At 36.3% G+C, this 72,089-nt stretch overlaps 2 protein-coding genes, 1 long non-coding RNA gene and 1 pseudogene across 3 annotated transcripts; 2 read left to right on the top strand and 2 right to left on the bottom strand.

Annotated features, from left to right (window-relative positions):
* Positions 1 to 2,172: 2,172 nt before the first annotated feature.
* LOC142633680 (berberine bridge enzyme-like 4) lies at positions 2,173 to 3,773 on the bottom strand (annotated as a pseudogene).
* Positions 3,774 to 41,832: 38,059 nt separating this feature from the next.
* LOC142633595 (uncharacterized) lies at positions 41,833 to 43,766 on the top strand. The gene is made up of 3 exons (XR_012843939.1): positions 41,833 to 41,877; positions 42,916 to 43,167; positions 43,282 to 43,766. It is a non-coding gene; the product is annotated as an uncharacterized LOC142633595 (long non-coding RNA).
* Positions 43,767 to 45,836: 2,070 nt separating this feature from the next.
* On the bottom strand, positions 45,837 to 46,310 carry LOC142635549 (uncharacterized). Its single transcript, XM_075809686.1, has one exon. The coding sequence runs from the start codon at positions 46,308 to 46,310 to the stop codon at positions 45,837 to 45,839; it is 474 nt and encodes a 157-aa protein (XP_075665801.1).
* Positions 46,311 to 54,125: 7,815 nt separating this feature from the next.
* Positions 54,126 to 55,724, top strand: LOC142633463 (berberine bridge enzyme-like 14). Its single transcript, XM_075807705.1, has one exon. It carries the CDS (start codon positions 54,126 to 54,128, stop codon positions 55,722 to 55,724), a length of 1,599 nt encoding a protein of 532 aa, XP_075663820.1.
* Positions 55,725 to 72,089: the final 16,365 nt, after the last annotated feature.

The following is a 72,089-nucleotide window of genomic DNA, read 5'->3' as shown; positions in this document are numbered from 1 at the left end:
TTGTAAAAATTTTGTTCATTTTTTAAAAATGGTTGCTGAGCATGTTTCTCCTTTCAATTCACCTTTATTGGCCTCTTTTTCTTACTTGTTGGGGGCAATTCATCTAATATCACCAAAATTCTCTGAAACTTGTGCATTTTTTGTTAGTTACTGTTAGGAAAAAAAAACATTTTGGGTAGTTAGGTAGTGTACATTAATAGAAGGTGCAAACTCAATTATATGTGTACATATAGATAATGTACATTCATTTAAAAACTCATAAATCTAACCTGGTAAGGTTTGACAAGTGGCCGAGGTTCTCAAGTGGTAAGATGGCTATATTTTGTAAGTTTAGCTGCCCAAGGAGGTTCTCAAGTGGCCAAGGTTCTATTGAAGTATCCCGAGCTGGATTGGGCCTAGACTCCAATTAATTTGTGTGATACTTTGGGTATAATTCACAATGGGAGGTCCCAAGAAGAGTTAGACTAATGATTGCCGATTAAAGATGGTTATATTTTGTAAGTTTAGCTGCCCAAGGAGGTTCTCAAGTGGCCAAGGTTCCATTGAAGTATCCCGAGTTGGATTACTTCTTCCCCAATATAACGTGGTATTCTCTCGTTCACTCATGTTTCTCTCTAAAAAATAAAAATAAAAATGTTCCAACCCCCTCTCTAATGAGCTTCTCCCCTTTTGTACTCTTATGTTAGTAGATTGGTAATGATGCGAATATTAAACTTGTGTGTGGCCCCGCCATTTGTAGGATTTGGGTGGCCTTTTGAGTCTAGACTTATGTTTCATCATGTCTAATCTCACATCAAGGGGTGGGTCTCCTTGAATCCATTAATGTAATGATTTCCTAGTAACTTGAACGTAACATTGAGGCTCATACTCAGATGGTAGATTCTCTTAAGGCATTATTTTTTATCGGTGTTATTTTATGTCCTTGAGAAGTAGGTGGGGTCTGTTCGGATCCAAACATAGTCATTTGGTCACTTACATGATGGTTCAGTTCGGACCTTGTACATAGGAATTGGGTTAAGGGTTAATGGGCCTCAGCCCAAGTTTGGTCTGGGCTGAACTTTGTCCACCCACAATATGCATGAACAGATTTGAACTTTAAACTTTAAAGTGAAACCAAATCATGAGATTCTTGTGTATGATGAGTTAAACATAGAATCATGAAATGAAAATCACAATCATTAGTCATTATGGATGTAACTTGGATTTTTATGCATATTTTCCTATGTGTGAGTTTTATTTTTCTTCAAACCTTAATCATGTGAACTGACACTTTTGTTTCTCTAGAGAGAATTTCAAATTTTCCATTACTTCAATGGGTTATAAACTTTCAACTAAGTTTATTTAGTTCAATTTATTTTTGATGTCGCCAATGATGTTATGGCAAGGACCTATCAGGGACGGAGCCTACAATTTATATATATATATATATATTTGACCTATTAATTTTTTTATAGCCTTTGAAATGAGGAAAATACTAGAGTTACAAACTTGTTTTTTACAAATACTGATGCGGTCAATGGTTATTGGTAAGTAAAAAAAGGATGTAAATGGTGGACCTAAATGTGAACTAATAAAAATTTGCTTCCTCAACAGTTTGTAAAGATGTTATAGAAAAGTTTGTGACTATAGTATTACTTTTAAAATAATCGATGATATTGTTTAGGTTTTCTTTCCTTGATGATAAGATCCCTCATTAGCCATTGACTACAAGAAGATTGATCTTTGGATTGGGCAAGCTGATTGACTAATATCTCCCTAAATCTTATTCCTTAGCCTCCAAACATAGATTAAAGGAATTAATTAGGGTTTACATGATGCACTTTTCTTTTGTCTTTTGTAATTGAAAACCAAAGTAATGTAACGTGTTTATCTCAAAAAAAGAAAAAAGAAAAAGTAATGTAACACGTTAGGAACACTTAATCAAGAGAATACTTTTAATTGATTTTCTTACCACAAACTTAATTTATTAGGTAATAGAGAATATTGTTTTAGATAGAATAGAATAGAGAAAAATAATACATATAGTTGACTTTAATTAATTTATTAAGGATTTATAGCCGATCCCAAATATTTGGGACCACTACTTTGTTTTTGTTGTTGTATTGTTTTGGCAAACTAACAATAATCACCAACAAATGGTGGAGCATTGTTAAGTTTTGATCCCTTCTTTTCCTACTTGTAATTCGGAAGAGGTGGAATACTTTGTTCATTTTTGAAGAAATTATTTGGGTCTACCATGGTTTTCACACGAACCAATCTCTCGAAATTACCCTTGAAATACGTAGCTCCATAAACTTTAGCTTTATCAAAGCTTGTATAATTATCTGAATTGGCACCAACGTCAAGGTCCTTGTAGCAGAAGAATGCCTCCCTTGTAGCAGAATTGGCACCAACGTCAACGTCAAGGCTTTTGATAAATTTAAATTCTTGTTGGTGACGTCAATTCCGTCCTCCAGCCAATGGAAACCGTACTGAATCAAAAATAAATTTCCAGCTCGATGTGGGAATGGAGTCTCTGATTCAGAAATCTCTTGCATTCTTCCCCCATAAGGATTCCATTGCATCCATCCAACCCCTCCTTTGATCATTAGCTTCCATATGGATTCCAACACTTCCTTTGGAATGACTTCTTTTACATAGTCAGACCTATTTTTTAAATAAATCACAGGCTGCTTCGGCCTTTGAAGTAAAACATTTATGGATGTTCCAATAGGATGGTCAACCCAGAATACTGTAGATTCAACCCAACTCATCTCATTGCACTCATTTTGTTGTAGGCCTAGTTGTGGAAAGCTCTCATTCAACAACGAAAGTAGTCCCTGTGTTTGCCCTAGGAAGAGGCCAATAAATGCAATTACTACTGTCTTCTTGCCCTTTTGGGAGTCTTGGCTTGCATTGAACACTTGGGGCATCACTCTTATGAATAAGTCTTCAGGTAGTTTGTGACCAACATGTTGCCACTGATAAGCAATATCCGTTGCACCTTGTTCCAGGGTCCTATTAGCATGGAACACAGTCACAATAGGTGGAACACGAAGCAACTTGATCTTCCATGATAGAATAACCCCAAAGCTTGCTCCGCCACCTCCTCTAATGGCCCAAAACAGATCTTCACCCATAGACTTTCTATCAAGGATTATACCGTTGACATTGACAATTTGTGCATCAATGATATTATCCACTGAAAGACCATATTTTCTCATCATGTTTCCATACCCACCTCCGGAAAAGTGCCCACCTGTGCCAACGCTAAGACATGCCGCAGCAGAGAATCCATGTTCCTTGCTTTTCTCAGCGATTCTGTAATAAAGTTCGCCAACCGTTGCACCAGCCTGAACCCAGGCGGTCTCATCTGCCAAACTTATATTGATGGATCTTAGATTGAACATGTCAAGAATAACAAAGGGCACATATGAGACGTATGAAAGGCCCTCATAGTCATGGCCACCACTTCGTATTCTAATCTGCAAGCCTTGATTCTTTGCACATTGAACCGTTCCTTGGACATGGGATTCATGCATGGCTGTTACAATTGCCAAAGGTTTTGGGGTCGTAGGTGTTGTAAATCTTTTGTTTCTTATATATGACAACAAAACAGATGGAAAAGAGGAATTTTTGGGAGTGTAAATGGCTTCAAAGATTGGGTTGGCAGGCTGTGAATAGTTTGAAAGACACTGGATGAAATTTTCAATAGCTGGACTTGAGGATGCACATGAAACTAAAAGCACATGGGCAGAGAAAATTAAGAGTAGGGTAGAGCTTGAAAGCTTCATCTTTTGAGGACTCTTTTTTCTTCTCTGGATTGCTCACTTGTAAATGATTCAGTGTATTTATAGGGAAATTGAGCAACTTAAAATTAATTTTTGGTCGTACACTATTCTTTTCAATTAACTAATCTCATGGGTATAATCGAATAAAAATCTTTTGTGCTACTTTTTGTGTTCCAATTCATGTTCCATTAGTCACAATTTACAATGTATTTGATTTTGTTTCCTATTTAAAACTTTAGATATTTTATAAGGAAAGTCAATAACATGCTTAATAAATAGCAAGTTCAATAAAATATTATATATATATATATATATATATATATATGAAAATTATGATATTTATGATATTCATTAATAGACATTTACTTAGATTATGTTTGTATATAAAATGTTAAATATGAAATTAATAATTATGATATTTATTAATAGGTATCTATGATTGTATTTTTATATGGAACTACTAAATATATAATTATGATAATTAATAATTGGTTTATATTAACTTATTAAAAAATTAATAGGGATTTATTATGATTTTACTTTACATAAAACTATTTTCTTTAAAAGTACAAGACTTAGGTTCAATACTTAGATATTGTTCTTTAGGCTTTCCTTTTAAAATTCTGTCATGTGGATTTTTTCTCATGGAATAAAAGTGTATTTTTTTAATTAAGTAGCTACATGGCTGAATTTTAAAAAGACAACCTAAGGAACAGCATTTAAAATATTATACTTAAGTTTTGTCATTCTTTAAAATCTATATTGAACTATTTATATATAAGAGAAATGATATGTCCACAACATTTTTACAACATTTTTACAACAAATCATAAGTGGCAGGATGTTACTGGTTGTTATTGTTGGGGCAAAAAAGTAATCTTAGTGTTAGGTTCAAATTTGAACCAATAACAACTAACCACCTATGATTTGTTGTAAAAATGTTGTATAATTATGGTTATTAATGATAGGTATTTATTATGAATATGTATGTATGTATGTAAAAGTAGAACTATCTATTATATCATTTAAAAAAGGGTAAATTATATATTTGGTCCTTAATCTTTAAGGTTTTTTTCAATTTTGTCTATAATCTCACAAATGTGTCAATTTGGGGTCCGTTTGGATAGAACTTATTGCTGAAAACTGAAAACATTATAGCAAAATATTTTTTAAATGTGTGAATAGTACTGTGAGACCCATTTTTAATGAAAAAAATTGCTAAAAAGTGATATTTGTGGGTCCCGTGAACAGTGTACGTGTGCACTGTTCACGCAGAAAAGTCAAAAGTTACGGCTATTGTTCATAAACAGTGCATGAATAGTAGCCGTAACTGACAAATTTGTTGTGCCAAAAAAAAAAAATAAAAGAAGGAAATGTGAAAACGTAAAACGCAGCCAAAAATAATCTGTATCCAAACAGATACTTGGTCTCTAACATTTTGGTATAGTGTCAAAATAGTCCCTACAATTAAAGTGATGGATAGAAAATACTGATGTAGCTAATTGTCTTATTAAAAAAAAAATTATGCCACGTGGACTTCCACATAAGCTGACATGTGACATAAATCTTAAAAAAATCAAAGATAAAATCACTCTAAATCTCTCTTTGCCTCCATGACCGAAGCACACTCTTGAAGTCCTTCAGTGCCGCTTGCCACCAGCGGTGGTCTCCAAACCCAAAGCTCTCTCTTATTTTCTTTATCAACCTCACTCTCTAAACCTGGTGCCACCATGTGAGCTTTCCCAAATCTGGCCGTGTTGGTCTTCCTCTGAAACCTTAAAACATTTTCATTTCCTAGAAAAGAAAATTTTCTAAAAACTGGTTCTTCTACTGATAAAATTAAAAAAAAAAATACATAGATTAATTCTTGAGAAAATCCCCAATAAGCTCAAAACCTGGCTATTCCACTTAGAGAAAAAAAAAAAAATGCTAACCAAAACAGTACCTAGACCTTTAAACCCAAACAAATAATTTTAGATTACACAAAGAACACACTCACATCCATAGCCGTTTACAAGCGAAATGAAACATCCAAACCCATAAACCCATTTTGAAATACAATGTAGGATCTATGATGTGTTGGAACTTGCCAATAGGAATGATAGGTTGGCAGGCAACTAGCTTCAGGCGTGCATCAGTAGAATAAAATAAATGTGGGACATGGCATGAGAAAACAAAAGTGTTGGGCTTTTTTCTTTCTTTTCTATAAAAGGCCAAGAATTGGCTTGGGCTAATATTATGCAGGGAAGAAATAAACATGGAATTATATTAATTGGTCCAATAATAATTAAAAAATTAGACATTTAGACTTGTAAAAAAATATTTTTCAAAGATGTCTGATATGTGCTATTAAAATTATTATTTTTATATGTTGATAAAAATAACTATCATTACATTTAATATATATAGCACGATAAACCCATACGTTATACCGGTATTGACCGGTACCCGAAATATATCGTACTACTGGCCAAACTGATACAGCCTTTTGTACGGTATTAACTTCCTTGCTTGTGATACGAGTCCATGCCATATACAGGATTAGAGAGTGATAACCCAAACAAATAGCACTGCCCATACCACATTGGAAATTGTGATAAAGGAATAGAATATATATTCCTAATTTACTTGCTATTGTGCTCCAACCGGATAGTTTTAAGTTTTTGGGTGGAGATATTAGAATTAATTTCTTGATATTTATGTTTATAATAAAAGCTCTTTTTCGTTTTATGTTTAGACAAAATTTATTCTACATAATCTCAAAGAGATTACAATGTCCTATGACGGAAAAAAGAATTTAAACTTGCCTACACCAAAAATTAATTTATGTTTTAGCCTAACAAGTAAGACAAATCATCATTAAACATCAATTCAAGATGAAATTTATGGGAATATTATACTTACCTTACTAAATTATGAGGATACACATTTTACCGCCCTAAACTAAATATTCTTTGCACTTGCACCTTAAATTATGAGAAAACACACTTACTTCCCTAAACTATTACCAATGGGATGTGGTGCAAAATGTTAGGTGGGTAATAGTTATGGATTTTTTTTTTTTTTTAAGAGAGTTTTAGCCTATAACGTCCACTCCTGATAATAACTCTTTATTATTAGATCAAGATATCAATCGGTTTTTGGTGTTGGATGAGACTGAATCTCAGATCTCTTATTCAACCATCAAAGATTTTACTAGTTGAGTTAACTAAAACTCACATTATTATAGATGATAAGTGTGCATGCATTTTCATTGTTTTGGGGGGATAGATAAATGTAAAAGGGGTATAATTTAGAAGAGTAAAGTATAATTTTCACAAAATTTATAGTAGCCATTGCTCATATTTTTCTCTTGCCACCACATCACAAATCAAAATCAAGACTAAAATATCATAGCTTATTATTTACTTAGAATTAGTCTACACCGTAGAAAGAAAACCGTATTGATTTAATTAAGTTATTTCTATATTTTCCAAGAGTTCTAAATTTCTTGTTTTAAAAAAAAAAAAATTAGTTTTTGAAAAACCATTTTCCAAATTAATTATAGACTTAAATCATGTCATTCAAATCCTTCTCCTTTATCATAAGAGATCCTAACACTTTACGAATTTCTTTCACAATATATACATACCATTTCAAGAGACCCATGAAACAACAACATATATAGCAATATCCACCATTACAAACCCAAATATAAATCCTCCACAAGCTCCAAATAAACAATAAAAATTAAATTTGCCAACTATCTCACATTAGCAAGCAACAACTCCCAAATCTTTACCATGGGTAAACCTCAAATGGCTACCATTGTACAAAATCCACAACCATTCACCAAATATGTCCACCAAAACAAAACCCATATACATAAGCACACGAATATCACTTCCAAAACTTAGATTAGAAGAACCTCTAGCAAAATATGAAAACCCACAAAATATTAAGAGCTCTTACCTTAAATAAGATGAGATGCAGGAGTTTAAGAGGTTCTTATGGAGTTTTTCAACAAAACTCGCCGGAAAAATAATTGTGGTGGTGGTGGAGGCCGGTGGGAGTGTGAGAGAGGGAGATATAAATGTGTTTATGTTTGTGTGAAAAGAAGGAAAAGAGAAGAGAAAGAAGGGTATGGCCGGTCAAGGGAAGGGAGAGATATTATGAGAGAAATGAGTGATGGGGAATTAAGGGGGTAAGAGGGGGTCATGTGTGGCTCCATAAAAAATTTGATCCCTTAGAAATAAGATATATATATATATATATATATATATATATATATATATATATATTTAAGGGCTGGTGCATTACACAACATCCCACCAATGATCACTTAGAATCAAATCTTTCACTTTTTGAGATTTTTCAACATCATCCTCCCTATAAGAAGCCCATTGGTCACCAATAACCATGGCTTGAAGGCATCTATTTATCAACTTCAACCTTTTAAGCATAACAATAACTGAAGAAAATCGAGTATTAGCAACTTGAAATGGATTTAAAGGACAAAATTCATTAAACATTGCCAACCTCATTGAATGGTTCATGATTAAAACACGTATGAAGGATGCATCATTAGCAATATGTGTAATCCAACTACATTCTTCAAATGTAACTTCATTCTTTTCTGTGTTTTTTGCTACACAAATATTCTTCAAAGCTAGATTAAGACTGTGGACAACACATGGTGTCCAAAATATTCTGGGATACTCACCTTCAATAAGAACTCTAGCAGCCTTCGTCACACTAGCATTATTAGTGCTGACTTGGACAACTTTTTCATATCCAATCTCCTTTAAAGCATCCTTCAACAAAGCAGCAACAAAATGTTTGTCTTTGTACTCACTTCACCTATTGATTGCCTTTATAAACACTAGACCCCCATCCATCAGAAGCTATACTTATATCATTTGCATTCCAAGTGTCCTTAATTGGTTTAAAAAGTTTTTCAACATTAGCTCTTTCTTTTTGCAAAAGTGTTGTTATCAAGGCATTGCATCCAAGAGGAACATAACCCAGAATGCGTATGGGTAGTTGCATATGGCATAGCAATTACGATAATTTGGGTTCCTTGCAATGTGAAATAGAAGCCCGCTGGTATAAAACTCCTAGAAGTTCTTCTGTCCAACTTAACTTTACCAGTATTCTGGAATGCTCTCTCTAGAGGAAATCTTGCAACCACCTTCCTCCTCTTACCATCAGGCACTGCATCTGTAAAACCACTCATTTCCCATCCCCAAAATGAGGGAATTTGCCCATGGGGAGGTGGGGGTAAAGGAATTTGACATCCTGTATCTTGCTCTATCTTAGGGGTTTGCCGTGTGTTTTAATCTTTTAGGGTTTTACTTTTGCTTTGTGTTTTAATCCTTTAAAAAAAATTCATATTTCGGCCCATATCAGCCCGAATCGGAAATCAAAAAAATAAAAATAAAAAGAACTCACAACGGACATGCATGTAGCCGTGACAGCAGCCGCACGCCCCGACAATGTGAGTTCAGTGCGGGTGTGCCTCCCCTATAGACACACTCATGCTTTCTAGACCACAACCAATCCATTTCCTTCAAAACTTTCAAACCCTGCAATTTGTTGGTTATGAGTTAACAAATGTTTTAGCAATTGGAGAACTTAGGAAACTAGAAATTCTTCACTTTTTAGGTTCTAATATTAAGGAGTAGACAGAAGAAATAGGAAATCTTAGTTATCTAAAGTTGTTAGATATGACAAGATGCTTTGATCTTCAGCAAATTCCATCTGGACTCCTATCTAGTTTAGTTATCTAGTTTATTGGAGAGTTTAAGACTTTGTTTTTTGTGAGAGCCTGTGGAGATTAGATTGTATCTAGGTGCTTCACCTTGTACTTATTGTTTTTGGCTCTTGATATATTCTTGTTAGGGGGAGATTCTTTTTATGTTACTTGTTTCACTGCTTATAGACTTATGATTTTGAGTTATTCATTGATATTTGTCTATATTTTGTGTTTTGTGAAATCAAGATTTTGATTTTGTGTACTTGTATTTTCCACACATACGTTTATGCGTTTTGTTTAGTGTTTCAGGAAATATACAAGTTGATTCAATTGAGCTGCTGTCTACACTTGCAACTGATGGATAGTGTTAGGATTGGATTTGTTATAATGTGCATATTTTTGTAAAGGGCTTTTCTTGAGCTTTTAGTTGTGTTTTGTCATGGATTGCCAAATGGGGAGTTTGTTAGGTTCTAAGTACTTAGGAACTAATGTATTAGAACTCTAATGTGTATTGTTGGCAAACCATGATCAAAACAGGTGTCCAGTTATGTTTTAGACTTGCTCAAAGTATGTTTTTAATGTAAAGTTGGAATCGAGTTAACTGCAGAAGTTACTGTGCATTTCTGCCTGACTCAATCTATCGAGAATTAGACTCGACCGATTGAAAGTCGTGTAGATTGTTTTTTTTGCAAAATTTCCAACTCAGCCCTAAGCCTATATAACGTGTAGGGTTTTATGTTTTGCCTTAGGTATAAAAAGCAAACCATAGTCACGTTTTTGAGGTTGCTCATATTGCTGTTTGTGTGAATCTCTTGTAGGATCTGAGAGGTGCTTGCCTTCACACAAACTTAGGATTATCAAGAAGGAGATTTCTTCGAGAACTTGATGATCATTCAGTTGCTGCATTAAGAGCTTAAAGATACACAAGCGGGAGTGCTTGTACTTGATGGAGAATCCAAGAAAGAAGGAGTCTATGGTCTCGGAGCTTGCACGTGGTCGTGTCAGTAAGTTTCTACTGGTGAGTAGCAATAGGATGTTAGTGGTCTAAGTCGTTATTGTACAACTTCGATTCTTTCATAGTGGATTCAGGTTTTCCTTGAGGATAGCTAGGTTAAATCCTCCCCAGGTTTTTTACCGGTTTGATTTTCCTGGGTCATCATATCTTTGTGGTTTTATATTCCACACTTTACATTGATATGATTATATGATTGTGTTAACCTACATCTGAAATTTGGACTAAGTAATAACTTGACTTGTTAACTAGGTTAATCCAATTGTGGTTTAAGGGGTCTAAATAACTCAACAGCTTTTTCAACAACGTGTGTTAGGTATTGAAACATTTGTAGAGGTTAACATCACTATTTGGGTATTAATTTTTAGGGGTTAACATTCTCTTTACTCTAATGTTGGGTTTCCATTTCTTGGATTTGTTCAAAATATTTTTAAATCTTTGTAATCTATGTATATTTGAGTTGATTAGATGAATTTTGCACTTGATTTTTTTTTTTTTTTTGTACATGATTTATGAATAATATGATTTATTGATCATAAGAATAATATGATTATTTTTTTTAATAGTTTGTTCTTGAGAAGTTGAGCTAATTTAAGATTTGGAAGTGGAGCTGATTTATGCCAAGCATTGCAAAGTTCTTTTTTTTTTTTTTGGTTTTTTTCCCCCATCTATAGACCCCGAAATTCAATGAAATTCTGATATCGCGGAAGCCTGAAGAAAGCACACACGATACTCTCTTTGATGGATGGAAAATAAACTGTTAGTTTTCGATGGTAAACCTCGAATCCACGAGGCGTTCCTTCAATCCACAATGTGATAAACTAGAATCTACTAGAGCAGCAGATTTGATGTTATTGCTAAAAGAGTTCAGAGACATTTTTGCATGGGATTATAGTGAGATGCCAGATTTATATCCTAAGCTAGTGGTGCACACATTGAATGTGGACCCTGAGGCCAAGCCAGCGACACGGCTTGTCAAGGTCTTCCACACTGAAATAGAGCAGCAGATTGTCAAGGAAGTGTAGAAATTGCTAGCCACAGGTTTCATTAAGCCTATCCAACACCCGCGTTGGCTATCTAACATAGTGCCAATATAGAAGAAAAAAAGGCAGATAAGATGCTGCGTAGACTTTAGAAATCTCAACAGAGTCTGCCCAAAGGATGAATTCCCGTTGCCAAACATGGACCTACTAATAGATTCTGTAACAGGAAATGCCATGTTTTCATTCATGGATGGATTCAATATGTATAATCAGATTAGAATGGTGCCAAGGGATGCGGAGTAAACCGCTTTTAGAACACCCATAGGCAATTTTTACTACATTGTGATGCCTTTTGGGTTAAAAAATGTAGTCACAACTTATCAACGGACCATGATGGCTATATTCCATGATATGATGCACCGGGAGTTGGAGGACTATATAGGTGACATAGTCATGAAGTCAAAAAGGTGAGAGGAGCACGTCTAGATATTGAGAAGAGTATTTGAAAGATGTAGAGCCTTCAAATTGAAGATGAATTCCCTCAAGTGTGCATTTGGGGTATCTTTTGGGAAATTCCTAGACTTAGCCAAGGCTACGACCATAGCAACCATGAAACCACCAACCATGGTGAAAGAATTAAAGAGCTTCTTGAGAAAGGTCTCGTACATCTGGAGATTTATCCCAGGATTGGCATCAATTATTTCCACTTTTGCCAGACTACTCAAGAAGGGGCAGAGCTTTGACTGGGGAGAAACAACCTCACTCACAGGGGGTTCAGAAGAAGATGAAGGAACAAAGATTGTGGAATTAGGTGCAGACACATTGATGCTTTCTACAAAACCTAAACTAGTTTTGTCGGAATGAGACTTTTGAACACTCATGGCATCCTTTGCAGCAACTTTGCAAAGTTTATTGTAGGCTTTTTGAAGATCTGCATCCTCAGAGAGTTCCCCATCAGAAGGGTTCTCTTTAACAGTCACACTCTTATCGACTACAGCAGTAGTAGTGAAAGCAATGAAGTTTCCATCTTCGTCACAGCCAAACTCATCATCAGAAAATTCATCATCACTAAGGGTTACAACCATAGCTTTACCCTTAGACCTCAAGAATGTTGGACATTTAGATATCATATGACCATACCCTTGACATCCAAAATATTGAGGATCCATAGAATTATTTGAAGATTGACCTACTTTTTCTCTAGGTTTATCAATTTTGTTGACCTTAGTGGAATCATTCTTCCTAACATTTCTAGGTTCATCAGTGTTTTTACCTCTTGCCCTTCTATTGCTATTTCTAAGAAAATTCCTAAAATTCTTTGCAAGGTAAGCAATCTCTGTAGCGGAGAGTTCATCATCAAATCCATCAACATCAATATCATCAACAGACTTAAGAGCCATTGATTTGGATTTGCTAGTTTTGGGTAGGTCCAACTCATAGGACTAAAGAGATCTTACAAGTTCATCAACAGGGATGGAATCCACATCCTTGCTTTCAGTGATGACAGTCACTTTGGGTCTAAAATCTTCAGTTAAAGATCTAAGAATCTTCCTAACAATTTTAGGTTGATCATAGATTTCACCCAAGTTGTATGCAGAATTAACAATGTCATTTAATTTAGCATATAATTCATCAAAAGATTCATCATTAGACATCCTAATGCTTTCAAATCTAGTTGTTAATTGTTGCAACTAGCTAAAGTCAACCCAGAGTGCCTCTGATGAGGGTAGAGAAATTGACAAAAGGACACAAATGGGTTTACTAATCGGAGAAGGTTGAGGCAGTGGAGAATGCTAAAGAAGAGAAGATTGCAAGACACTAAAAATGTTAGAGCATTGACTCTGATACTATGTTAGAAATAGTAAATGAATGTATTGTATTTCTCAGGTAATAAAATATATAGGAGTGCTTTTATATAGAAGGCAGAGTGTTCAATACAAATATATGTGCTATACAAGTAAATATGGTGGGCCTAAGGCCCATAACCTATACACGTTAACATTATGTATACGAAAGCATTGCTTAGGGCTGTAAATAAACCAAGTCCATCATGAACAACTCGGGCTCGATTCGATAAAAAGCTTGTTCATGTTTGTTTTTTTATAAATAAACCGAGCTTGAGCCTTAGTTTTAGACTTATTTAATAAACAAGCCTAGCCGAAGTAAAAAAAAAATTGTTCACGAACAAGCTCATGAGCTATTAGGCTCGATACAAAATAATTCAAACATAGACTCATTTATAAGCTTATATGTGTTAGCTAAATATGCTCATTACACAAATATTAATAATGACATGGCCAACATGGGACCAATACTCACTACCTTAATTTTCCCTCTAAACTGACCAAGAACCACTTTAGACTATAATTAAATTTAAAAATTAATTAAATAATTAAGTTGGCCACATATGATCCTTCCCTATCAATAATCTAATGCAAAGTTATGAAACATGTTAGTATTTTCTTATTCATAATAATTACAAACAAGTATTTTTCTAGTTCTTCACCATGAATGAAAAAAAATTGTATTTTGAACAATTGCTAAAACTGTAAACAGGTAATGATGAATACATGAATTTAATTATGTAAAATTTTAATTTAAATAATGGCTATTTTTAGGTTTGTCTCAAGCTCAAACGCTATTCTTAGGCTTGTTAGTTGTCACAAGCTCAAGCCAAGTTTGAGCTTTTGACTTTTCCTGACAAGCCAAACTTGAACATACACTACTCGACAAAGCTTGACTCATTTATTGCCCTCTTTGCTTCTTGGTTTTTTCTTTTCTTCCTCCTTCTTCTTCTTCTTCTTCTTCTTCTTCTTCTTCTTCTTCTTATTATTATTATTATTATTATTATTATTATTATTATTATTATTATTATTATTATTATTATTTTGGTCTTTTTAAATGTTTTTGTTGATTAGCAACGCATTCTAAATAGACAAATGGTTTCGCTCAATTCAATTGAAGAGATAGGAATTGTTTTGGCGACTTGTGATACAGGGCCCACGCCATAGACAGGTTTAGAAAGTGGTAATCACATCGGCCACTACCCATACCATATTGGAAAATTTTATCAAGAAAGGAAAAGAATATATATTCCTAAGTTACTTGCTATTGTGATCCAATTAGGATATGTTTTAGTTTTTGGATGGAGATTGATGAAGCCAAGTTTGTCAGTTGTTGTGATCGTCTAGACAAAACCAAGTGTTCCTGTAAGAAATAAAGAAGTGAATCGGATAGGTCACTGACATGGTGCTAGCCAATGAACCTCTGATGGTAAAGTCAGGTGATTAGAGAGAAAGATATCTGTGTATTTGGAATAGCGTACGTATTTCTTTTACCTTCGTTCTAGGTTTGATATGCTATAATATGCCTTTACCATTCTGGTCGTTGGAGGCCTTTAATGGTAGCTTAATTGCTCGTTTAGGTAACGTCTCTAGTGATTAATGTAGTGATGTGGAGATTTCTAAGCTGTTATGCTTCTTGCTTTGTCTAATTGTAATGGCTCTTGCATTGAATGCCCCATTTATGGCATTTTGTTCGTCCATTACAATGTGTGGACGATGAGGATTTCCCAACTCATTAGTTGCCCCATATTCTGTGGTTGTCATTAACCGTCTTGACGATCTAAGGAATACGGAGGGTCACCCCATGTTAAACGTGACTTCTGGGATTCTGTTTCCATCACATCTAAGGCAACATGATGGCACTACACGCCCTGTGGCCATGTGTCACGTTCGGATTGGTTGGACATGGGCATGTTCTTCGATGAGGCATTTGGTTTTCCTGTGTCTCGGTTTTTAGGAAGCCTTTAAAAGCTTTTCTCTTTCTTCCTTCTTCTCCATTTCCATTTTGTCCTCCAATTCTGTGTTTCCTACTTCCTTTGAGCTCAAGCCAATTTTCTCTCTTCTTCTCAGGTACGACTTTTATCTTTCTTCTACCTGAATTTCCTTTTCCTTTTCTTCATTTTGATTCCACCTGAATCTCCTTTTCCTTTTCTTCATTTTGATGTGTGACTACTCCGAAATTAGGCGTCTTTGTCCCTCTATTACTTTCTTTTTTGCTCATTTAGGAGCTTTTCTCGAGCCTTCTGGTGATTGCACTCAGGTTGGGCTTTTTTCTAGGGATAACAACTTAAGGTTAGGTTTAGCTAACCTTTACCCCTTGTTGCGTCAGTCCTTAGATTGGTTTCAATCCCTTCGAGAGATGTCGGTAGAGGTAAGGTTTAGCGAGTTAGAGATAAGCTTGTCATCTAGTGATAAGGCAGTAGAATTTGATATTGCGGTTTCAACACCTTCGTCCTTAAACCCTTCATCCTCTTCTCATACTATGCATAAGGCTTTTCACGCTCTTAAGTAGGAGTGTTCTCCAGACAAGGATACTCTTTTTAGGTTTAGGGATAGGTTCTAACGCCCTGATGAGACTAGGATCTGTTTCCCTCATTTAGGTGAAAAAGCTTGCTCCTTCTCTGCTGGGGAGGTGTGCTCGTAAGAGGCCGCATTCCTGAATGGCCTTAGGTTCCCCATCCTTCCTTTCATAATGGAGCTTCCCCATCACCTTGGTATAACACCTGAGCAACTTATGCCAAACTCCTAGCGAATCATCATTAGTTGCATAGAGATATAGATGATCGTGGCTAAGGCAGATATGATTCATTTGGGCGTATTTGGGTTCCTATACCATTTAAAAGAATTGAAATAATTTGGGTATTAAGAGCTTGTACCTTGGAATAGGAAAGCCAGGCTCATTGTCAACCTCCCTTTGTCATTCCGCTACTGGAAATCCAGATACTTTTTCATGTCTGATGACAGTTGGGAAACTCTTTCAGACGACTTCTGGGGTGATGTTCCTAGATTGCAGCGTAGGTGGGGCCCCAAAGCTTGGTGCGTCGTCTTTTACGAGCCATTTTTTATGAAAAATTCCTTTTTATATCGTCTAATCCTGACTCTAACTCTCTTCTCTTCTCCTTTTTGTAGCTAAAGTTCGTCCAAAGTTTTAAAGCAGGTGAAAAGGGCATGTAAAGGATGCTTCTGACTATGCGAAGACCATTGAGGACTTTAACGAATTGATCAATCCCTGGACCTTGGCTCATCATTTCTTACGCCCTGAACCTTCCCCTTTCATCCTTCAAACTATAGCCAAAGAAGAGAAGAGTAAGTTTCTTACGTTGACTTATTTATATTTGTGTTGGCTTGTCCTGACTTTTCCTTCATGACATCTGTTTCAGAGACGACAACCAAATTCAACCAGGAGATTTATGCTAGGTTGAGGGCTAGGAAGAACAAGCTGCTATCCAACATAGGCCAAAAAAGGCCCAGAGTGACGAAAGAGGTCGTCGAGACCACTAGGTCCACTCTAATTGCTTCTGAGCCCAAGGCAGCTTCTCCTACTGTTTCCATCAAGGAGATCACTCCTCATCCAAAGAGGACACATGGCGGCAAGAAGGGCAAGAGCAAAGTTGACTCTAGTGTCTGGGACAATGCAGTGGCTGCCTTGTGAAGAGCTCATAACATCATTACCCTAGACGAGTTGAAGAGTTTGTCTGTTGTTCCTTCTTATGAGTTGGTGAATTTTCATATTCACAAACTCATCCAGGTATTCTTAAGTCCAAATTCATTTTTGTTGGAGTCTACTTTATGTTTATTTCTTGTTTTTATGTGCAAGGGGATGTTCTAGAGGTTGAAAGCTCTAAGCTAAGGAAAGAGTTGATAACAACTATGAATAGTGGAAACCAGTTGAAGGAGCAGATCAAAGTCTTGATTGGCGACCTTAGGGCGGAGAAGTTACTGACAAAGCCGACGGATGAGCAACTTCAGGTAGCCAACCGTGAGGTTACTCTTGCTAGGGATAATGTCGCGCATGCCTTTCAGCTTACTAATGAGTACAACAGCATATTGCTTAGTTGGTACTTCAAGGGCTTCGAGTTGTTGAAGAGGTACCTAATGAAGCACAACCCTAAAGTGGACTTGGAAGGCTTGGACTTCAAAGCCGTGGACAAGGAGATGGAAGCCAAGGAGGCCAATGCTGTTGAAGGGGCTGCTTCTGAGGCTGCTGATGACAAAGGAGCTATTACTAGAGGAGATGACCTTGTTGCTTAAATTTTACACATATGCTTCTTTTATTTTCTTTTTGGTGCCCTATCTATTTTGGGGCTTATGTTTTCCTTTGAGCACTATTTTTCGTATATTTGGAAAATTTCTTTAGATAATATCATGGCATGCTTTGCTACCTAGCTTGTGTGTAGAAATTTTATTTTACTTTTTGCTTGGCTTGCCTGCATGGATGATACTTTGGGATTGCTTACTTGGCTCATGTGGGCCATATTTGGTCGTTGCTCAATATGAGCTTTTTCCTTTTCTTAGGATAACCTGTCTTCATCATGAATTGACGCTGTGCTAAATAGTTTTATTCGTCAAATAGCTGGTGCTTACTTCGATCAATGCACATTTATTAAGGATTTTCGTAGACGATCTTGTTATTCAATTCGTATTTGTTTGAGGGTTTTTATCCGTCGTTTGACTTGTGGCATTGGCCAGGTTGTGTGATTTATATCAGTTTAAGGATCTTTACCATTGGCTTCATCATGTGGTTTACATTCATCAAGGGACTTAAATCACTGGCCTCATAATGTAATTTATACCATTGGGGGATTTATATCACTGGTCTCGTCTTGTGATTTATATCCATTTAAGGATTTTTATCACTGGCCTCGTCATGTGATTCATATCTATTGGCAAATTTATATCACTAGCCTAGTCATGTGATTTATATCCGTTGGTAGATTTATATCACTAGCCTCGTCTTGTGATTTATGATGGGACTGACGAAATTAACTACCGACGAGTTCAGTAGGACAGACGAGACCGCTTTCTGAGACAAGCCTAAGCAAGTATCTACATCATCGACGAGGATATCAGGTTCATTCAGTGCCACCAATAATACCCCGAACGGTTACAGAACCAGCTGGACAAACCGTTGAAGGCATATTAAAACCCCATTACTTATCAAGAAGCATTACCAAGAAAGGCATTGATGGGACTGACGAACTGAACCTATCTGGACGAAGTCATCCAAACCAACGAAGTGGCGTTTACAAACGAGGTAATCAAATGCCACTGATGATTCCAGCTTCATCATAGACGAAAGGAAAGAAGCCACTTAATGCACTCTAAATAAATACCTCAAGCAGTTACAATGACAGTTGTATGGACCGTTAAGAGGCCATTAAAGTTCATATCAACAAGCCAGGAGGCGTTACTAAAAGAGGCATTAAAGTCACAATAACTGCCACAATGGCTAGAATCTAGAACAACATATATAAAGCCTACGCATTGCCAACAGAAGGTACGAACACAGTTACAAGATATCGCTAATCATTCTTATAATCTATTATTATAAACTCCCTTGTACTAACTTTGGCATCGAAGACGTTGTGGCAAGCACCACACCGGTGACCATTCCGGAGAATTTCTTCTTTCGTCGCGACACAAGCAGACCTCTAGTCCCATCTGGACGACCTCACTACAACTGACGAACCCGTGTTTCATCAATTTATATCTATTTAAGGTTTTATATCACTAGCCTAGTCTTGTGATTTATATCCGTTTTAAGGATTTACATCACCGGCCTTGTCATGTGATTTATATTCATTGGAGGATTTTTATCATAAGCCTAGGGGTTCGTCATTCGTTACTACTTTGTGGAGATTGTGACTGAATAATTCCTTTGTTGAATTGCTTTAAAGCATAAAAAAAAAGTTGTTAATGATTACAAAAAACTTGATTTCTACTGATGATACCTCTAGAGGTGTTCGACATTCCATGGACGAGGCAATTTGTTGCCATCCATGGATTCCAAATGGTAGCCTCCTTGTCTTGAGTGGTGGGTGATTTTGTAGGGGCCTTCCTAGGTTGGCCCTATCTTTCCATGCGTTGGATTCTTTGTCATCGGTGTGACCTTCCGTAGGACAAGGTCTCCTTTGTTGAATCTCCTAAGCTTCACTCTCTGGTCGTAGAACCTGGCCATCTTCTGTTGATATCTTGACATTCTTTGGGATGCTTCATCTCTCACTTCGTCTAGGCAGTCCAGCTCAACTAGTCGTCATTAACATCTTCGTTGAAAAACTCTCTTCTTATGCTAGTGATTCCTACCTCAACAGGGATTACTGCTTCAGTGCTGTAGGTAAGGTTGAATGGTGTCTCTCTTGTTAGGGTTATAGCTGTGGTTCGGAGCGCCCACATTTTTTCCTCTTAATGACACCATTTTTTATAAGGTTTGTTACGTGTCTATGGTTCACTTCCATTGAATCATTTGATTACAATCAATCAAACATATTCTCCACTCCCCCAATACTAACCATTTTTGGTTTATTGTGTTTGTGTATAAGAATGAAACATGGAGAATAAAATTGGCCAAAATGCATAAGGTGACATCCTTCCTTGTTGGGTTAAGATAACTTGACCCCAGTTAATTAATTCAATTACCCAAATTAATTAATTAGGTTCAATTGCATGCAAATCGTGAAGGCATCAACAAATTACCCAATAAACTAAATAGAACGAAAATTAAATTGACATAGTGATTTGTTGACAAATGGGGAAATCCTCTTGCAAGGCGAAAAATTCCATCGGGTGATTTTAAGGTAATCACTCCCAAGAATCCACTAATCAACAATCAAGCAGCTACAAGTATAAGGAATCTTACCACTACCCTGGTCTATCCCAAAATACCAACCTACAGTTGAACCTTCACTTTAATACCCAATTGAACTTGATCTTGTAGTAGTCTTCTTTCTCTTGATGCACAAATCTTCAATCTATGACTAACCCTTTGCAAAAATCCTAGTATGTGACTAACTCCAGTAACTTTGAAAGTTGTTGGTTGCAAAGTTCTTCACTTTATTAACAATGAAGATCAGGAAGCACTTGGTTACAAAACCTCATGGCATATAAACGCAGTAGCTTCTCACAGAGAAAATAAATCTTTAGGTCTCTGAATCAGTATATGACGGCTCTTAAAATAGGCCTTATATATGTCTAAGATTATGTGAAAAGAAACCCTAAAAAAATACATAAGCTTGGGCCGAATTTCAAATCTAGAAAACTAAAAATCGTAATTGTCGATAGATCGAGCTGTTGTCGAGTTATCTATCGAGCTTCACATTAATTCTTGATAGCAGGCATTTGTCGAGCTATTTATCAAGACTCAATTAATTGCTTTTCTTCACTTGTTTCTTGGACCAATCTTCATGTCTTTTAGTACGAACACTTGATATGCTTGAACAACATATTTCTTGATGTATTAAACCCATTTTAGATCTACCCAATTACAAGTAAAATGCAATTTGTTAAAGGATTAGCCAATTACATAAAATATAACCCTAACAATCTCTCCCTTTGGCAATTCGTGACAAAGCCACAAGAATAATTATGAATGAAGTATAAAGCAACAATCTCCATAACTATTATATTAAAAGTACATAAGCCTAACTAATACAATGAACTCTTGAAAAACTTTGCAAGAAAAGAGATCATAGCATGATAGACTTTCAACCTATCTTATCTGAAACACTTAAACAAGATTTATCAAGGCATCAAGTGTGAACCATAAACAAATTGTATAAAAGAAGAAACATGTGTATAAAAGGAAAAAAGAAACAACACATGTAAGACAAAGTTGAAGAAATATACATCATATATATATATATATATATATATATATATATATATATATATATATATATATATATATATCAAAAGAATACAATGCATGTAAAAGTGGTCACAAGACCATGGTACATGTAATGGGAAAGATACATCAAAACCTCACAACATCTCTCAAAACACTCCTCCCCCTAACTAATTTATCTCTATGCTAGCTCTCCCCCTAACAACAAGACAACTCTCATATACAAAACTACTTCCCCTTTTTGTCACGAGTGACTAAGGGTGAATCACTTAGAGGCAACCATTTTATCATCAATCTCAGAGCAAGAATCATCATCATCATCATCATCATCATCATCTCCACCATCTGAAGAAGACTACTCAGTGGGCTTGGGTATGGGAGAAGGAGCTAAACCACCAAGGAGAGACTAGCAGTGAACAATGTGACCAATCCTAGTGTTTATCTAACACATCTCATCAAAGAAATGGTTAAGATGACTACCAAAATCAACATGCATGAGCTGAAGCTGATCCATGATAGCATAGAAAGAGACCTCGGCTCTAGAAGAAAAAAAAAAAGGGAGGAGTAGATGAGGAAAAGGGTCTAGAGGTAGGAGCAGCATCCATTAAAGTATACTCCACACCAAGCCACTTTGTAACCAGTTATGCGTCATTCCTCCAAATAGATTCCATGCTAATGGCACTCATGACATAGAAAGGAGAAGAGAAAGGAATAGTGATGTGCACGTGTGATAAAATGCATGTGATAGCTGAAGGAAATATGAGTTTATCACGTGTAGCAATGTCTTGATAGATATCTATCATAGATTCTATCATATGTGAAGGAAAATCTATAAAAAGATCTTCAAAGAGAGAAAGAAGGAAACGAGCACGAGGCTTAGTGATAGTGTTACAGTGAGACTGTGGTGTGAGAACAAAGGTCATCCCCATATTAAGGATCCTTGGACCCTTAGCAAACTTAGTGGTGGAGAAATTTAGAGTTTCTCCCCATACCATGGCCTTTTCACAAAATAATAAGACCATCTCGTCTCGAGAGATAGAATTGAGATGACAGTGACTATGGTAAATACGACGATCAACCCTAGGAACATGCAATACCTCGGAAATGAGCTCTAGGGTGACTAAAATACATGTACCTCAAAATACCATAGTAAACCTAGGCATAAAGGTATCGATGGCGTGCATGTTGGAGTAGAACTCTTGAATGAACACACCGGGACACCTCTTGGGTATCTCACATAAAGAAGCCCAACCCCTAAAGCTAAACGTACCAAGTAGAATCAAGCAGAATGACTAGGTGTTCTAAATGAATCGCCCGATCAAAGAAGTTCTCATAGAAGTCATCTCTGACCTTCTCATCACAGAACCTCACAGAGTCAGGAATAGAAGAAGAAGAAGAACCACGATGTCTAATTGGGATCTTGGAAGGAACAAACTTTTTGGGTGCCATAAGAAGGAAACTAAACCGAGAGAGAATGAAAGAAACAAAGAAACGCAGCAGAGGATAAGGCATAGGAAAGAAGAAAAGAATGAAGTGCAATGCATGATAACGCATGAACATGTTACATGCAAAAGAAATTGCATCATTTACAAAAGCCCAATCCAAACTACAACACTCACAATGGTTAATCAAGTACACAACCTAGAATGCATGAAAATATTATTAGAATGCTAGAGAATGCAATCCATTAGCATGTAGGAACAAATTAACAACACAAAACCCAAAAATTTCACAAATAACTCAAAAACCCAAAAAAATTCTCGAAAATTTGAAAACCTAGGTCTAAATGCATGAAGAAAGAGAGAGGAAAGAGATTAAAAACACTTACCAAGGGATTAAGGCTTGGATTAGGCCAAAATCTTGAGTGGGAGAAGGTTTTTGGTGAAAAGAAGTGGTTTGGATCAAGGGAGAAGAGAGAGAGATCGAGATATTTAAGTTTGATCAAAACTGGTTTGAACCTCAGATATATATAGAAAACGCAACTCGATAGATTGAGAAGGTATTAAGAAAAAATTCTTGATAGATTGAGAGGTATCAAAGAGTTATCGATGGCAAAAAAATCTTGATAGAAGAGGTATGTATCGAGGTGCTATCGAGCTTCTATCGAGGAGATATTGGGTATCTATTGAGAAGCTTGAAACAAGGTTTTTCAAAGAGGAAAAATAGCACAAGTTGAATGCAAACAAGATAGACACCAAAACAAGCAACTAAAAAGCATGTTAAGCACTCAAACACATCATTAACTCTAGATGCAAAGCATTCCTAGATCAAAAACACACTAAACAAATCTAACCAAGTTTATTTTTAAAAAAAATTAGACAGTGTAAAGAGCATATACTGCCATATGTATTCCTTGTGATGACTAAATCACATTGTACCTGTATAATAGTATTAAGAGTAGCAAAGAGTATGCATGTTGTGTATGAAACTTTTGCAAGAGGGCATAAGTAAGTCATTATATGAAGAGTAATGATATAAGAAGATCAAATATATTCACACACAATCATAACTGTTTGATGGGGACCATCACCTTCGAGGTACATCATATGACTCTCACATCTCCTAGAAACATGCATGCAACCATATTTGAAATCATTTTGATTCTCTACATATTTTTCTTTTTAAGCATAAAATTAACATAACATGCATGGGTAAATTAGAGAGAAAAGAATTACCCAATTATGAAAGCCAAACATCTTGGAGTTAGAGTTGATTGTGGCTCTTAAAAGATGACACACTATTGCTTTGTTGAATAGCTAACCACTTAGAGCAATTTGAATGAGTGTGCCCAGATGCTCCACCATAATGGCAAAAGTGAGGCTTCTTTGGTTAAGACTTCTTATAGGTGGAGTGATGATTATTCTACTTAGTCTCTTTCTTACCAACCTTAGGTGGTGCTCCTAGAATGGATTTTACCTTATCACTTTTATCCTTACTTTTTCAGTCTTAGGTTCAGTTACCTCACAATTATCATTATTATTAGGGGGAACAAAGATGACTCTATTTAAAGCATTAGAAGAGGTACCGCAAGAAGAGAGAGAATGATCATACTCGAGACTTGTTTTGTCAGATGCAGACTTTTGGAAGTTAAGCATTTCATCCAACTTGGCACTTGAAGTCCTTTCCAATTGTGCTCTTACTTGGAATAGTTTAGCATTCAGTTTCTTGGTCTTTTTAGAAAGAAAGTTGCTTTCAAACCTCATTGCTCTGATGGTTTGATTAGCCTCATCAACCTTGGTGTAGAGTTCTGCTCATTCCAACTCCACTTCATTAAGCTTTCTCATAGCCAATCTATAAAGCTTTTCATACTTCTCAGAGACCTTGCACAACTTAGAGTAGGCAGTGTGGATGTCATCTTGTTCATCCATATTCTCAAACTTTGATTCTATCAGCTCTTCTTCCTCATCAATCAGTTCTACTGCTTGCTCAATGAACTCAACAGTAGCTATGAAAGCACTCATTATCCCATCTTGATCACTGTCATCAAAATCTATTTTCTGGTTCTGTATCACTCAAAGTGGAAACTAGGGCTTTGCTTTTCCCAATAGATTTGAGATTAGTGGGACATTCTTGCTTCATGTGTCCAAATCCTTGACATCCGTAGCACTTTAGCCTAGCAGGAACATTGTTGCTTTGACTAGCATCCTCTCTCTTGCCTTTCTCTTGGGACTTAAACTGAAAGAATCCAGATTATTTGTGACCTTTGTCACCTACCTTGACATTTGCATTCTTGATGAACTTCTTGAATTGTCTGGTGATTTATGATTTGAACTTGGTGTCCTTATCTTCAAAAGACTCATTGTTATCATCATTCTTAACCTTCAAAGCCACGTTCTTTCGCTACCCTTTCTAACCCTTACTAAACCTAGTTCATAGGTTTGCAAATTCCCAATCATTTCAGTCAAAGGTATGGAGTCAAGATCCTTTGATTCTTCTATGGCAGTGATCTTGGCATGAAATCTTTCCAGAAGAGATCTGAGTATCTTTCTGACAATCTTGGGCTCCAGAATATATTTTCCAAGATTGAAGACTCAATTCACTATGTCCTTGAGCTTGGCATAGTATTCATCAAATGACTCATCCTTATCCATCCTTATTTTCTCAAAACTAGTTGTAAGCCTTTGGTGTTTGGAGTTTTTAACAACTTTTGTGCCCTCGTGGGTATTCTGAAGAATAGTTGTGCTTCATTTGCATTGTTAGTGGAAGAGATCTTCTTGAATTCCTCATTGGTCACAGCGCTAAACAAGGCATTTAGTGCTCTACTATTAAAATTTACAGCTTTGATCTTAGTATCATCCCACGTTGCTGATGGCTCTTTAGGTTTCTTCCAACCTACTTCAACTGCAAGCCATAATTTTTGATCTAAAGACTACAAAAAGGCTTTCGTATGTACTTTCCAGTATACATAGTCAGTACCATCAAATAATGGAAGAATAATCAGGGATTGCCCACGATCCATAACAACTAGGGTCAATGGATTATACAACAAAGATTAAAACCTAATTAGAGTGTGCCCGCTCTGATACCACTTGTTGGGTTAAGATAGCTTGACCCCGGTTGATTAATTCAATTACCCAAGTTTATTAATTAGGTTCAATTGCATCAAAATTGTGAAGGCACCAACAAATCACTAGATAAACTAAATGTAATGGAAATTAAATTGACATGGTGATTTGTTGACAACTGGGGAAAATCTCTAGCAAGGTAAAAAATCCTACCGAGTGATTTTAAAGTCACAACTCTTAAGAATCCACTAATCAACAATCAAACGATTATAAGTATAAGGAATCTTACCACTACCCTGGCCTATCCCAAAATACCAACCTACAGTTGAACCTTCGCTTCAATACCCAATTGAACTTTATCTTATAGTAGCCTTCTTTCTCTTGATGCACAAATATCCCATCTATGACTAACCCTTTGCACAAATCCTAGAACATGACTAACTCCGACAACTTTGAACGATGTTGTTGGCTACAAAGTTCTTCACTTCATCAACAATGAAGATTAAAAAGCACTTGGTTACAAAATCCTTTGACGTACAAACATAGTAGCTTCTCATAGAGAAAATAAATTTCTAGGTCTCTGTATCTGTATATGATGGGTCTTAAAATAAGCCTTATATATATCTAGAGTTGTAAGAAAAGAAACCCTAAACATATACATAAGTTTGGGCCAAATTTTAGATCTGGAAAACTGAAATTCGTAATTCTCGATAGATTGAGCTGCTGTCGAGCTTCACATTAAGTCTCCATAGCAGGCATCTGTCGAGCTATCTGTCAAGACTTAATGAGTAATTTTATTTCACTTGTTTCTTGGACTAATCTTCAAGTTTTTTAATATGAACATTTGATATGCTTGGACAACATATTTCTTGATGTATTAAACCCATCTTAGATCTACCCAATTACAAGTATAGTGTATTTTGTTAAAGCATTAGCCAATTACATAAAATATGACCCTAACGTTCCTCTCTTCTCTTTATTTATTTTACATTTTATATATTAATATGATAAATACATAGTAAATATTATTTGCATGCTAGTTATATATATGCATATTTAAATACTTGCAACCAAGTAAATAGGAACATTCACATGTTATTTGTACATATTCACATGTTTTTCTTGTAGATATTCTTTGCAATAATACACACATACTATTTCAATATGTAAATGAATATTCACATATTAAGTATATATTGTGTGTACAAAAAACTCTGAGTAAATTACGAAGTTGGTCCCTATCCTTTACATCATATCTCAATTTAGTCCATAACCTTTCAATTGTATCAATTTGGTCCCTAACATTTTCAATACTGTGTCAATTTTAGTTTCTGCCATTATTTTTTAGATAGAAAAAGCTTATGTGCCAAATGGAATAATAATAAAAATTCATAACACATTAACTGCCAATTGTACCACCATGTCAAATTAAAAAAAAAAAAAAAAACGATTCACACATGAGATCAATTTGGGAAAAATTCTAAAATCTCATACTTCCTTTCTCTCTCTCTCTCTCTCTCTCTCTTCAAATTCATCTCCCTCATTCTCACTCTCCCTAAGAATTGAAAACTCACAATTTCCTTGTGATGGACATGAACATAACAACCTACAGCAACTCAACACCTTATAACGTGTCGCACCACTTTGTATATTAATACAAAATCCCCAAACGTACATTGAAGGAGTGGTTGTGCTTGGGGTTAAGAGTTCAAACCGCTTTCAGTCTCTATCTTACGAGAAATTATAAGGTCTTCATGGTGGACAAGTGACGTGGTCTATCATTTTACTATGTTAACGTGTATTAGGTTGTGTGGCCTTTAGGCCCACCTTGGTTACTTATATAGCACACATACTTATACTGCACACTTTGCCTCCTATATAAAGGCACTCATGAATATTCTATTACTTATGGAATAAAATACACTCATTTAGTATTTCTAACATGGTATCAAAGCTATTGCTTTGACCTTTTCTTAGCAGTCTTGTTTTATTGGTGTTACTCCATTCTTAACATCGCTTCTGCCTCACAGCCACTGCCGTAGCCTCTCGCCATTAAACCTCCGACGTCTTCCAGCCATTGTCCTTGGGTTCCAAACCTGCAACTGCTACCATTGAGGAGTCCCACACCACAAAAACCACTACTCTTTTCATCACCGCCGTGAATATTGCTCTGATTAATTTTTTGCAGGTACCACTAAGATTGTCTTGCGCCGATCTACACACTCGTGGAAACCTCGAAGCCATCGGAGACCGAATGCGCCTCCAAGTGCTGCTTAAAGGTTCTACGTCGAAACTCACGCACCCCACGCACCGTCAACAGCGCCAGGCTAACGTCACTCGTGACATCAGCAGTGCCACATCAGCCCTAGCTTTCGTCAGCATCCAGTCATCTACTGACATTAGCGCCATGTCATCTTGCTGATGTCATCTCTTCTGACCGTTAACTTTTCTTCAAAGTTGACTTTTTGTGGTCCAGGTGCTCCTTACCCAGTTTTTCGCGTAAATTTCATTTTTGCAATCTATTTTTGCATATTTTTCTTCTAAATGAATAATAAGGATAGGTCTTCTTCTTGTTGCAATAATCGTCGCCGACAATCCAGAAAATGTTTTTGCAACTTTTGCAAACGTTTTGGCCACAATATTAAGACTTGCTACCATCGCAACAAACCAGTTGTTTCAATTTTTGCTGCTACTGTCACTAACATTGAAAGTGTCCAACCAATGGCTCCCGTTTCTGCACAGTCTAAGTCTTCTGGGTCCATTTTCACCATTTCCACAGATGACCTTAAAAACATCATCGCTAATGCCATTCGTATGGTTGGTAATACATCTTATTCCTCTTCTCTCTCAACTTTATATGGTATGTCTCCTTCCTCTTGGCTTATGGATTCTGCTTGTTGCAACCACATGACACCTCACTCATCCTTATTTTCTTAACTTGATCCCACACCACACCCTCTTAATATTCGCATAGCTAATGGTTCCACAATATTCGGTCATAATATAGGTTCTATCTCGACCTCCAACCTCTTGGTTCCTGGGTCTTTAATGTTCCTAACCTTTTTTACAATTTATTTTCTGTGGGCCAATTAGCTGAGTTGGACTATCACATTACCTTTGATTATTCTGGGTGTATTGTGCAAGATCCGAGGACGAGACAAGAGCTTAGGACCGGTCCTAGAGTTGGGCGTATATTTCCTATGGACAACCTTCGCCTTCCACTTATTGCTCCTGTTTCTGTTGCTGTTGTAGCTGCTGTAGTTTCTTCTATTCCTTCCCTTGCACTTTGGCATGCCCGACTTGGTCACGCATCTTCCTCTCCAGTACAACACTTGGCTTCTAGAGGTTTGTTAGGTTTAGTATCCGTAGAAAATTTTGATTGTGTTTCATGTCAGTTAGGAAAACAACCAACTTTGCCTTTCAATACTAGTGAATTGATGTCCACTGATATCTTTGACCTAATTCATTCTGATGTCTGAGGGCCTTCCTCTATCTCTAGTATTGGTGGATCTCAATATTTTGTTGTCTGTGTTGATGATTATTCCCACTATAGCTGAATTTTTCATATAAAACATCGTTCTAAATTATTGCAAATATATTCTAATTTTAAAAAAATGGTTGAAACTCAATTTTCCAAATGTATCAAACATTTTCAATCTGATAATGCTTTTGAGTAAACTCAATATGCTTTCCAAACTTTTTTGCATTCCTATGGTACTGTTCATCATCTAACTTGTCCAGGTACCTCTCCGCTAGAATGGTAGAGCAAAAAGAAAACTTCATCATATTCTTGACACTGTTCATGCTCTCCTTTTCTCTGCCAAAGTTCTTGCTTCTTTTTGGGGCAAAGTTACTCTTCATGTTTTTCATGCTATTAATTGCATTCCAAGTCCTATAATCCAGAATCAAACTCCATATGAGTGACTTTTTAGGTCACCTCTAGACTATCACCACCTTCTCCTTTGGTTTTGTTTGTTTCATTCTTCTTCAGCCGCATGAGCATAACAAACTTGAGCCTCGGTCTAGACTTTGTTATTTACTTGGCTATGGCAAAACTCAAAAAGGGTATCAGTGTTATGATCCTGTCTCTCATCGTCTTCGTATCTCCCACAATGTTGTCTTTTGGGAACATCGCTCCTTTGTTGAGCTCTTCCACTTTCGTGCCTTTCTATCTTCCTCCTTTATCTCAGCTCTTTTTCTAGATAAGCCACATATTCCTTCTGTAGTTGCTTTTAATCCTCCTATAGACTTCTCTATCCAACCACTAGATACTTTTGATCATTTTCCTAGTTCACCCTTTAATGAACAGGTGGAAGATGAACAAGTTGAAACGAGTTACCCAACCTTAAGCTTAGGTCCCCTACTCCTGCTTCGCTTGAAGATCTTGCAGAATACATTCCACCTCATCACTCAACCTAGGTAAGATCCATTCCTGCACATTTACTTGACTATCATTGTTACACTGCACGAGCCTCGCACCTATCGTGAGACCTCCACTGACCCTTTTATGGCAGATTGCAATGAAATAGGAACTTGATGCGTTATCTAAAAATTATACTTGGGATTTGGTGACTCTCCCCCTTAGGAAATCTATGGTTGGTTGTAAGTGGATCTAAAAAATCAAGACTCGCTCTGATGGATTCATTAAGCGCTACAAAGCTCGTCTTGTTGCAAAAGGTTTTACATAGGAGTATGGGATTGATTATAAAGAGACCTTTACTACGGTTGCTCGTATCTCATCTGTTCGTGCCCTCTTAGCTGTTGCTACTGCTAGTAAATGGGACCTTTTTCAAATGGATGTCAAAAATGACTTCCTTAATAGGGATTTAAGTGAAGAAGTTTATATGAAACCTCCTCCTGGTCTCTCTGTTGAATCAAACAAGGTTTGTTACCTTCAACGTGCACTATATGGCCTTAAACAAGCTCCACAAGCTTGGTTTGCCAAATTTAGCTCTACCATCTCTCACTTGGGTTACATGGTCAGTCATTATGATTCAGCCTTATTTCTTAGTCGCACTGACAAAGACACTATTTTACTTCTCCTATATGTGGATGATATGATCATACTTGGTGATGACCTCAGTGGCATTCAAGAACTCAAGGGTTTTCTTAGTTAGCAGTTTGAGATGAAAGATCTTAAACATCTCAGCTACTCCTTGAGTCTTGAAATCACTCATTCTACAGATGGACTTTATATTACTCAAGCCAACTATGCTTCTAAACTTTTATCTAGAGGTGGACTCATTGATAGCAAGACTGTTGACACTCTAGTTGAACTTAATGTGCATCTAACTCCCACAGGAGAGGAAACCACTGTTTAATCCCTCTCTTTACAGACGCTTGGTTGGTAGCCTAGTTTATCTCATTGCCACTCCTTCAGACATTTCCTATGTTGTTCACCAGGTGAGCCAGTATCTATTTGCTCCACGATCGACTCACTATGCTGCTGTTCTGCGCATTCTTTAATACCTAAAGGGCACACTCTTCCATGGCCTTTTCTACTCTACTCAATCTCCTCTTGTTTTCCGTGCATTTTCTGATGTTGATTTGGCAGGAGATCCTATTGATCGTAAGTCCACCACTAGTTATTGTTTTATTCTTGGTTCTTTTTTGATTTCTTGGTAAAATATAAAACAAACTCATGTGGCCTGCTCTAGTACTGAAGCAGAATATCATGCCCTTACTAATACCACATCTGAGCTCCTTTTGGCTACAATGGCATCTTAAGGACTTAGGTGTGTTCACATTCTTTGCTACTCCCCTTTATTATGACAACCAAAGTGTCATTCATATTGCTCACAATGATGTCTTCCATGAACGAACTGAACACATCAAGATCGATTGTCATTTTATCTGTTATCATCTTGTCCATGGTGCACTCAAGCTATTCTCGGTCTCCTCTACGGATCAACTTGCAGATATTTTCACCAAGTCACATCCTAATGGATGCCTTTGTACTTTGGTTGACAACCTCAAGTTGGTTTCATATCCACCTTGAGTTTGAGGGGGGCTATTAACGTGTATTAGGTTGTGTGGGCTTTAGGCTCACCTTGGTTACTTGTATAGCACACATACTTGTATTGTACACTTTGCCTCCTATATAAAAGCACTCATGTATATTCTATTACTTATAAAATACAATACACGCATTCAGTATTTCTAACACACTAAAAGATTCTCATATGTTTAAAATTGCTGAGTCAAAAAATTTTTTTAAACAAAAACTAATTGTTAACTCAGCAATTTTAAACAAGTGAGTCTCTTTTAGTGGAATGGTGGACAAGTGATGTAGTCCACCATGCATGACAGCGGTATATTGGAATTTGGAGCCGTGTTGGACTATGCTTTTTTTTTTTTTTTTTCAAATTATTGGTTTGATTGTTGTGAACTAGAATGGAATGGAAAACTTTCGAAATAGAAAGTAGCAGTGAGAGAGAGAAATAGGTGTCATGTAGCCTTTAACTTTATGTCACATTTCATTTTCTTTTGCTTTCTCAGGAACAGACGTGGGTTCAAAAACCTAGAATGGGTGTGAATCTTTGTGTGATTGTGATTTTGAATTCCAGCGAGCAGTCGGTGGTGTGATTGTGATACTCACTGCATGTCTTTCTCTGGGTTTTGGAATTTGTTTAGATTTTTACCTATTTGGTTTGTGAGAAAATGCAAGAAAAGTTAATGAAAGAAAGAGGAAGTTAGGGAGAGTGAGAGTGAAAGTGAGGGAGATGAATCTGACAAGAAAGAGAGAGAACTTTGAAATTTTAGAATTTTTTTCATCTCATGTGGTGGTACAGTTAGCAATTGATTTATATGGAATTTTTTTTTTTTCCATCTGACACCTCAGTTTTTTCCATCTAACGAATAACGATGGGGACTAAATTGACATGATACCCAAAATGTTAAGGACTAAATTAACACAATTGAAATGTTAAGAACCAAATTAAGACATGGTGTTAAGGATAGGGACCAACTTTGTAATTTACCCAAAATCTTTCAAAAACAAAATTCCTAGTATTTAATTTGTCTTCCAAAAATGTGAATGTTGAAGTTAAATTAAAATGAGGCACTATCCTTTGAATAGATAGTATGGTGTGCCTAACACCTTCCCCACTCGTAACCAAACTTCTAAGTTCAAGAATTTTTGGTTCAAGACTTTGGCTTACCTTAATTAATTTAAAGACCCTTAAATTAGATTTTAGTTATTTAGGTAAAATGAATTAGACAAATGGGTGACCAATCACACCTAAAACAAAAAAAATACTTGGTGGCAACTCCTTAAAAATTAAGAAAAGTGGATCACACACACCTCGCCCTTGAAACACATGCACACATAAACACATCACCAAGAACCGAACGTGGAAAAACTTCGGGGACTTGAAAAATGTCCCACTGGCCAAAGAGTGTCCACAGTTATGTTACAACATCGAATCAATCTTCTTGATATTGTGCGACTTGCTTAAAGAATAAGTGTGTCTTTTGGGAGTAACGTAAGTTTCTTATTTTCTACTTATATGTTATTTTGATACTAAATTAATTGAATAATCGTTTTTTTATTGAATTTTTGTATGACTTGATTATTTACAAGTGCCATATACTATGGGGGTTTTTTTTTTTTTTTTTTTTTTTTTTTGGAAAAAGGCATATATATACTTGTTTAAATTATTATTTGTATTGAACGACTTCAACATTCAATTTGTGTTCTATTTCATCTACGTAAACTTGCAAATTTCATAAGGCTTTCTAGGAGCTTCATTTTTCTTGTCCTAGTGTCAACATTGCAACAAGTTTGTGGTTTACTCTATTAGTGGGTAAATCTCTATACTAATTAAAAGATTAACTGATTAACCCATATTGTCATATTTTAAATTTGATGTGTGAAGTAATACATACATATGCATCTTTGGAACAAGATTTTTGGCAAGATTTATTTTTGAATATTTTATTGAAATTAACTCGTTTGCAGGTAGTAGAAATTGTGAAAAATAAGTATACGTTATTTTAAGCCTCATATTCATATTTTCCAATGTTTTTATTTAAAAACCACAGTGCATTGTCATTTTGAATATCCCTTAAATTAGACTAATTAAAGAAAATTTGACAAAAATCCTATATTGAGCATCCCATGCCGTACTCCAGTTTTGCTTAAAATAAACTTAATTAAATCTAGTAGAAAGTTTTCCTATTATGATCATATAAGCATTAAAACTTGCTTTGTATCAAAAGGCTTCAGACCACACACACACACACACACACACACACACACACATATATACACACATATATATATATAATATAGAAATTGATTAACCAAAGTTTATTTGTGGGGACTCGAGGACCGAGGAGGGATACAACGAGTTGTGGTTGTCGCTATAAAGGCATTGTGAACCCGAAGAGGGGATCTACCCGAGGATAGGAGGAGGAGAGACAAAAGACTTCTGGGAAGTTCAAATGAGGAGGATGGGGTTTAGAGAGAGAATCATGGTAAGTAAAGGAAGTTTCCAATGAATATTCACCCATTGCCTCCGCATTAAATGACTGGCAATAGCTTTATCAGCTGCATTGATAAGGAAGTGATCTGAACAGTGGAATTCACAGCTATGCAACTCCTTCTACCACCTTTAACAGAAGTTTAAGGGAACAAGTGTCATAGGGAGAGCATGGGTAAGTGGAGATGAAGGGCCCGGATGCGATGGGCTGAGGAGTATATAAATAAAGGGAACTTCCAGATGATGGGGATCCAGAGAAAAATAGTCTAAGTATAGAAATTAGAGCAAGAACATTAAGAGAAAAAGAATGAACAGGGTATCATCTAGTGTAAGAGTTTTGTCCCTAGACGAACTTGTAAAAATCTTCTCATATACATAAACTTTGATTTCTAGTCATTCCTTCTTTGTTATTATCCTCGGGCTGAGCCCCCCCACCCCCCCCCCCCCCTTTTGTTTTACCCCACTCTCTTTACAAATATTTATTGATTTGGGGGCCCAGTTGGGTTGCACAAAGTGGGTTTGGGCTGCTTGATTTTTGAGTCCTTACACTATTAATTTATATATTGCTAAGAATCAATTTAATATTTTATAACGTTTATATTTGTAAACACACAAAAAAAAAAGGGTTTTTGAGTACAAATTATTCAATTATTTGTATTTATATTTATGTTAATGTTACTTTTTTTTTCTTTTTGAAAGAAGTTAATGTTACTAAATATTATCTTCAGAATAATAATGCCAAACCTATAACATTTGTAGAGTTTTTTATTTTTTATTTTTTTGAGAAAAACATTTGTAGAGCTTTTTGATTATATACCAAAAGAAAACTATTTATAATTACATAGTATAGGCAAAAATTAATTTTTCCCATTACATTTAATACTCTTTTTAGTGGCTACAAAGTAATATAAACATAACTCCATTTCTCAAAAAAAAAAAAAATTGTAATCTAGTATTAAAGTATCTGAATTTTGTGATCATTACTCATTCTTATTTCCCCCCGTTTATGTGTACTTTGAAGAACTTCTCCATAGGTTTTCTTTGACACCATATCATTGTCTTATGTTTTTATTGATTAGCTATTAGTTTTGGAAACAATTGAGTGCTTTCGCTTTCTTAGAAAAAAAATTTGAGTGCTTTCACTTTAATTTACAAACACCATGAAAAACACACCATCCAATTAAAAAATTCGAAAGGTTATAGATTAAAGAAGGATCCCATAAAATTAAAGGGAATTATGATGATGATGATGATATAACATGAAATTCTTCCATAAAAAATGTGCAATTCTATTTTTGGGAGGAAAAAAAAAAGAGCTGGTACTACAAACTACAGAAGAAGACCATATTAACTAAAACTATACCAACTAATTTTATCAATATAATCCAAGAGTAGTTAAAACAAAATGAAATAAATAAAAACCAGAAATTATAGAAATCGTAAAAACCAAAAATGCTGGAGAATACTCAAAATGCTGGAGAAAGTTCAACTTAACAAGGTTAATGGTGCAATTTTGTTTTGTAATATTTTAAGAAAAATCTTTAAAATATTCATAACCATAGTGTGTTAATTAAGCTAAATTAAATGTTAAATTTAATAATTGATGAATCTAATCACTTCCATATTTAATGGGAAAAAAATCTAATATTTTGTAGGTATACAACATTTAGAATTGTTTTTCTGAAGATAAAATTTAAATAAAATAATAGAAACATAAACACAAACACAAATAAGAGAGTAATTTTGTACTCATAAATATTTTTTAAATACTAACACAAAAATTAGAAAATATGAAATTTATTCTGTCAATATTTGAATTTATTATTATTATTATTTTTTTGAGAAACAAACACACACACACAAGGGAGAGAGAAATGGATTCTAACACAAAGGCACACAACAACTTCACCCAAAAACTATGGTAATATTTGAATTTATTAGGCTTATTACGAATGAATTTCTAAAATATATATACATACATATATATATACACACACATATGTAAAAGATTCTTAATTTCGCAAGCTTTTAGATTCTAAGCAATTTTTTGTGCTTATCACAATCGGATAACTTTCTCCAACATTTTTAGCCACTACAAAAAACGCGGGTCTCAGGCCGCGTTTTTTTCAGGCGCGTTTGCAAAAACGCGGCCTAAGACCCTACTTGGGCCGCGTTTCTAAAAAACGCACCCACAGCTTGTAGTTCAGGCCGCGTGTGACGAACGCAGCCCAAGCCCAAGTCTTAGGCCGCGTTTTTTGGACCAATGGCTGCGTTTTTCTGGAATGGGCTGAAGCCGCGTTTTAAAAACACGGCTTCAGACCCATCTGAATTTTTTTTTTTTTTTTAATAAATGTCTTGAAGCCGCGTTTTTAAAACGCGGCTTCAGACCCATCCTAAAGCCGCGTTTATTAAAAAACACGGCCATAGTCACCTTAAAGCTGCGTTTTTAAAACGCGGCTTCAAGAATCCCTGAAGCAGCGTTTTAAAAAACGGGGCTAAAAACTATATACTATAAATTAGAAAGAAAAAAATCCCCTTCCCAAAACGCGAGACCCTTCCTCTCTTCTGTCTAAGCCCTTCAAACCCAGTTCCCACGAAACCCAAACCAAAACCATCATCACTGACCTCCAGACCAAGCGCCGCTTCACCGCCTCCACCCTCACCTGCACCGAAGTTCGAGGCGGCGGAAAAAAGCCTTACCCTCAAAAAAATAAAAAAAAACCCCCAAGGCACCGAATCTCCACCACCGATCGTACACACCGGCGCTGCCTTGGGTCTCTCCCTCTCTCTCTCCAACTCTCAGTCTCACTCAAGACACTGACAGGGCCGACTAACAATAAGTTTTTTAAACTCATTGTTTTGATTTTTGTTTTAGGGTTTCCATTTTTGTTTTAGGGTTTCGATTTTCGGTTTAGGGTTTTGATTTTAGGTTTAGGGTTTCGATTTTGTGATTGTAGGGTTTCGATTTTAGGTCTAGGGTTTTGATTTTAGGTTTATGGTTTTGATTTTGGGTTTAGGGTTTCGACTAACAGTGATTTTTTTCCAATCTAGGTCTCGCTCCTCTGAGGGATTCTCCACGAGGGTATTTTGTTCCTGCACCACTGAAGGCGCAGAGAGGATTGCTTCTGGTGCTTCCTCTTCTCCACGAGGGTATGCTTCATTTTTTTTTTAATTTCTTCTATATTTTGGTGATTGGTCACTGATTGTTCAGTTTCTTATGCACTGTGAAGTGGATTATTAGATTGATTTTGATTTGTGGTGTTTGCATTGATTTAAATATGATTTCTTTTTAATATTGATATTTGTTTGGGTTCTGATTTTTCTGCAAAAAACTGATTTATTTTTGCCATTGTTCATTGGCCCTTTTATGTTTTGTTTATGTTAATTTCTCACTTGGGGTTTTTTATTTTTTATTTTTAAATGGATATGGGCTGTTTTTGGAATGGATGCTGTTTGGAATTTTAGTAGCACGGTTGCAATTACATCTCAATTTCAACCCGGCACTTTGTGATTTCAGTCGGCCAAGAGTCTTGTAGCTCAATTGGCATGTCCTAGTGTTTTTAACAGAGTTAAAATGACTGTAACTTTGCGTCTTTTTCCTTTTTTTTAGGAATGATTCTATCTATTATAAATGAAAAGTTTATAAGATTAAAAAGTGAGAAAGATTGAATGCTTGAAAGTTAGCATGTTAAGTTTTGTGTATAGTATAAGGGTTATTTTTATATGGCTTTTGATTTTCACACATTCGCTATTTTACATCAATTATGGATATACCTATAAAATAGTGGATGTGAATGAGTGTGAAAGAATACTTTTCTCTTTTATACAAAAATACCTAGATATGCAAGTATATACAAGTAGAACATTGTAATGTAAGGATAATAAAGTGTAGTGATACTTCGAATCATGACAGTTACGACTTGGCCTTGGGCTCCTAGGCCTATTTGGCCTAGCGTCTAGGAATTTTTATTTCTTATTTTAACTTTTTGGAGAGAGAGGCCTAGTAAATAGGATAAACTATAATATTATGGTACTCTATAGGTTTTATCTACCGTAATTCATAGGTGAAATTACATAAAAAGGACTAGAGTTTACACACTTTTTTAGATTAGGTCCCAAGTTTTTAATTTTGTTAATTAAAGTCATAAACTTGTGAAATTATTTAAATTTGAAGCCTGTATTCATATACTTTATTCATATATGTTATTTTGGACACTAATAGAGTATAGAAAAAATGGAAGCCATTTATAAAATTTGTATTTTACTAAGGAATCAATTTTGATGTTTTGACTCATTTTCTCTCTCTCTCTCTCTCCATGGTTTTCTCTCCAAGCTTTCTATTGATCAATAATTGCAAAATTGACTTATGAACAAATCTTAAGTGAAATGTAAAGTTTAATCACTTGTTTTATGTGTTAATTTGTTATGTTGCTATCCAAGATAATAGAGACGGACAAAAACCTTAAATTGAAACAATTTTATAAATTTAAGACCTAATAATATGAAATATGGTATAAATTGTACACCTTTTCATATAACTTCATTTAATTTATATTAGTTGATTCTATTAAATAGATTGCATATTTTAAACTTAATGGAGTGGAACTCTTGTTAATTACTTGTTACGCACTTTAATAAAATTTTTAAAATAATTTTTATGATAAATTCACAATTGAATTAATGAAAACACATAATATCTCCTTGCTTGCAAAATATCAAATTGATAAAAAATTAATAACTATCTTATATATAAAATGTTCAAAAAATTTAAAATTATATAGAAAACAAGAGTTAATATATCAAATCAATGAAAACATTGTTATAGATAGTTTAAATATTATAAAAGATAACCACTTATTATATTCTGTACATTAAATTATACTGTTATTTTAATTTAACAATTTAATGACTTTTTTTTTTTAATATAGGAATTAGAATATGAAACCACCCAACCTTTTACTCTATTTCATTTCACTTCCATTTCGTATTTGTCAATTTATGATTTTCCCCCTTTTTTAATTATCTTATTTCCGTTCATTTTCTTTATCTTATTGGTGGGATATTGAAGTCGCAGTTATCCTCGCACATTCTGACTTTTACGTGGATCCCTAGTCTCCTATTCACTCACGCATTCTCACATTGTAGTTTAGAATAGAGTTTCCAAAGAGTGTCAGATAATTAATCACAAGAGAACTGAAAACAACTCATCATTGAAATTATATTAAAAATATATAAATAAATAAAGTGAGGGATATATGTATTATACCTTATACCATTGTACTTCTCTTTGCATAAGAAAAGCTGCTGAAGTGAATATGCATTATACCATTATACAAATTCACTTCAAATTGCCATTTAGGGGGTTGCATTGTGTTTTTTTATTAGTTGCACATAGCATAAGGATATAGTCAATTATCAAACTAGGTTAACCTTAGATTTATTCTGCCATCATGTTGTAGGCTGAAGTGAATTTGAAGATAAAGAAAGCATACTGTCTTCCAGGTATTGTGGAAGGGAATCCTTGCTTGGAGTATGTGAAGTACCTCATTTTACCTTGGTTTAAAAAGTTTGAAATAGAGCGCAGTGCAGAGAATGGTGGTGATAAGTAAGTCATAAGGATTTTATTATGAAAGCTTTACTTATTTTATTTAATTAATGCTAGGACATCTGCCTTTTCACCTTATTCAACCCTTGCATCTTGTTGAAAGTGCGTGCTCCTTAAATTAGTACAATTGCTTGAGCTATTTTTCCAGAATCAGTTTTCATTGGGACCTTAATTGCTAGGACCTTAATTTGATTGGCCCACATCCTTTAGGGTATGTTTGGAACTGGCCCATCCAAACATAGGGTGAATTTTTTGGAAGGGTGGAGCTATTGCAAAGTATGCTCAAGGGAGCCTACAATTCATCAAATTTGTTAATTCTGTGGTCTAACTTCTTTGTTCTGTCTAGACAGAACAAAGAAGTTAGACCACAGAATTAACAAATTTGTTATTTAAAGTTTGGTTTTTGTTAATTGTGTACTTGGGTTGTGGTTTAATTGTAGAGATCAACTTCTGGGATAATTTCAAGCTCAATCGTGCCGCCATTAATTTTTCGATGTAGATAGTAAGCAACAAGCTCCTCATCTGTTGGATGGAACCTAAAACCTGGAGGAAGACTCATGGGTGCCATTGCACACTGTTAGATTTGTGTGTGTGTGTGTGAGGGAGAGAGAGAGAGAGAGAGAGAGAGAGAGAGACCAAATTTGAAAAGAGAGAGCACAGAACATGAACTAAAATGGCTTGTACTATTGAACTATATAGGCCACAGTTAGGATCCAAGCCATGAAATTAATTGCCTGATCTTTGCAATTTATTACACCATTGCCATTCACTGTTACTTGTCAGCTTCTGAAACCAATCCTTGTCTTTTCTAACACTCTTTTGTCCTTAACAACTTTGCTTTAAGTGATCACATAGTAGGTGCAGTAGATTCAGTAAATATTATGTAAAAGAATTGTGAGAAAAAAAAAAGAAAAAAAAAAAGAGATCGATTGGGAATATCATATAAGATATAATAGTACTACTTTGGCTAGCTTTAGGTGAGATTCTATGTGTAAGGTATTGTGTGAAACCTAGAGGGAGTATGAGAAGCTTCTGCTTTAATTTGTCTGCTCATAAACTAACAAAAAAACACAAGCCCTCTCAAAAGGCTGTGCAGGACACACAACCTTCCATACCCTACAACACGCAATACTAGGCCCTTCTACTTATTTTAGTCACTCTTCCAAAATAATAATGTAGTATTATACCATATGATATTTATTATATATCATTCATGACGTCATGGTTTTTTTTTGCTATTCCTTCCTTATATTCTTTGCAGAGGAACATGGTATAGAATCTTCTGTATTGGTATGTCATGTGCCATTGTGAACTGGTTTAACACAATAATATTATCTGCCTTATGCATGTATAGAGAACACAAGAAAATTAGGTTAAAAGGAAAAATAAAGTACAATAGAAAATGATAGACAAAACTTCCAGTTGGATCCAAATTTCTTGACAAGTTTGGATGTGTTGAAGCCTGAAAATTAATGCACTTACAAACTTTTTCATCTCATGTGTCCATTTTGTTGATAATGTTTTTGTGGCTAGCCTAGGGATTGCAGTTCAAATTTTCGTTCTCCTAGTATCTTACGTTCCAAGTCCGAACTCCAAAGATACTGTTTGGTAATATGGTAGGCCCTAATTATAATTAAGCATTTTTAAATTTGAACAATGATATATAAATAGAGATTAGATAAAGTGGAAATGACTTTACCACAGAAAAATATAATGAAATTTTTTTGAGTAATATGTATGATGAGGGCATTTATATAAGGTGATCATAGTCCAATTACAATACATCAACATAAACTAAATTGGTTCTGAATTTTTTCCAGTTCAGCTGAGTTGCTTGATTCATGTGTTAGAATAATAGTTATTAAATGATTAAATTTTATTTCTTCCTTCAATATAATTTTTTGGAATTTTAGTTCTAATTAACTTAGTAATGAGATTATTAGTAATTTCATTCAATGAGATTTTGCTATAATTTCATACATTTTTCCTTTTAATCATTTTGGTGCAAATATGCTAGCTTCTGCGGGTGCTGGGGCTGCCACTTCGCCAGACCCGCCCCCTCCAGTGAGTTCAATGGTGATAGGAGGTAGAGACCCTCAAGGTTTGCCGCCCATACAATAACTACTTTTATCTCCAAAATTTCCCAATCTAAATGCTTCATTCATGTTTATACACAGTTTCAAGTTTGTGAATTGAAAAATAAATATAATAATTTGATGGGGTATGTTAGCGTAAAATTTTTAATTTGTTATGATGTGGCAGCCTTATGAATCTATGGCTGTGATCTCATCCAAGAAAGTGGCATCTTGCTTAAATTGTATCTTGTTTTACGAAACATGTGGGTTAGTCTCTGCATATTGATGTACATTTTAGTACTTTGGTTGAAACCAAAATGATTATGTAACATATAGTTAATGGAGTTGAATTTGGAGGCTTTTTTGTTCTACGTAACTTATACCAAGATGGGTCATGATCTATGATTTTAGTGTACAACTTGAATTGAAATAAGGTTTCTTGTGCTCAATCCTTTTGGCCTGGCATGTGCCATCACGAGTGAATTCGCTTATTGATTGCACATTACATGCGTTAAGAGTACAACTCTATCACACTATTTTATTGCATTTAGTCTACAACTGTGTCATATTGTTTTATATATAAATTTAGGGTGCCACCAAAAGATTTTGATGCGAAGATAAATGCTTTGCTCCACTTGATGTTAAAAACTTAAAAACACTTGTTGACAAAGGAGCATGATTTTCCAACGAGGTCTAGCTCAAATGTTACCTCCACTTTGTTAGAGCAAGGTTTTATTTTTTTTTGGGGGGGGGGGGGGGGGTTTTGGGGTGCAGGGCTTGGGTTCAAGACCCACCAAGAGCATGTGTGACTTACCAAAAAAAAATAAATAAGAGCATGGTCTTCTTGCTGGTTATTCAGTCTGGATTTTGATTTCTGGCCAGAACAGTAGTGCTGATGGCACAATGTAATTTGATCAATTTTACTTGGGTTTATTGTTCATTAATACCCCTCCCCCCCCCCCCCAAAAAAAAAAAAAAAAATTTTTTTTTTTAAAACGTTGCAATTTGATCAATGTGGGCATGTTTAATTTATCTTCCGCATCTCTCTTAATCATTGGGAACAGATTTTGCTGAAGAAGATTTTGATAGAGTCAAAAATTGACAAGGAACCAGGAAAAGCTCAGAGCCTTCCCCTTTTTCCCAAAGAGGAGGAGATGAATGAGGAAGAATTTGATAAAATGATGGAAGAACGCTACAAGGATGGTTCTAATTTCATCAGATATGGCGAGGATGATTTTGAGAACAAAAGAGCAATTGATAGAAATAATATTATACCTTCTGCCAGAGATCCAACCATCTAGAAAGTTAAATGCATGGTGTGGTACTCGGAGTATTGTTTTGATAATTCACAATGCCTATTTTAAAACTTCTCTTTTCCTTGTGTTCAGCTTTCCATTGTGTTGTGTTTGATTGAAACTTGTTGACTGTAGGTTGGACGTGAGAGGAATTCAGCTTTTTGTCTTATGCAGAAGTATGTAGACTTGAAATCATTAGGTACCAAACTTCAGATAATATCTGCATTTGCTCTTGATCATATAAAGGGTTGTATTTACATTGAAGCTGACAAGCAATTTGATATTATTGAGGTAATGTATTTTTGCATGTTGGATAATCTGATAATATTGTGATTGCCAGTGCTAGTATAGTTTCTCCTACAGCCAATGCTATTATTAGTACCTTTTGGGTCTCTCATTGTCTTTGCAACACTAAAAACATGAACCCTTTTGCCTTTTTTTATTTGCTATACCCTTTTTCTTATCACTATAAATAAGTAGATTCCAATTGAGTTTGTTACAATCAAATTTTGGTTTAATTGGAAATCTAGTTGTTTAGAAGTTGTGGTGCTGTGTGTTAAAAATCAGAACATCCTTTGGCTATGTGTCTTTCATTCTGGAAAAGAATGGGGTTGAAGATTCATGGCCAAAGGGAGAGCAGGAAAAAACAAGGCTATAGCTGCGTTTTTAAAATGGGGCCATAGTAATGGGTTGAAGCCGCGTTTTTAAAAACGTGGCTTCAGCTCACAACTATGGCCGCGTTCGAAACGCGGCTAATCTCTTTTCCAGGCAATCAATATTTGACCTATGGCCACGGCTAAAAAAACGTGGCCATAGACTCCACTAGGCTATAGTTACGCATTTTAGGCCATGGGTAAAAACGCGGCCTAAAAAAACGCGGCCATAGACCAAATCGTCTTATAGCCACGTTTTTCTGACCTATAGCCACGTTTTAAAAACGCGGCTATAGAACCTTTTTTTTGTAGTGAGCAAACATGGAGTATAATATTGGATGCTCAAGAAAGTGTATTTGTCAAAATAATTTCAATTTGTTATATTGAAAGGATATTTAGAATCGTTATGTAAATTTTCAAATACAAACAAAATTTATAGGTTTGTGAAGGAACATATTTTGAAATCCTCAAGTTTAATGATATATTTAGTGGTAAGAGGCTCAATAAAAATTGTAGCAGCGAACAACATCTTTACCTAAAATCTTTTGGCCAACTTTTCCTAATCAAAGAGGAGAATGTGTTGAAATAATCTTGAAATTTGCAGAAAGATACTCGAATATATCTGCCTCACATCCACATTTGTCTATAAACCATAGTAGTTGAGTGATAAAAAGGTGCATCGATTTATAAAATTCTTTATAAAGAAATGGAGTTAGGGCTACATTATAATAGGAATAGATTAAGTGACAATTCTCTTAGAAGATGTATTTATGAGTCTTAAAAATGGTCCATACAAATAGTGACTCCCTATAATAATTAAACATAAAATTTAGAGTATGTCCCCAATTAAGATCACCTTCTTGCGTCCAAATTTATCTATCAAGTAGGTTCAACATAATTTACTGAAAATACTCCCACTTATTGTGCATTATGTGATCATAATTGACATATGAACCACATGTTAAGGATACTTTAGCGAATATATGTAATATGAGGAAGTTAAAATAGTAGAAAATGTATACTGTACATAATTTGACCATATAGCTATGTCATAATATGAGATTTACAAACTCACTGAAAAATTATCCAAGTTTTTTGGGATTAATAAAAATTAAATAAAATATTCTACGTATAAACATATAATAATAATAATAATAATTTAATTCTACATGCTTACGCAAAAATATCAAATAAATCGGTAATCAAAGCTTACTCCTCATACAATGCTTTTATGGTTCTTATAGTTATATATGCATTTTTTTTTTTCTGTTAAAACATAAACCTATTATCAGGTCCAAATTAATTTTTCTCAACTCTACTACTTGTAATTTTTATCTATATTATGAGAAAGGTATAAGTTTAAGACTCAAAATTAGTATGGAGGTAATATTTACTATAAAAAAAAATATTATTACTTATATGTTTGTTAACATGTTTAGTATATGGTAAGTGAAAAGTTATACTCCCCCTTTCATTTGGTTTTTCCTCATATTAGAAATTTTCACTTTTTACATTTTGGATTTCAAAAAATATTTTATAGCTCAAATTTTGAAGGTTTCCACATTTTCTCTTTTATCTATTCAGCTTTGTGCAAAGAATATGCACACGAAATGATATTAATATATATATATGTAATTTTTTACATTTGTTACAAGTTTATGTTTAACTTTGGCACAAATAAATACTCATACATACATATAAGAATATACTCAAAAACACATATTCAAAGCAATTTCACTTATAAAATAATAATAATGTCACAACCAACTACACATAACAGTTGGTATTTCTTTAGCTTATATTGTGTCTGAATTTTGAAACACTAACACTATAACGTTGGTTCTTTTCCTTTTTTTTCAAATTGACATATAATAATTAGAAAAATATTTATGCTCACCCTTTCATTTGGTTTTTCCTCGTATTAGAAAATTTTAGTTTTTATATTTCAGACTTCAAAAAAATATTTTATAGTTCAAATTTTGGTGGATTTTACATTTTCTCTTTTATTTTATTTTTTTTTGAAAAGAAAGCATTCATTCATTCAATATTATGTAAAGAGTCTTGGTACAAAGCCTCCACCGTCGGCGGTGGTGAATTCTCTATCCAATAGATTACATCATCAACATTTTTTGCATACCTAGCTAAAGAATGCGCAGCCATATTCCCCCCTCGCTTAACACAACTGATTGAAATCTGCCTCATCCCATTCAAATAAACACAAATATCATAATAAATATGTCCAAGCAAGGAGTTACGGTAGGACACATATGATATAGCTCTCAAAACTGTGCTATTATCGCCTTCAGCTACAAGCTCTGAAAATCCAGCTTCCATGGCAAAAACCACTGCCTGTCTACACGCCAAAGCTTCAGCCTCTTCGCTATCTCTCACACAAGACCCCTTAGCCGACATCCCAGCTATTACTTCCCCTTGAGCATTTCTGATTATTGCTCCAACCCCAGAACACTGCTGCTCCATGAACACAGCTGCATCAAAATTCAATTTATACATATTCTGAGGTGGAGGCTGCCAATGGTGTCCACTTGATATTGTGTTCGAAACAACCAGTTACTCTTGCGCTATTCTGTACTCTTCCATGTAATCTGCCGCTCGTTTGTTCAACCAACAAGGATGCTTCATCTGTCCACCATGCACCATTGAGTTCCTCTGGTTCCACACAGTCCAAGCTTGCACCACAAAGATCTCCATCCCAGCTGCATCAAGTCTGTTCAACAATACCTCAAAAAGCTGCATAAAATCATGAAAGTTAGTAGCACATTTCTGCATCATGATGGAACTACCCGCCCACACATCTTGGGCTGCTCAAATTTTGGTGGATTTCTTATTTTCTCTTTTATCTGTATATCTTAGTATAAAAAATAGGTGAAAACCACATTTTCGTCCCTACATTTTCACACGATTCCCACTTTGGTCCCTAACTTTTATTTGCACTGCTTTTAGTCCCTATCTTGAAAAACACATCTCATTTTTGTTCCTGCCGTTACATCAGAGACGAAAAATGCACACGTGGCAAATGGAGTGCACTGTTGACACACTAAAAACTGACATGGCCATTAAAATAATAATTAAAAAAATGTTATTTGGCATTAAAAAAATGCCATGTCAACAATTAAATTAAAAATAAAATAAAACAAAATTAAAAACCAAAAATCACATGAATTGAGATCTAAGTGTGTCTTGAACAAGAACAATAAGAACACAAACTCAGATCTAGGAACACAAACCCAGAAATTTTCAAAAAAAAAAATCCAAAACAAATTAGTTTATATTCAACTAAAACATTCCAAAAAATATTACTTCATTTAATCTCTTTCCACAAACAAATAAGTTTATATTCCTTTTTTTTTTACAAATCGATCTAACAGTTAAAACATCTTTGAATCAACTGAATAACTGAAAAAAGATCAAAATCACTCTCCAAGAATGAATATAAAAAAAAAATTACAGATCTAAGAAAATTGCAACAAAATACAAATTAGATCTGGAAAAATCAAAAGGACTGAAATGCTCACCGCCTCCATTCACGAAGAGCAAAACCTTCCTTTAGCTCCATTTTAGTCAGCACCGGAAGCACCGGACCGTCGGAGCTGAAAACGCTATCGTCGATACCGATGCCGATGCCGTTTTCACCGAAACCACCGTAACTGTTCTCATTCCCATTTCCATTATCCATGTGGATCGGGTTGAATGGAGATTGGGAGTAGCTAGGGTTTGGATCGTCGAATACGTAGATCTCAGGCGATGTGGAGGCGTGGTCCACGACCACGTCACCGTCAACTAGAAATCCTCCGGATGGGAAGCTGGAGTAAGAAGCATAGCCTTCGTCGGCAGCAGTTTGTTGATGATGAGCGCTTTGTTGTTGGGGATTCTTTGATTTAAAAGATATTGATCGGGTTTAGCAAAAGAAAATAAATTTTGGAGTTTTCCTCTTTTTGAATTTTTTCTGTTGTTTTTGTTTATTCGGACAATAGAAAGGCTTCACCAAAACTTAGACAGAAATGATCCTTCGCGGTTGTTTGGTTCCTGAGAAAAGAAAAAGAAAACTAGTTCCTGAGAAAAGCAAAAGAAAACAAATTTTTAGTTTTGGAGTTTTTTTTTTTTTTGGGTTTATGTTCTTAGATCTGAGTTTGTGTTTTTTTTGTTCTTATTCAAGACATACTTAGATCTCAATTCATGTGATTTTTGGTTTTTGATTCTGTTTTTATTTTTTTTTTTTAAATTTAAATGCTAACGTGGCATTTTCTAATGCCAAATAATATTTTTTTATTAATATTTTAATGGCCACGTTAGCTTTTAGTGTGCCAATAGTGCCAATGCACTCCGTTTGCCACGTGTGCATTTTCCGTCTTTGATGTAACGGCAAAGACAAAAACAAGACGCGTTTTTCAGAATAGAGACTAAAAGCGATGCAAATAAAAGTTAAGGACTAAAGTTGGAATCGCATGAAAATATAGGGACGAAAATGTGGTTTTCGCCTAAAATATATGCACACGATATGAAAATATAAAAAATAAATTAAATTAAATTTTTTTCATTTGTGACAAGTTTGTGTTTAAGTTTTGCATAGATAAATACTTATAAATACGTAAAATACATATAAAAACATACTCAAAATAAAGGTAAACTAATAAAACACCGACTAAGTAGAGTGATATGATATGGACGGCATGAAATGAAAAATAACTGCTAATAAGACCAAACAATAAATCAAGATCCTCTTCCTTCAATATTTTTCAACAGAAAAGAAAGTTGCAAAGGAGTCTAGGAATTGCACAAAAGCAGAGATGCTTTTTATAATAATAATAATAATAGATAAGTGTTTTTTTTTTTCCCCCGTTGGGTGAGTAAAGAAGTGATTACCCTTTTGTTTTTTGAAAAAAAGCGTTTACCTAAACGAAGAAAAATAAAATTTTATCCTGTGAATGTTAATGTGGCCTATTTTTTTTTTTATTTTACAAGATAAAAATTATACTCTAGCCTAATTTAAGTGTTCATGTGTGTGAGCTTCACTTTTGAAGACTTAAACCCCAGTCTTTACGCCCCCTTCTCATACCTTATAAATACTTATACTTATTAAAGATCTATCGCATCAAGGATGTGAAATGATAATGTATGTCCTACTCTTTTTTGTTTTTGACTGCCTTGTCCTACTTAGAAGACAATAATTAAGGAAAGTGACAATTGAGCCATGCTCATGTAACTTTGGTAGCTTCGGACTGTATTGGATGTCCCAAAGCACTTTGGTTTGTAGATTTTGTGCGTAGAATGTTTGGGCTCCCTAATGAAATTATTGGATTCAATAGCCCATGTAGTTAATGTGAGGCTTTGAGTGGCCTTCGCTTTAACGTCATTGGGTTTATAGGCATAAAGCGAATGGCGCCGCCCATTAATGTCACTAGGCTTGGGCTTAACTCAATGAAGTCCACGCAACAAATACTTAATAAGTTGTAACCATAGAATTTGCTATAAAAATTTTACCAAGTCTTGGAATTTGAGATATTTAAAAAAAAAAAAAAAATTCAACCTATGGCATCCGCTTCTGATGATACGTTTTATTATCATATCAAGATATTTATCAGTTTTTGGTGTAAGCGGGGATTGAATCTCTAATCTCTTATTCAACTATCAGAGACTTTACCAATTGACCTAATTATAACCCACATATATTTTAAAATTTTACCAATTGGCCTTATATAGGTTTATAGTAAAAGCACAAAGTTTGAAACAGTAAAAAAGCCTAAAAAAAAAAAGAGAAAAAAGATTAATGGAGGATAATAGACATCAAGAATTCAATGTCCTAATATAAGACATAATAAGTAGTTATTTCCTTACTAATGTTCATTGTAGTATACTAGCATCATCACATGCACTTTCGCGTGTGCATTGAGGTTTTTTTTTCTTTTAGTGTCATAATTTTTCATTCATTTCAATTTGATTGCATCTTTATTTTAGGTTGATTTGATAGTATTTTAATTTGTTATAATTTTTTCTTTTCTATTATCCTATGAGAATATATAATATATAATGATATAATGCTACTCTATTGCGTAAGCAGCATGGCTTGGATAATTCACCGTTTAAAATCATACGTTTTCTTTTTATTATTCTTTTATTCTTCTTCTTCTATACAAACTAACATGTAACTCTATGCATATGCAAGGATCAATATGCTTAAAAGAAATACATTAAGATGCATAGTATAATTCATATATATATATAATTTAAATACTATTGATATATAGTCACTCTTATATTTTATTAACTCTTCAAAAAATCTTGCAAGAATATTATTAGATAAAAAATGTAAATTGTTCATCTTTTTTTAATTTTAATTTTTTGATATTGTGAAGCATTTTTTTTCTTATTTTTTAACAGTTCATTAATTATCTTCTCTTTGGTTTTTGTACTCAATAACTTACTTGAATAAATATATATAATGTGGTCTCACATTTGACTCCAAAATTAAGAAGTAAAACTCTCTAAAAATAAATAATATATGACACATGGTGTAAAATTGGACTTGAATTGTAGAATCTAATTGAATTTTCTCTAAATTTTACCTATTAATATATATATATATATATATATTTATTATTTTCTCACACTCTCCCCTGAAAAATGTGATTATTCTCTCTCCCTCCCTATTATTTATTCTTTCTTGCAACTCTATTTTAGATTGATGAATTTTTGTATTTTTTGTATCTCTACTTTGGCTTGATACATTTTGGTAATGTGCTTTTTGAGTTTCCCATCACATGTACTCTCTCTCCCTCTTACATTTTTGGCTTGATTTAATTCTTAGATATTTTAGGAGTGATAGTTTGAGTTTATATTTGTTGGGGGAGTTTTGCGACAAAGGCCGAGATTGCAGAAATGAGTCCAAAACTCCCCTTGGGTTCGTTAAATTCGTTTGTTATTTGGAGAATCAAACCCAAAATTCGCAATGTGAGGTACACAAAGGCTAATGGTGCTTTATGGAAAGAGAAACCAACACAAAAATTAAACACAAAAAACTGCAGAAACTATCGGAAATTTCAACCCGCAGTCACTAAGAGGGAGAAATTGAGGGAGGTCTCGAGCAAGAGAGGGAGAGTTCCCCTATATCAGTATTTTCACCTCCAGGCCTTCAAATCATCCATACGCTAGGTAGTTGACTGGGCTTGTGTCAAATTTTTGGGTTTTTTTTTTTTTTTTTTTTTTTTTTTTGTAGGGAAAACGCTGTCGTTCTCTTGTGGGCTGGTGATGAATATTTATATCAAGCTTTAGAGGATGCTTGTGACCAGTTTTTTAGTTAGGAGGAAGGCTTTGGACCTTTCAAATGCTATTTCTATGACTTGATGTATTATGTTTTATGCTTAGGGAAAGGTTTGGTTACTTTTTGCATGATTTTGGAAATAAAGTTGTGTCCTCTTTATGGCACTGTCTCTGGTCTTTGCAGGCCTTGGAAAACTACATTTGGGTGGCTGAGTGGGCTAGGCTATTCAACTTTTTCTTAGAGTCAGCTATACTTTGGTGTGGAAAATGGAGTTGGGCTGAAAATTAGGGGCATAATCACCCAAAGCATAGAGCAAAATCTAAGGTACAAATTTCTGACACTAGACTTCCTTCATGGGTCCTAAGTGCCCCCAGCATCCCTAGCCCACTTCGTGGCACATACGGGTTGGGCCCCTATAAAGAGTCCAATAGGAACTAGCCCAAACCCACCAAACCATTTCTACTTAATTCCCCAACCATTTGCATGGGCATGGGCCATGGAACAAAGCAAAATACACGGATAAGATACATTAGTCAGATCCGCTAAGCAATTGAGCTTAGCCGTTCTGTCGAACCATAAAATTATCGTGAAAATGACTATTAACAATATTAAAATATAATTTACATGGTTATGTATTTGAATGTGTCAATCAATTAATATTTGAGTAATATCCATGTAGATTGTATCTATCAATTACTTTAGTAATATAAATAGTAATTTTTTTATGAGGTTTGCTTATCATGATAATATCTTTAAGAGAATGAAAATTTTGAAATCATAACTTTGAAACTTAGAAAAATTTATTTGTACAAAAAAAAAAAAAACAAAAAAAACATAACACACTATAACACAATATATATTTAAAGAGACAAAGAGTTGGAAAATACTTTTAGAAATAGTTCACTTTTAATGAATGAATTATACATTATACCACATATGAATTAAGGTAAATAATAGTGGGGAGATGAAAAGATAATAGGAGGGAGAAAGATTGAAGAAAGTGTAACAAGAATCTACTTCAACCGATATGCTCTTAGGCATGGCCATACATAACATATAAATCACACTTGGAAAGGGTGGACAATTAACAAGAGAAGAAGGTGCTAAAAATAAGAAATAAATGATATTTTGTTTGTTAAATAATGGAGATTTTAATTCACCTTAAATAAGTAAATGTTAAAAAACAATTATAGGAAAAATTCAAAAGAAAAAGGATAATGGCATAGTCACTAATGTGACTCAATTGAAGCTTAACAATAATAAATGCTACAATAAAGCAATAAAAAGGTTGAAAAAATAAAAATTAATTGGAAAATACAATCTAATTATCTTAAGGAGAAAACTATAATTTAAAATATGAAGATTATATAATTATACAAAAATTCATATAACATTAAAAATTGTTAAAATACTATGTGAATATTGATAACAAAGGTTGACAATTGTTAATTAACAAATTCGTCAATCATATAATCTTCTTATTTTAAAATATTTTACATTAGAAATATTATAGGAATAATATGAACTGACAAATACAATCAATGCAACATTTAAATTTCGTATAGAAAATAAAAAGATTTACAATCATCATGAGCCACCCTCTGGATGGTAAGGTAGAAAAAATTGGGTTTGAGAAATTTTTTTAAAACTAAAAGAATAATTTCCAAATTCTATATACTTTTTTAATGACACAAAAACTATTATAATTAAATTTACTTAAAAAATGAAATATTTGCTACATACTTTTTGAATTCTTGAGAAAAAATTTATTATTTTTAATAATAAATTTTATTAAGAAAGGTAATTAAGATGAATTAACAATTATTGTTTTTTCTTTTATGCATTGTAACATTTCATGAGGACCCTTTATGAAGACAATTGGTTTTTATTATTTTTTAGATATAAAATTTTATTTATTTGAATTTAAGACCTTCCAATAATTGTGAAAATTTCAATTAGTAATTCAAAAGGTAATTCATGTTGCAGTTCTTTTTTTATTGTGTAGTTGTATGTTGGATTTGAGATGTAATTTATAAGTTATTTAGGATATGAAATGTAGTGTAGTCAATGATTTATGGCGTAGTCAATTGGTTTTTCATTGTATTTAAGCTAATAAAAACTTTACATATACTTTTTTTAAACCTTAGTCAAAATTGCACCAAAAGGAAAAAAAAAATAAAAATAAATAATGAAGGAGAAGAAGAAGAAGAAAGAGACCACCATAAAAATAAAAATAAAAAAATCGCACACAACACGTAAGTTCGCAACTAGTTAATTACAAAATGAAGTGCTTTTAAAAATTGATATATATATATATATATATTATAGAAGATTAAAAATTGATATTTTAGTTAAACGTTTCCCTATACTTTTATACATAAGAATAATAAAAACAATGCTATTTTAAAAGTCAAATTAAAGAGCACGTTTTTAAATTTTTATTTTGAGAAACAATTAAGAGTAAGTTGAATGTCAGATGAATTAATGGATTTTAAATATCAAAAGCACCAAGATAGAAATGCAAATACATTATGGAAAGAATAACGTTCAATGATGAGGAATGAGCATTGTGATTTTCAATAGTAAAAGTTTAACTCAAAATTTCTGCAATTATTCATTCTTATGATAACCGGTTAAGTTGTTACTGTATAACTTGTGGTTTTTTTTTTTTTGATAATCTTATAGTTGTGGTATTGACTTGGTAGTTGATCCAGACTCTCGAACTTTCTACACCCCATAGAGTTGCAGACATGGTTATGCAGTTATAACAAGTTGCCCACATGAGTATAGTTGTAACAATTTCCCAGTTTTTTAATTTAAATTGTGGTTGTGATTTTTTTATTTTATTTATTTTACATATATTTGTGGATGAGACTTGAGAGACGCGTTTGGTAGTTACTAATCATAGACTGTACTGCGAAACAAATTAATTCAAAACCATAAAGTGGCTTGATTTGTTTCTGTCTATATGTATATATATATACACAATAGAGGGAAAAAATTATATACCATAGCCACAGCTTAGAGAGAAAAGCTAAATTTCTTGGAAAATGAAGCATTCAACAATTGCATTACTGTCACTATTTTCAATTTTTTTCTTCCCAGTTTCATGGGCAACCTCACCTTCAACTTCAGTGCAAGACAACTTCATACAATGCCTTGACAATGCATCAAATGCTCAACCAGTTTGCATTGAGTTTCACACACCAAATAATTCCTCATTTGCAACTGCTTTGCAATCATACAAAAGAAACCGAAGATTTGACACGCCTACAACACCTAAACCGGCTGTTGTTGTGACTGCTGCACACGAATCCGATGTGCAAGCAACTGTTGTTTGTGCTAAAAAGGTTGGGATCGAGCTCCGAATACGAAGCGGAGGTCACGATTACGAAGGCGTTTCTTATGTGTCACAAGTCCCTTTTGTGATACTTGACATGTCTAAACTTCGATCTATCGAGATAGACATAGAGAATGGAACTGCATGGTTTCAAGCTGGCGCTATTCTCGGTGAAATATATTATGCAATTGCAAAAAAAAGCAAGAACCATGCTTTTCCTGCTGGTGTTTGCCCTGGCTTAGGTGCTGGTGGCCATATTAGTGGAGGTGGCTATGGAAACTTGTTGCGAAAATATGGGGTCGCAACTGACCATGTTATTGATGCACAAATTGTTGATGCAAAGGGTCGAATTCTCAATAGAACGACAATGGGCAATGATCTATTCTGGGCTCTTAGAGGAGGAGGTGCTTCTAGTTTTGGTGTCATTCTTTCATGGAAAGTCAAGTTGGTTCCAGTCCCAGAGACCGTGACTGTTTTTAAAGTGAATAGGACATTGGAACAAGGTGCAACTGACATTGTGGCACAATGGACCCAAGTTGTGGATAAGCTACCAAACGAAATGTTCATGAGAGTGTGGCTTAAAACCGTGAATGGAAGTCATGCGGGTGAGAAGACTATACAGGCACTATTCGTTGGTATGTTTCTTGGTAGAGCCAAAGAACTTGTGGAATTGATGAACAACAGGTTACCTAAATTTGGTTTCCAACAAAGTGATGCTATTGAAATGAGTTGGATTGAATCGGTTGTGTTCTGGGCGGACAAGCCACTTGGAACTCCGATTGAGGTTCTACTTGAAAGGGCAACTAAGCCAGGAATATATTTGAAGCGTAAATCTGACTTTGTGAAAGAACCAATTTCGAATGCGGGATTAGAAGCTATATGGAAGACCATGATTGAACTTGAGGATGTGGCGATGTTATGGAATCCTTATGGGGGAATAATGAATAAGATTTCTGAGAATAAAACTGCATTCCCACATCGAGCAGGTAACATTTTCAAGATTCAGTATGCAACGAATTGGATGGCTGAAGGGATTGAAGCTACAAACCTCTACTTGAATAAAACAAGGAAGCTTTTTGAATTTATGACTCCTTATGTCTCCAAGAACCCAAGGGAGGCTTTTCTTAACTATCGTGATCTTGATATTGGTACCAGTTCCAATGGTGACTACGAGAAAGCAAAGGTTTATGGAATCAAGTATTTCAAGGGTAACTTTGACGAGTTGGTTCGTGTGAAGACAAATGTTGATCCTGACAATTTCTTCAGAAATGAGCAAAGTATTCCAACTCTTCCATCTTGCAAGCTGTAGAGGAGAAACTACTGTGTTTATCCCCAGCACCAGTCATCTCATAGAGGTGCCATTCTTTTAGTTTTCCTATGACCGTGTTACGACCCTACTATAAAATATTGTATCAGAGGAACCCTTTTTCTTGAAAAATATACCTTACATTACATATCCCATTTATGAAATCTTTGCTTCTTGGCTTTTTCTTTTCTTCTCTCTCTCTCTCTCTCTCTCTCTCTCTCTCTTTAATAATGTTTTCGTTAATTAATTTTTTAAAAAAATAATGCATTCTAATAGACAAGTGGTTTCGATCTATACAATAAATTGAAGAGCGTAGAATTTTGTAGTGGCATGTCATACACGGCCTATTCCATAGCCAGATCAGACAACGATACCCCAAACAAAAATTAGGCACTGCCCACAAGGGAAAACTTTATGGAGCAAGGAAAAGAAACTAGGTTTTTATTTTCGGACAGAGAAATTGGAATTAATTTTTGATATTTATCTATACTACGAATAACAGAATTTTCTGTTTGGACTTTAATTTTTAGTGTATCAAAATATCCTTTTACAAATTTTGAAATAACATACTCATTAGTTTAATTTTTTTTCCCTACAAAAATGCAAAAAAGGTTTAAAAGGTAATTTAGCATTCTTAAACTCTTAAACTTACCGAAATTTATGCTAAAGATAACAAACATTCCATGAAAAACCCATTGCCTCACTAACAAAAGAAGAAGAAAAAAAAAACTGACCCACTATCTCTAATACAAAAGCAAAATAAATAACTAAATAACGTTATTCTCACTACCCATTTGTATTGAAATGTTTTATTTCTATTTGTAATTGTTATCTGCTTGAATTCTAATACTTCCATTACATCTAAAAAAAAAATTCAATTACATACATGAATACTTCTTCCAAAAAAAGAAACTACTCATTCTTATCCCAGTCCATACAATCACATCAATTAGATAGGTTTAACAATAAAAAATTAAAAATTATCATAAATAAATACATCTCTTGCTACAATTTAATCTCCAAAAGAAAACGTTTGTCTTTCTCTCTAAGAAGGAAGGAGTAGTCCTTCCCTTCCAGGTTATTCTCTTAATTCTCTTTCTTTTTTTATCGTTTATTGCAAATATGATTTTGATTGTTGCATGAGATTTTGATTTATTTGTTAAAAAGTAGGAAAAATATTTGGAATAATACAAATCGTATATAACTATATTTTTTAGGGCTATTGGAGTAGTTGTCATTGTTGTCCATCTAGTTTCATGGGGGCAAAACTAAGGATCAAATGAGATCAAAATCAGAAGATTAAAAATGATCAATGGATGACACCATTTTCTTACCCTTCTTTTCTTTTTCTTTTTTTATCATTTTGATTCCCTTTAGAAGTTATTATTTGTTGTATTTACTATTTATCCATTTTATGAGTAAAGGCACGTGTCAAATAGTTTTTTTTTTTTTCATTTTCTTTGTCATTCTTTTTGTAATTTTGTAACTGTGAACTACAGAATTTCAACTAAAAATAGTGTAATTATTTGCTTTATTTGATAGGAATTAGTTTGTCCAAATTAAGGCTGTATAATATCACTGCTTACTATTTACCCAGTATTAGACTAAGAAAGACAAACCACATTACGCTATTCCTAGATTTTCCAAGAGCTCTAAAGTTCTTGTTTTTTTTTTTTTTAATTAGTATTTGAAAATTAATTTTCCAAAAAAAAAAATTTATATTTTTAAAAACTACAATACTTTATTTGATGTCAAAATTTTTTCTTTAGTGACTATACCCTATTCCAAACTCGAGATTTTCATGGAGACCAACATGATTTCTTGACAGTCTAGATGACCCTTGATAACCTTTCAAACAAATACTGTCAAAAAGAAATTTTAATGGTCTACTCGACCCTCAAAATAGAAATTTTGACTACCTACATGACCCTAAGAATAAGATATGATAATGTATAAAGAATAAATTTCTTATACGTGGTTGTGTAGAACATGAGTTAAAATGATTCAAGACTTAGCTAACTTATTTGAAGGTACATACTATGAAGAAAACACTAAGATGTAAAACAATAAATTCAATCCTATATAGAATGATTGAAATAGTAAGTGAAAACTCATATAATTTGTTAAGCAATTTAAAAGTTCACATGCATAATATTAAGGTTCTGTTTTAGAGTATCCACATAGGTAGAGCTCTATATTTTTTTTTAGCTTTTAGCAATTCAAAAAGCTACTTTATCTATTTTAACACCCCACTTTATAGTTAACCTAACATTAATGGTTCTATTTTAGCACCCACTTCATTTAAACAAGCTTTCTTTATTCTTTTTTTTTTTGGTTCTTCATCCCTTTCTCTTTTGCTCTCTGTCTCCCTCTCTTCTTTACTAGCTTTATGGATCCCGCAACACCAACTAGTTGCACCACCAAACCTTTACTAGCTGAATATGTGGTCAAGCTCCAATGCTTCTTAAATGTCGACAATAATCAACCCTCAATATGATGAAGAATGTGAAGGATAGAATCTCCTATGGATATTGAAATTATGAAAGGGATGTTTCTAATCTATATTACCCTAATGAAATGTGGATATGAGAGTGTATATATAGAAGGGTTAGAATGGTACACTAGTTGATCCAAAATATTTGCGCTCTCTAGTACCAAGCCACTCACAGGTTGGCCCATCTCGCGAGGTGAGTTACTAAGGGCATCTCCAGCAGCTTCTCCAAATTTTTGTACTGTATGGAGAATGAACAGTGGCTTTTATCTTTTAACTACCCACTTTTTCAAATACACTTTCCAACAGATTCTCTATTCCATTTTCTATCTCATTTAAATATTATTTCTTCATTCATTCTTTATTCTTTTTTTATCATCATTTATTCTTTTTATATTCATTCCCAACAATTATAGTTTTCAATGAAAAGTGTTTTATTCACAACATTTTTCACAATAATTTCACAACAAAATTTATATGAAAAGTTGTTACTAGTTCTAATTTGAACTCACCATTGAAATTATTATTTTTACTCGCCAATATTAACTAATAACAATCTGTTACTTAAAATTTATTGTGAAAATATTGTGATAGTAGTTCTTAATTAAGATTTTTTTATTTTTTATATTATTTTTCTTTCTTCCCTTTTGTCCTCATCCCAGCGTTTCTTTTTTTCTCATGGCTTTTTCTCCACCATACACGTATCCCACACCTTTCCTCTATCTACCTTTTTTTTCTTTTCTAGTTCATTCCACACCATTTCTTCACTTCAGCTCTCTGTCTCTCTTTCTCTCTAGCTATCTCTTTTCTTCTTTTTTTTTTTTTTTTCTTTTTTTTTACTTTTTCCATTTCTACTTGATTCTAGAACACTATCTCCCTCTATCTCACACAAACAAATTCTCTTTCATACACACATGGATCACCGGCAGAGAGTGGAGATCGGTGTTCTACAAGTTTGTTTGTTTGTTGTTTTTTTTTTTTTTTTTTTTGGTTTGATTAGTTTTATTTTATTGTTCAGAATTCATTAGGCTTATGAGAAAGATTGTTTTTGTGTTTCAAATCTTTCGATTGGGTTTTGTGATTTTGTTTTGATTGTGGTATATTACCGTTGAGATAGAGAGTGAAGAACGAAAAAAAAAAAAAAAAAAAAGGAACGAGAAAGAAAGAATTTTTTTTATTCAGCCGTTGAGATTGTAGCTGCGAGAGGAAAGAGAAAGAATTTTTTTATTATTGAGATGTATGAATTTTTTAAGCATAAAAATTATTTGGAGTTGCTACAGTGCTTCTCTGTATCTAGAGAAGCACTGTAGCAACTTCAAAAAAAAATTGGAAAAGTTTAGTTTTTGGAGAAGCTGTTGGAGTGTGAACAGTAGCATATATTCTCCAAAAAAATAGAGATAGAGCAGCTGCTGGAGATGCTCTAACAAGTGCATCTATTTTAACTGAATTTTGAACTCTCAAGTGCAATTCATATGTCCACTCGCACGTTGTTTGGTCTTGCGAATCATCTCGTGAGTTCCAAGCCCAATCCAAACACATTAAAATCCCACAAAATACATGACTTTCTAAGCCCAATCCAAATACATTAAAAGCCCACAAAATACATAGAAACTATGTATCTTTTTTTCTTTTTTTGACTGAGAAAGGTAGAATCATTAATTTTATTCAAATAAATAGATAGGTTCCAACCAGCTCAACTGGTAAAGTCTCTGATGGTTGAATGAGAAATCTGAAATTCAATCTCCGCCTACACCAAAAAATGATTATTATCTTAGTCTAATGATAAAAAGTTATCATTAAGAGCAGACGCCATAAGTTAAAACCTTTTCTAAAAAAAAAAAAATAATAATTTATACGAATAAAAGGGGTCCACGGGCTAGCTGTGCTGAATTAGCTAGTCTGAACCCATGGACAAGACATACAACAATGACGGATAAAAAAAACACTAAAATCATCAGCTACTGAGTCCTTTGGTCTGCCACTAGCTTCTGGCATGAAATATAACCCACATAAACCAAGAAAAATCACAACTTAACAAAGTTGAATTGATAATATGAGAAATAAGAAAATCCGAATGAGAGAATCATGAAGGCACACGCACGTAAGCCCGATAACCTACATACACAACTTCCTCGGGCATATGTAGTTTGACCCAATTAGGATAAAAATTATGCTTTGATTGTCTTACTTAATATATGTGTGTGTTTCTCAACCAAAAAAATAAAAAATATATATATATATATATTGGAGCATGTTTAGGTATGATTTAAATAGAGTTTTTCCTTATTAGCAAGTGTATAATTTTTTTAATAACGTTAAAGTTACAAACTATTTTATAATATTTTTATAAATAATTGATGTTGTAAGTGCACAATTGCACCTGGCCCCAAGAACAGTTACGGGCTCAGGCCCAACGAGCCTTAAACAATGTAATTTGTAGAGTGTGGGCTTGAAACCCAGGTTAGAAGTGTTTGAGGATTAAATAGCAAGCCAGAGATTATAAACACTTAAAGACAACAAAGAATGCTATAAGTCAATCTGCTCGGACATAAGCCGAGAACTGTTCTTATATAATTTCTCTCTTTCTTTTTCTCTTTCTTTTAGGTTACAAAGAAGGAGATCCTTTTTTCTGTCTTAGATTGCTCTTTAAATACTACTCTTTTGAATACTTTGTACACGCGTTGCTTTACCTCCCCTTTAGCCTAGATATTTCTTTTCCCAGTGCCTTTGAATAGTAACCAGAAGTTTCTCTTCCACTGTTCAGGTGTCACTTCCCTATCAATGCGGCCAGGATGGTAGGTGCAGGGTCTTTAATGTGGAGGTAGCAGCCTTTATCTTTGACATTTCTTCAACACCAGTACTTCTGGGGCATTCTAGGGTTTACCCCTTTTAACCATTGGTCTTAACCGTGTCATCCCCTAATCTTTATTACGAAACCCCGAGTTCTTCGGTGTCCGTCCGAGGATAAGTTCACCCTCGGCTGGATCCTCGGACCCTCGGCGTATGGCCCGACCCATAGTACCAACAAATTCTAAACCCAGTAGCAGGTCGGCCTTCCTTAACACGGCCCAAAAGGCCCACATTCTCATCAGGATCTTTTTGCCCCCCACAATAGCCCCTCAAAACTCTAATTTTCAATGTCCGAGGAGAAAAATAGGGTTTTGATCCGACGAGAACCTACTCCACTCACTTTGTGAGTAATGGCACGTGTGGAAATCGTTTCGCGTCCCAGAAGATGCCATTTGGCGGTTTTATTTTGAACAACGCGCGTATTTAATACTGCCAGTTACACTTTGTCCCTTACGTTCAACGGTGAGATGGGCATCCAACGGCCCTCATTACTCCACGAAATTTTAGGCGGGACAAATATAATTTCGAGGCCGCCTTTTCGCACACCGTGATGCTTCGGGAACCTGCGCCTTCATTTAATTCATCAGGGATCAATCCCATCAAAACACCAACAATCATTCTTTACCAGCAGAAAATCGTGGAAATCTGTACCTTCAACTTTGTAAGTTCTTACTCTCTCTATTATTAACCCTTTCTCCTCGGATACAGTCCTCGGCTGTCTTCGTAAACACTCCCCCCTTTAGAGTCTAACCTTTCGTTCTTTTCCAATGGGTAAGTTTAAGTGCCTAGTTGATACCGCCACTGGGATGGAAGGCTTTAGGGCCAAATACCGTATTCCCAGCGATGTAGGACTAAAATACTGCCCGGCAACAGCCGTGGCCGGTTCTAGGAAAGAGGGAGAGGTTATCATTCCTATGATAGCCTTTATAGAGGGTGGGATGACCCTTCCAATGAAACCTGTAACTAGGGAGTACCTTCGCAACCACCGGTTGTGTCCCGATCAATGCCTCCCAAATGTTTTTAGAGTTCTAGGTAGTGTAGATGCTCTAAACGAGCAGATGGGTTTAAACCTCACATGGCACGATGTCGTGTTCTTATATTAGTCCCATAAACTTTCTAAGGTAGGTTATTATATTAAATCTCGGTCCAGCACCGTTAGACTAATCTCCTGTCTGCCCAAATCAAACAAAGGCATGAAGGACGACTACTTGATCGTGTCTGGGAACTGGCACGACGGCTTCCACTGCCCAGTTGAGTGGGGGGATCCAGGTGCGACGCCGTAGGATTAATCTCCCCACAACACAACTTCTCCTAACACACAGAAATGCGTATTCGTACTTACTTAAATTTGTTAAATATCTGTGTGAATCTGACCAGGTTTGTTTGTTTTGACGTCTTTTTTGCAGATAAGCAGCACGTGCGTCCTCGTCTGAGTCACTGTAACATCGCAGATCTAAACCGGGTACTTCGCTCCGAGGTGTTCGTTAGTGAGGACCTACAACTCCGGGCTGCTCACCTTATTCTAGGGTACACCCCCCTTTCCAAAGACTTCCAGGAGATAGAGAACGCCATAATTGCGGGCGACCGAAGACGAAGGAAGATAAACGTAGCTCGGCCCCACTTTCTGGACGACCGCGACCTCCCGGACGCTCCTAACACCATTTTGTACAACCGGCCAATAGCAGCAGTTCCCCTTGCTGTGCACTCACAAGCAACTGTCGTTCCAGAAGAGCAGGTGTCCTCTTCACACACACTTGACGACGAGATAGATCAATTCCATCTCGAAGACACCGAGAGACCTCGCGGGAACCAGTTTGTGGTACTTTCCGACGAGGAGGAAGAAGCTACCGAGGCCTCTGGAATTGCAGGGTTTGTGGTTGCCCTTCCCGAGGAAGAATTTGAAGAAGACATGGGAAGAATGGAGGGTCTTCTCACCAATAAGGCTGCTAAGGTTGCAGAGAAAAAGAGGGGGACGTCTCAAGTTCCCCCATCCTTACCACCTCCCCCTCCTCCAGCTGAGCCAAAACTTCCGGCCGAGGATCCAAAGAAGAAGAGGAAGGGGGATAACGAGGGGACGACTAATAAAGACCCCAAGAAACCACGGCAACAACTCCCACCGGCCCAGCAGCAGAAGGTGGACAAGGGCAAGGGTAGGGCCCGCTCGGTTGAAGTCGGGGAATTCGGGGACGAGGCTGAAGTGCGCCGAGCACCGACCACCGACCACCTGGTCCCCCGATCTAAGACTGGACGGCGCACCCATCTGCTGCCAGTCCAGTATAAGGGCGGTCCAACAAGGCCATGCCCACCACCTGGCCGAGGTCTTAGAACGCCCTCTCCTGCTGCCCAAGGACATGGAGACCTTGGAAAAAATGGGCCAGCCATAACTATTCCTCTCCCTAAAAAGAGACTTAGCGCTGGTAAGTGTTTCTCTTTTAACAATATTTATAAATAAGTTTGTTTTTTTTTTTATTATTTCTAACTCCATCATACTTAGTTACAGGCTATTCAGGAGGTCTTTGTAGCTGAGAAGTTTATTGAAGACACTCGGAAAATAGCCAGAACTGAGCTCGAAATCAGGATGGAGACTGAGAAGTCTTTGGGCACAGCCCTTGCTGAGAATGAGAAATTGACCTCAGAGGTGGCTGATCTGAGGAGAGAGAAAAATGGGGTCGAGTCAAACTTGAAGACTATGAAGACCCAGATAGAAGGACAGCGCAAGCTCCTTCATGAAAGAGATGAAGAACTCTCCCAAACTCAAAGGGAGTGCTCGGATCTAAAGAAGGAACTAGAGTTGGTGAAGAAAGAGGCCAGTTCCTTCCAACTCTCTCTCCACGCTGCCAAACAGGCAAGTTTCGATGAAGGGGTAGCAACCACAGAGGAGCAGCTGACAGAGGAGTTCGCGGCTTTATGCCGCGAATACTGTCAAAAAGTTTGGGGGGAAGCTTTAAACGTAGCAGGAGTTCCCCAATCTTCGGATCTGAGGAAGTCCGAGAACGTTTGGCTTCCCCTAGAAATACAGGAGATTGAAGAGGCTCCTGCTGCTACTCCTACCCTCGAGACAACTCTTCCTGCTCTACCTCCAAAGGGTCCCACGCAAGTTCCCCGATCCTACGTAACCCTCTCGGTTCCAACAAAGAGAAGGAAGGAGAAGGGGATGCAGAGAAGGACTTGAGCCGGATAGTGGAACCCAACGTCCCTCCAACGAAGACAAGCAGATAAAGGAAAGCAAGTTCTCGACTCCTTTTGAGCCGGAGTTGAGAAAGACCGAGGGCACCAAGACCTCTCACAGACCCCCTCCAAAGGCTTAGGACTTATCTTTAGGACTACACTTTTTCCATTTTTGAATAAAATATGTAATGTAAATATAACACAATAATGAAGAACAAATTCGTTTGCATTTCACTTGGGTTATATCTATTTTTACTTTATTCTTTTTGTACTTATTATAAAAGCTTCCCATTAAGTCACAGCAAAAGTTTCTCAGAGTACACAAATCTAACTCCAAGGATTGCACAATCATAACTTCCACATAATCATGCGTATATTATTAAAGATTCAATAAAAGGTGACATGGTTAATATATTTGAACAATGGCTCGATTAAGAAGAATAGAGGGCCTCATATAACGATTAAACCCTTGTAATGCATAGCTCTGTTTCTAGCAAGATGTAAGATCCGAGTTAATAATCAGTAACGCATTAACATCCAGACATAATAAGGGAATGACTTTGATAAAAGTTGTGGTCAGAAGATAAGACTTAACCAATTCTCCGTTTGATTCTTAAAGGTTATAACTTCAAAAGTAAAATTTCCCAAAGCAGGAGGTCCGAAGACCCAACATAACTGAGGTTCTGTTTAACAAATGACAAGACGTCAACTTCCACAAGGTTTGTGGTCCGAGGACTACACTTAACCAAGTTTCTGTTTGATTCTTGAAAGTGATAACTTCAAATGTAAAATTTCCCAAAGCAGGAGGTCCGAAGACCCGGCATAACTAAGGTTCTGTTTAACAAATGACAAGACATCAATTTCCACAAGGTTTGTGGTCCGAGGACTGCACTTAACCAAGTTTCTGTTTGATTCTTAAAATTGTAACTTCAAATGTTAATTTTCCCAAAGTAGGAGATCCGAAGACCCGGCATAACTAAGGTTCTGTTTAACAAATGACAAGACATCAATTTCCACAAGGTTTGTGGTCCGAGGACTGCACTTAACCAAGTTTCTGTTTGATTCTTAAAATTGTAACTTCAAATGTTAATTTTCCCAAAGTAGGAGGTCCGAAGACCCGGCATAATTAAGGTTCTGTTTAACAAATGACAAGACATCAATTTCCACAAGGTTTGTGGTCCGAGGACTGCACTTAACCAAGTTTCTGTTTGATTCTTAAAATTGTAACTTCAAGTGTTAATTTTCCCAAAGTAGGAGGTCCGAAGACCCGGCATAACTAAGGTTCTGTTTAACAAATGACAAGACATCAATTTCCACAAGGTTTGTGGTCCGAGAACTGCACTTAACCAAGTTTCTGTTTGATTCTTAAAATTGTAACTTCAAATGTTAATTTTCCCAAAGCAGGAGGTCCGAAGACCCGGCATAACTAAGGTTCTGTTTAACAAATGACAAGACATCAATTTCCACAAGGTTTGTGGTCCGAGGACTGCACTTAACCAAGTTTCTGTTTGATTCTTAAAATTGTAACTTCAAATGTTAATTTTCCCAAAGTAGGAGGTCCGAAGACCCGGCATAACTAAGGTTCTGTTTAACAAATGACAAGACATCAATTTCCACAAGGTTTGTGGTCCGAGGACTGCACTTAACCAAGTTTCTGTTTGATTCTTAAAATATGATAACTGCGAGCGTCAGAGCTACTCATAACTTTGAAATACAAACTGACAAAAGCTCATTTTATTAATAATAATACCTTCTAAGATTATTTACATTCCATGGACGTGGTACTATTCGTTTGTCTAGATCAGCGAGCCTATATGACCCTATGCCTGCTACTGAAACAATGCGATAGGGGCCTTCCCAGTTAGGTCCCAGCTTACCCCAAGCTGGGTTCTTAGAAGTGCCTACAACTTTCCTTAATACAAGATCACCAGGTGCAAGTGGTCTTAGCTTCACATGGGCATCATATCCTCGTTTTAGCTTCTGTTGATAATAAGCCATCTGGACCATCGCTGCCTCGCGCCGTTCCTCAAGCAAATCTAGGCCCTTTTCCAGGAGTCCATTGTTATTCTCAAGACTAAAGGAGCTGGTCTTTAAGGTGGGAAAACCAGATTCCAGAGGTATTACCGCCTCGGCTCCATAAGTCATAGAGAATGGAGTTTCTCCAGTGGACCTGCGCGGTGTGGTCCGATACGTCCACAGAACATGAGGGAGCTCTTCTACCCATCTACCTTTCGCATCATCCAACCTTTTCTTTAGCCCACTGACAATGACTTTGTTAACGGCCTCGGCCTCGCCCGTTTCCTCGAGGATAAGCTGGGGTGGAATACCTATTTATAATACCCATGTCACCACAATACTTCCTAAAAGCCTTACCGTCGAACCGAACACCATTGTCCGAGATAAGCGTGTGTGGTATACCGAATTGGTAACGATGTTTTTCCGTACAAACTTCTTGGAGTCAATATCTCTTATATTTGCTAAGGGCTCGGCCTCAACCCGTTTAGTGAAATAGTCTGTTCCCACAAGAAGCCATCTTTTATTGCCAGCAGCTCTCGGAAATGGCCCTACAATGTCCAAGCCCCATTGTGCGAAAGGCCAAGGGCTGGAGAGAGGGTTGAGAACCCCTCCAGGTTGGTGAATATTAGGAGCAAACCTCTGACACTGATCACATTTTCTGGCATAGTCTTGGGCCTCCCTTTGCATATTGGGCCACCAATAACCCTGAGTCAGAGCCCTGTGGGCCAAGGACCTTCCCCCGGTGTGGCTGCCACAAATCCCTTCATGCAATTCTTCTAGAAGCCCCTCCGTTAAATCAGGGTGTACACACAACAAGTATGGTCCTGAAAAGGATCGTTTGTACAGTTTTTGATCCTCGGACAGCCAGAAACGTGGCGCCTTTCAGCGTATCTTATCTGCTTCGGATTTGTCCTCAGGAAGGACATCATCCCTAAGAAAAGATACGACCAGGTCGATCCAACTAGGTCCAGGCCTTATTAGATGGATACGAGGCGCGTTGGTAATGACAAGAGAGGTCTCTAGCAAATCCTCAACGAGGATAACCCTAGGTAAACCTTGGGCCGAGGACGTTGCCAGCGTGGCTAAGGAGTCTGCATGGGTGTTTCCGCTCCGAGAGATATGAGTTAAGGCGAAGGAGCTAAATTGAGTTTGCTGACGCTTAACCTGGGCCAAATATTCCTGCATCCTTGGATCTCTAGCCTCCATGGTCCCCGTGACTCCGACCACCGCCGAGAATCCGAGAAGATGTGGATTTCCCTTCCACCCATCCTATGCACCATTTTCATGCCTACCAAGACCGCTTCGTATTCGGCCTCATTGTTAGTAGCCGAGAACGCCAATCTCAAAGATTTTTCGAAGACAATTCCCTCTCGGGGACGTAAGAACAAGTCCAACACCGCATCCTCTCTCGATTAGCCGCCCCATCCACATACATTTTCCAAATCGGAGGCACGGCAGTTGTAATCACACCAACTGATTTTTCATCCATGTGCGCTTCTTTTAGAGTTTCTTCCAGTAATGGCTCGGCAAATTCCGCCACCAAGTCAGCGAGGACCTGGCCCTTCACCGAGGTGCGAGGCTTATGCTTTACATCAAAAGCCCCTAGGATGGTCCCCCACTTTGCTATCCTTCCTGAGTAGTCGACGCTACGCAGAACTGCCTTGAGGGGCAATTGGGTCAGAACAACCACTCTGTGGGACTGAAAATAATGGGGAAGCTTTCGCGTGGCATGAACCACGGCCAGGAGCGCTTTCTCTAAGGGTTGATAACGTACCTCGGCATCACCCAAAGACTTACTAACATAATATACCGGTCTTTGCACCCCGCTATCATCTCTTATCAGGACAAGGCTGACCACGTGGACGGCCACTGCCAGATAAGCAAACAAAATCTCATGTGCCTCTGGACGAGAAAGGATGGGTGGCCGAGATAGATATTGCTTCAGCTGTTGAAAGGCTAACTCGCAGTCCTCGGTCCATTGAAACCCTTTCCACTTATTCAGCAATTGGAAGAAAGGACGACACCGGTCAGCTGACCGAGATATGAACCCTCGTTCAAAGCGGCAATCATTCCCGTCAACTTTTGAATTTCTTTTGGGTTCCGAGGAGGCCGCAAGTCTTGAATAGCCTTAACTCGCACCGGGTTTACCTCTATGCCTCTATGTGTAATCATGTATCCCAAGAACTTCCCACCCCACGCCGAAAGAACATTTTGAGGCGTTGAGGCGCAACTTGTACCTTCTCAGTATCTGAAAAGTGTCGGCCAAATCTTTCACATGTGAGGGGATTGTTTTGCTTTTCACCACCATATCGTCAACGTATACCTCAATGGTTTTCCCCATCTACTGTTCGAACATTCGGTCATCATCCTTTGATAAGTAGCCCCGGCATTCTTCGTACCGAACGGCATGACCTTATAATGGTAATTCCCCGTCGGCGTAATGAATGCGGTCTTCTCCTGATCCTCCAGTGCCAAGGAAATCTGGTGATAACCCTGGAAGGCGTCTAAGAAACTCATCCGAGGATGACCGAAAGTGGCATCCACCAGTTGATCAATACGTGGCATTGGGAACGAATCTTTGGGACAGGCCTTGTTCAGATCAGTAAAGTCCACACATACCCTCCACGTTCCATTTTTCTTTTTAACGACAACTGTATGGGCTAACCACTCAGGGTAGAAAACTTCTTTAATAGCCCCAGCCCTTTTGAGTTTGAGCACCTCTTCCTTCACAGCCTCGGAATGTTCCCTAGAGGATCGTCGAGGTGGCTGCCTTCTCGGAATGATAGCCGGGTTGACATTTAGGTGATGACAAATGAAGCCCGGATCCAGGCCTAGAGCTTCATAAGGATCCCACGCAAAAACATCAACATTATCCTTCAAGAACTCTAACAACTCCATTTTCTCTTGGTGTGGTAAAAGTACACCGACTTGGAAGAATCTCTCCGGGTCATCGGCCACTGGAAACTTCTCTAATCCCTCGCACTGTGTCTCATCTCCTGTCACCACTCCAGATGAATCAGGAGCCGTTAACTGCTATAAACCCTTGTTGATCAAAGCCGAAGACTCGGCTTCTGTCTGATGTAGTACCGCAGCCGATATGCACTGCTTGGCTACTGATTGGCTGCCGAGGATTTCCTCAACACATTCCCCCGAGGGGAATTTAACTTTAACATGTAAGGTAGAGGAGACGGCTCCAAGCGCATGCAGCCAAGGCCTGGCAAGGATGGCCGTGTATGGAGAGTACGCATCAACGACGATGAAGTCCACCTCCACCGTTTCTGAGCCGGACTGAACGGGCAAACGGATCTGTCCCTTCGGCACAACGGCTCTCCCTTCGAAGCTTATAAGTGGCGAGTCATAAGGAGTAAGGTCTTCCAACTTCAATCTTAACCCCTTAAACAGATCAGGGTACATGATATCTGCACCGCTGCCCTGATCTATCATCAACCTCCTCACGTCATAGTTCCCAATTCTGAGGGTGACCACAAGAGCATCGTCATGGGGCTGGATGGTCCCTACCTTATTCTCCTCCGAGAAATCTAGGACGGGCAAAGTGCCCTTCGACCTCTTCGGCCTGTGACCCATGTCCTCGGTCTCGTTGATGGGAAACCGCCATCACCCTAGTGGGACCTAAGCCGGTCGCCCGCCAGGGGCAGCGAAGATAACATTAATTGTTCCCAAGGCCGGCCGAGATATATTGTTCCTCCGGTTGTTTGAACCAACTTGACCGGCTCGCCCTGGCCGACACAAGTGCCGCTTCAACTTTCCCTCACCGACGAGCCGCTCTAGATGGTTCCATAGGGTCCGACGGTTTTCGGTAGTGTGGCCTACATCCCGATGGTACCGACAAAAGAGATTTTGGTTTCTTCTCGCAGGTCCCCCGCCATCTTGCTCGGCCATCCGAAGAAAGGCTCTTTACGAACTTTCTCTAGTAACCGATGCACCGGCTCTCGGAACACGCATTTACACTGAGGTGCCGCCGAGCCGGATTGCCCGAAGTAATCCCTCCTCGGCTTGTTGTTGTGGTATCTATCCGACCCGAAATCCCTTCTCTCGCGGGATAACCTTTTCCTTTCCCTTCCCTTGCTGCTGGTCTTCTTCTACCCTCTTGTACTCATCAATACGATCCATAAGGCGGCGTACACTGCGGACGGGCTTTTTCGTCAAAGACTTTCTTAGGTCGTGGTCAGTAGGGAGACCTACCTTAAAGGTATTAAGCGCCACCTCATCAAAGTCACCATCTATCTCGTTAAACATCTCCCAGTATCGGTCGGAGTATGCTTTCAGTGTCTCCCCTTCCTTCATGGCCATGGATAGCAGCGAATCCAATGGCCGAGGGACTCTGCTACACGTAATGAACCGCGAAGCGAATGCCCTAGTCAGCTCCCCAAACGAGCCTACGGACCCAGATTTGAGACCGTTAAACCATCTCATAGCCACAGGTCCCAAGCTGGAGGGGAAAACTTTACACATCAGAGTCTCATTGTGAGAGTGCACCGCCATCCTCTGGTTGAAGTGACTCATGTGCTCCACCGGATCAGTCCGACCATTATAAATGGTAAATGTGGGCTGGGTGAACCTCCTGGGAAGCCTCCCCTTCTCAATCCTCCGTGAAAACGGAGATTTAGAGAGTTGGTGCAACGCCCTACTCATGGTATCGTTGCCTAGGCCCCTAGAACGAGGCTTCTTACGTCTGCGAGTTGGTTGGCTGCCCTCCTCACTGGAGGATGTTGCACTGGTGGGAGTGCGCGACCTTGAGCTGTGGCCAGCTCCCCTATCCTCCTCTGAGGAAGAATTAGATGAGGATGATGAAAACCTACGCTTAGCGCGGCGTAGCTTTCTGTTTAGACGGTTGATTTCCTTCTGCATGGATTTAGAACCCTCATCATGGGTGGTGTTACCCCCTTCATGAATATGGCCGTCACCTGGATACTCTGTATGGACGCTTCCCTCACGATCCCTACGATGTTCAAGACGTTGGAAATGATCTTCCGGTTGTGATCCTTGTGACTCTGCATGGTGAGAGCCTAAGCCTGCCATAATATCCCTACCTCTTCTAGACTAGATTTCCCACAGACGGCGCCAATTGTAAGTGCACAATTGCACCTGGCCCCAAGAACAGTTACGGGCTCAGGCCTAACGAGCCTTAAATAATGTAATTTGTAGAGTGTGGGCTTGAAACCCAGGTTAGAAGTGTTTGAGGATTAAATAGCAAGCCAAAGATTATAAACACTTAAAGACAACAAAGAATGCTATAAGTTAATCTGCTCGGACATAAGCCGAGAACTGTTCTTATATAATTTCTCTCTTTCTTTTTCTCTTTCTTTTAGGTTACAAAGAAGGAGATCCTTTTTTCTGTCTTAAATTGCTCTTTAAATACTACTCTTTTGAATACTTTGTACACGTGTTGCTTTACCTCCCCTTTAGCCTAGATATTTCTTTTCCCAGTGCCTTTGAATAGTAACCAGAAGTTTCTCTTCCACTGTTCAGGTGTCACTTCCCCATCAATGCGGCCAGGATGGTAGGTGCAGGGTCTTTAATGTGGAGGTAGCAGCCTTTATCTTTGACATTTCTTCAACACCAGTACTTTTGAGGCATTCTAGGGTTTACCCCTTTTAACCATTGGTCTTAACCGTGTCATCCCCTAATCTTTATTACGAAACCCCGAGTTCTTCGGTGTCCGTCCGAGGATAAGTTCACCCTCGGCTGGATCCTCGGACCCTCGGCGTATGGGCCGACCCATAGTACCAACAAATTCTAAACCCAGTAGCAGGTCGGTCTTCCTTAACACGGCCCAAAAGGCCCACATTCTCATCAGGATCTTTTTGCCCCCCACAGATGTG

The sequence above is a fragment of the Castanea sativa genome, chromosome 5 (genome assembly GCF_040712315.1).
Source record: "Castanea sativa cultivar Marrone di Chiusa Pesio chromosome 5, ASM4071231v1".
In the NCBI taxonomy this organism is placed as follows: domain Eukaryota; kingdom Viridiplantae; phylum Streptophyta; class Magnoliopsida; order Fagales; family Fagaceae; genus Castanea; species Castanea sativa.
Note: the sequence above shows the minus strand (reverse complement) of the source record. Positions and strands in the feature narration are given on the sequence as shown.

What these genes read in the sequence shown, in the direction of transcription:
- LOC142635549 (XM_075809686.1), bottom strand. Translation starts at nt 46,310, where the DNA reads ATGTATAAATTGAATTTTGATGCAGCTGTGTTCATGGAGCAGCAGTGT.
- LOC142633463 (XM_075807705.1), top strand. Translation starts at nt 54,126, where the DNA reads ATGAAGCATTCAACAATTGCATTACTGTCACTATTTTCAATTTTTTTC.